The 72,089-nt window shown below is 38.5% G+C and overlaps 2 protein-coding genes and 1 pseudogene across 7 annotated transcripts; 1 reads left to right on the top strand and 2 right to left on the bottom strand.

The window, feature by feature from the left end:
• Nucleotides 1-11,513: 11,513 nt before the first annotated feature.
• Nucleotides 11,514-11,903, bottom strand: LOC148211755 (uncharacterized). Its single transcript, XM_088122909.1, has one exon. The coding sequence runs from the start codon at nt 11,901-11,903 to the stop codon at nt 11,514-11,516; it is 390 nt and encodes a 129-aa protein (XP_087979035.1).
• A 6,107-nt stretch (nt 11,904-18,010) lies between these two features.
• Nucleotides 18,011-48,593, bottom strand: LOC111023786 (chromosome-partitioning protein, putative (DUF639)). 6 transcript variants are annotated; one of them, XM_022301265.2, is made up of 11 exons: nt 48,253-48,593; nt 44,275-44,503; nt 42,393-42,540; nt 29,849-29,938; nt 28,318-28,475; nt 26,611-26,776; nt 22,827-22,969; nt 21,334-22,021; nt 20,413-20,525; nt 19,398-19,653; nt 18,011-18,717 (listed from the first exon to the last, which is right to left on the bottom strand). In XM_022301265.2, exons 1-11 carry the CDS (start codon nt 48,437-48,439, stop codon nt 18,445-18,447), a joined length of 2,451 nt encoding a protein of 816 aa, XP_022156957.1. In that variant the 5' UTR covers nt 48,440-48,593; the 3' UTR covers nt 18,011-18,444. The 6 variants fall into 6 exon arrangements, with proteins under 6 accessions (XP_022156957.1, XP_087978639.1, XP_087978640.1 ...); XM_088122513.1 differs by having other exon boundaries at nt 42,393-42,552; nt 44,420-44,503; nt 48,253-48,395; XM_088122514.1 differs by having other exon boundaries at nt 44,420-44,503; nt 48,253-48,395.
• Nucleotides 48,594-60,653: 12,060 nt separating this feature from the next.
• LOC148211754 (uncharacterized) lies at nt 60,654-61,363 on the top strand (annotated as a pseudogene).
• Nucleotides 61,364-72,089: the final 10,726 nt, after the last annotated feature.

The following is a 72,089-nucleotide window of genomic DNA, read 5'->3' as shown; positions in this document are numbered from 1 at the left end:
GTGGCAGAAGACCTTGAACTTTGAGTTGTCGAACTGCTTGTCATTGTCCGTCACGATGGCATTAGGTATGTCAAAGCAGTAGACAATGTTCGTCCAAACGAAGGTCGTGACCCTGGCTTCTGTGATTGTAGAAAACGCTTCGGCCTCAGCCCATTTGGTAAAATAATCTACAGATACCACGACGTACTTGGTCTGTACCTTGCCCAATGGGAAAGGTCCAATTAGGTTCACTCCCCATTATGCAAAAGGTCACGGAGCTGAGATCGGAGTAAGCAGCTCGGGAGGTTGATGGATGAAGTTCGCAAAGCGTTGGCAGTTGTCACACGCTTTCACGAACTCTTTTGCCTCTTGATCAGACTAATAGTAACCCTGGGAAACGACCTTGGCCGATAAGGACCTGGCCCCTGAGTGGTTGCCTCAGACCCTTCATGTACTTCCAGGAGAACGTAAATCCCATCTTCTTTGGAAATGCATTTAAGGAGGAGTAAAGATAACCCGCATCGGTACATTATTCCATCTCAGAGTAGGTTCCGAGCTGCCTCCTTCTCATCTTTTTTGCCTCCTTCAGGTGTGTTGGGATATTGCCTTCTAGGAAGTCCCCGATCGGATCCATCCATGAGGAGGCTGGGAGTCAACTTCCATTATATCCGGCTCCAAAATAGAAGGGTTATCCAAAATTTCCACTAGGACCGATCTCACCAGGTCGGTCTCGTAGACAAATGCTAATTTGGCTAAGGCATCAGCATTGGAGTTCTCTGACCTCGGGATCAGGCTGATCCATAAGCCTGGAAATGGGCGAGGTGCGACCTGACCTTTCCCAGATACTTCTCCATCCGAGGGTCTTTCGTTTGGTATTCTTCTTTGACTTGATTCACTATTAGCTGAGAATTGCTGAAAATCTGAAGGTGGCTGGCTCCGAGTCCCCTGACAATGCGCAGCCCGACCAATAAGGCTTCATACTCGGCCTCATTATTTGAGGTACAAAAATTGAAGCGAAGGGCATACTCGAAACGCATGCCATCCCGAACGAGGAGGAGCACTCCTACACCGCAACCTCTTTCACTCGACGATCCATCCACGTACACCATCCACGGCTGGTCGGACTCAGAGGTTGGACCTGGTGAAGGAGTGAGTTCGACTATGAAGTCTGCGATAACTTGCCCCTTCACAACTGTTCGAGGTTCGAATTGGATATCATATTCGTTCAGTTCCACAACACACTTCATTAAGCGGCAATACATCTCTGGCTTATGGAAAACTTGCTTCAAGGGCAAGTTTGTGAGCACGGTCACGGCATGGGCTTGGAAGTAAAGCTTCAGCCTGCGTACCGAGGTGACTAAGGCAATGACCAACTTCTCCATTTGGGGATACCTGGGCTCGACCTCAGGCATGGCTTTACTTGTGTAATACACAGGATTTTGCCGTACTCCGTCTTACTTTATTAGGGCCGAGCTGATTACATTGTCGAACATGGCCAAGTACAAATGTCACTTGTCTGCTGGCATAGGCTTTGCGAGCAACGGTGCCAAGCAGAGATAGATTTTGAGTTTTTCAAAGGCTGTCTCGCACTCAACTGTCCACACAAAAGGTCCCTTCTTCCTTAGGATTTTGAAGAAAGTGATGCATTTATCTGTGGACCTGGAGACAAACCTATTGAGGGCAACGATTCTCTCGTTAAGGCAATGCAGCTGCTTGAGGGTCTTTGGGGCCTGCATCTCGAGCACGACCCTTATCATCTCCAGGTTGGCCTCTATTCCTCGATTATTCACCATAAACCCAAGTAACTTGCCAGATGAAACTCCAAAAGTGCACTTAACAGGAATCAACTTCATCTCGTACTTGCGTACGACCCCGAAAGTTTAGATCAGGTCGACCAGGTGCGACCGTCCACGTAAACTTCCATATTACGTCTGATCTAGTTGGCAAACATTTTGTTCACCATCCTCTGATAAGTTGCCCCCGCATTCTTTAGACCGAAAGGCATGACCTTATAACAATACAGACCTTGATCGGTTATGAAGGAAGTGTGGACTTGGTTTGGTTCGTGCATTTTATTTGGTTGTATCCGGAGTAGGCATCCATGAAGGTGAACAGCTCGTGCCCGATCATAGCATTTACTAGCTAGTCGATCCTCAACAGTGGCAAACAATCTTTTGGGCAAGTCTTGTTAAGATTGGTGAAATCTACGCACATTCTCCACTTTCCGTTGGATTTTTTAACTAAGACAACGTTAGGGAGCCACTCAGGATACAAAATCTCTTTTATATATTCAGCTTTTAGCAATTTATTCACTTCCTCAACAATTACATCATTCCTTTTCTTATTTACAGGTTTTCTCTTTTGCTTGACAGGTTGGAATGATGGGTCGATGTTGAGGCGATGAACCATTATCTTCGGATCAATGCCCAGCATGTCCTCATGAGACCATGCAAACATGTCCGAGTTTGCTCTAAGGAAAGAGATGAGTGCTTCCCTGTCCGCGGCCTCCCAACTTGGTGCCTATGCTCACTTGCTTCTTTGGGCTGAGCACGGGGACAAGCTCCAACTCCTCTGTGGGCGCAGCTACTTCTCGCTGGTTAGTTTGGGGGAGCTCGTCCTCGGAAAGGTGAGTAGTTGGACTTGGAGGAATTGACTGTTCTTCCAAGGTGCAAACTGTCAATCCCTTGAGTGCAGACGTATAGCACTCTCTGGATGTTTTCTGCTCTCCTCGTATCATGTCACCTCCGTTGATTGTTGAGTTTTTCATAACATGGTGCAGAGTTGACAGAATGGCTCGAAGTGAGCGGATAATAGGTTGTCTGAAGATGGCATTGTAGGCCGACCTACCATCTATCACTACGAACTCGGCCATTTGAGTTACTTGGGTGTCACCTTCGCCGATGGTAATGGGAAGATAAACGCAACCCTTGAGAGTAACAGATTCTCCCCAACTAAGGGCGTTGGATTTCTCTTCAGTTGTGCCCTGGTCAATCCCAGTGCTAAGTAAGTGGTGAGAGACAGGATGTTCGCCGAAGCACCCTCATCCACTAGCACCCTTCTGACCTATACATGGTCAATCAGCGGCTAGATCACCAAGGCATCATTGTGGAGCAAGCGTACCCCCTTTAGGTTAGAGTTAGAGAAGGAGATAGGGCGGGTCGGCCTCTGCTCTTAAATGACGTAAACTTCACGTCGAGCTTCCCTGGCTAGCTCATTCCTTTTATTTCCAGACTGGCCACCGCTCGAGCCTCCGAAGATGGTGTTAATGACCTCAGGTCAGTCATCTCTTCGAGGTGGCGTCCTTGAACGCTTCCTCTCTTTTTTCTTTCTGTCGAGCTCGAGCCCGATTTCCTCTTTTGGAAGCAGGTCACGTATTCTCTCAGAGTCTCGCCTTCTTTCTGTCAAATGGCGGCGATATGAGTGGCTATCTTCTGTCATAATGCTGATAAGAGAATTTGCTGATGAACTCTTTTCTCAGCTGACTGTAGGTCGAGATAGACCTTGTCAGCAGCCTCCTGTACTAGAGCCTAGCACTCTCCATGAGAGCGATCTGAAAAGCTCGGCACTTCATGGGGTCAGACGCCGCTTGGAAGTCCATCAGGCCTTCAAAGACCTCCACATAGTCCTTTGGATCCTTTGACCCGTCGTAGACTTCATGACAGGCGTTTTGAACTTCGGAGGGATTGGAGCCTCCAAGACGTCCGAGGTGAACGCGACTCGCCCATTTCACCATCATCGAAGGGACTTTCCTTCTTTTCGCACTCCGCCCTAAGTGCTTCAACTTGACCTATTTTTCATCAGGTCGAACTCTTACCTCGTTATGATGGCCTCCATCGTCAATAGTGTGTACTTTGATGAGCCTTCAGGTTTGAGTTAGAGTATTTTTTAGAGTAGGATGAAGAGATCCCTGGGCCCCGTAAGGCATTCTTCTTCCTATCAACAAGGTGCTTCCTAAGGTCGTGATCTCACAAACTATAGTCGACTCCTCTATTGTCCGCAACGGGCTCATAGTCATCGGGGTGGAGGGGTGGATTTTGGTCATCTCCATCTTCCGACAGGTCATCTGCCCTGCCTAGGGCCTTGGAATGGGACCCAGTTAAGTTTTCCCTCATCATTTCATTGTATGTCTCCTCCATGGTGTGCACTCGGCTGCGCGTGTCATCTAACTTCCCACTGGAGGGTTGCTAGAACCTCAAGGTCCGCAGCTGGCGTGGCCCTTCGAGAGGTCTTTCTCGAGGTCCCACCTCGACCTCGGTTGGTCTTGCTGGGCTTCGGATGTACTGGTGGCACGATAGTATTAGTGTTGTGGGTAGACCTCCGAGGTGGTTCCACCTCTTGCCCTACCCTAGCATGATCTTCAGCCAACTTAACGTCAATCTCGCGTTGAGCGCCATTATTCGCATTCAAAGCCCTCCGTTCAGCGGGGTTTGCAGAATCAGCTAGATGAACCATCTCGGATCATATTATAATCGTCTTTCCCCACAGACGGCACCAAATGTTTATGCAAGAAATTGCACAACGTCAAATTAGGTCGAACCCGGTCGTAGGTCCGACCTGAAACCCAAAAGGAAGACCTGCACAAGAGGGCAAAATCTCCGACGCTCAAGTTAGTAAGTAGCTCGACTCAATATTAAGTTCGAGGTCAAATTTCATACCTGATGGTGAAATGAGGCCCTCTATTTATAGGTTTAGGTTCCGACAAAGATCGCGACAGGCGGTTACCTTGGTTGGATTTGAGGTCGGTCGTGTCGGGCTCCAGCAGATCGAACTCGGACACTTTCCCAAAGACAACAAGTTGATCTTTGACAGGAAATCACAAAGTCCTTCACCTTTGAAGGTTCCGAGATGGAGATCAGTAAGTTGCTCTTTCGGATTTTCCTTTAATGGCGAATCCCCGTCCTCCACGTGGCAACAGGATTTTTCCTCCCCAAACAATCACAAAAAATAATAGCATGCAGTTGAAAAGAAATTTGTAAGTCCTTCAAAAGATGAGTAAGGAAGACGTAAAGCTTACTTATATCAATCAAATAGCTGCAGCAATTTGTAGACATGTAGGAGGCATTACTGCAGGTCTTCTTCAACCCACCAGTTGCTTCTAACCAAAATATATTGTATTATATTATATCAGCCTTAACCAATCCATTAAGTTTGCGAGTGTAGTTTTAACTATACAACCGTGTCAAAATATTTATTTTGAATAAGATAAATATAGGAAATTCTTTATTCTTTTCTAAACTGGTTCTACAATAATATTATATAGTTTGAAATTGATATTAAAAAAATACTCTTTAATACAATTTGACTTTACAAAATTATTCGATTTTAAAATGTATGTAAGACAAAAGTTACAATATAACTTAATAAACTCAATCGATCTACAAGGCTTCATTTCCGACTCTATAAAATCTCTTTAATCTTCCAATATGTGAAGTCTTCGAGAATAACGTCAAAAATACATGAAAAAACTAGACAAATATTAGAGTTTCTAGCTTTGAAAAAGGAAATCTCACATGGAGGAACTGGGGGTGTTCAAAAAACGCAACAACCCGACGAACCCGACGAACCCAACCCAACCGAATAGAGTTGGGTTGGCTTGGATTAAATATTGGGTTGGGTTGGGTTGGAAAATGCCGAACCCAATCGGGTCGGGTCGGGTCCCGGGTTGACCCGACCCGACCCGAAATACTGATTTTTTTAAATATAAATAAATAAATATATATATATATAATAAACATATAATAATTATTAAGGGATACTTTACTAATTTTGGAAGAACCGTATTGATTTTTGGTTGGAAGAACATGTACATGATTTTGGGTTGAAATAATAAATTTAATAAATTGAATTAAAAAAAAAAAGAAAGACAACCCGACAACCCAACCCGAAATTTTCTAGGTTGGGTTGGGTTAGGTTGGCCATCCATTTTCAACCCGTCGGTTCCCACATATGTCCAACCCGAAAATTCGGGTTGGTCCAAAAAACACCCCTAACCCGACTCAACCCAACCCGTGAACACCCCTAGGAGGAACACTTTGTCAATAGAAAGAATAAAAACAATAATGTTTGCAAGATAACTGGAGTTGGTATTGACTCTCTTAAAATGAAGGATGGTTCTTTGAAATTGCTCCAAAACGTGAGACATGTATGAAACCTCAAAAGAAATTTAATTTCACTAAGTATTTTAGAGTCAATCGGCTATGAATACAATGGACATGTAGGCATTTTTTAGATAAGAAAAGACTGCAAAATTATACTAATTGGAGAGAAAATCAATCGCATATATGTAATCAAAGTTATAGTGTCATCGAGGCAACAGTACTGGTTAGTGATGGTGATTAAGAGAAGCAGACGTGTGGCACAAACATCTCTTTGATATAAGTTGAAAAGGTATGCAAGAATTAGCCATAAATCGTTTTCTACACGAGACACACCATTGTTGTTGTAAGCTGTGTGCCAATCAGATTGTGGATATACGCAATAATCTTTAATCCATAACCATTTTATTACGTCAATATTAATTTATATTATATATATATATATATATATAAACTATATGAAGCTGTTGATGCTAGGATTCTGGTAGACCGGTTCTCTCCCTTCCACGCACCAACTCGAATACTTCGAGACCAAATACGTGCAAAATCGAAAAACAAAAACCTAGCCCGGTGTGACTTCAGTCACACTGGCTCCGATGCCTAACTTAGCAAAAGGAGAGATCACTAAACATGTAAGACACCTGAAAGTGTAGTTCTGGCTTACCTTCAAGGGGTGACCCCCTCCCTATTTATAGTCGATTTGCCCTCCTAGAGTTTTTCAGGATGCCAACCCTAGCTTTGATATTCGTGGGCTTTGGGCCAGGATGCCTCCAGCATCGGTAGAGGAACGGGGATAGAGCTCAGCTTTGGGGCTCGAACGCCATACATTTGAAACAGGTACAAAGAAGAAAAAATGAGAGCGCCGAGGGCCTTCTTGACCTAAGGCCAAGAAGGGGTTGGCGCCTCGGCACTAAGGTGGGATCGGCCCTTTGGTGGGCCAGCCTTCGTGCTTTAGGCTGGCTCTACCTGTCAATGGTCCCGGTTGTCCTTCCTGATATAGTCGAATGTTCTACATACATAACAGTAGCCCCCACTCTCAAAACTGAATATGAAATTTGTGATCACGGTAAGATTCATGTTTTGAGAGTATTCATTATCCATGGTTGCTATGAAGCTTGTTTTGCAAAGTAGTTCATATGTGTCATTAGTACCAAATTCTCAGCTGTGCCAAGGTTCCTAATTTACTGAGCTTCTACCAAAAACTCTTGTATATCAATCTTTTTGTTTTAAAAGCCCGATGTTTGTTACTAGTTGTGTATCAACACCGAGTTGTCTCATAAATTGGAAGTCTCTCCGATTTTCATGTTTTGTTGAATTGCCTGGTTTCTAACCCATCTGGCTTTCATCATTCCTTTTTGGCCTTGGGATCTAACTTTAGCAGAGTTAGTGTCGAAGTCTTTGGATTTCCAACCTGTTTGGCATTCGCCAAATGGTTTTATATCCTGACCCTATTCGCCTGCCTTTCTTTTGACCATGTTGAGCCTTTTCTGGCTTGCTTCTTGGTCTGTCGCTTCTTGAGTTTCTTGACCGGTGTAGACATTTACGCACAATGCCCCCTACTTGACAAAGTTTTTTTCACATAAACATAAGAGCTCAAGTATCATGTTAAATGGTGTAAACTTTCATTAAAACGAAAATTGTTCCAATATAATAAAATAACCACTCGTTTGACATAAACAAGTGCAACAGTTTATGAGTGGAATTGTAATAACCAAAATATATATATATATATATATATATATATATATTTTTATTTAAATTATTATTATTTTTAGTTGTTTTCTTTTATTTTCTCAAACATAAACCTTTTTTGTTTTAGAAATTATTTTTAAAAGATAATTTGTTCTTAGAATTTAAAAAAATAAAAAGAAAGAGTTTTATTAAATCTTTATCTTTTTATTATCCTTTTTAAATAAGGATTCATTAGGGTTTGTTATAAAAGCCCTTAAACCCTAGGTTTTATTTTCTTAAAGTGTTAGACCTAGTTTTCTCTCAAAGAGAAAAAGAAAGAAAGAAGAGTTTGGTATTTTCTCTCAAAGATCGGTAAGATTTTCTTCTCATTGTTTTAGTTTTATTTTTCTTGATTTGTAGTTCTTTAATTCAGTTTATTGGGAAAAGTTTTGAGGTCTTTGTTTTTTTAGAATAAAAGATTTTAAGGACTTTTGCCCTAAAAATTTTCCAGAATTTTTAGTTTGAATGTTTTTGTTTATGAGATTGTTTTTGGGCTATTTTGAAACTCTTTTTGCATAAAAAGTTTACATATTTGTATTCTGTAAATTATAGTTTGTTGTTATGATTTTTACATGAAAAATTATATGTTTTTACCAAGTTTTAAAGTTTTTATATACGGTTTTGCAGATCTGATTTTTCTATAAAAATTAGTAAATTGTTAATTGTTTTATGGAAAATTCTTGGAAGTTTTATTTTATAAAACAGAAAATTTTTCAGATTTAAAATCCCCAAATTTTCAATAATTTAGAAGGTTTTTAAGCTGGTTTTATTGAGAAACTTTTTGTAAATTTAGTTCGTTTTGATTTATATCGATTCTTCTAATTTTAAAATTTGTTATTGTTGAATTTCGAGGCTTTTTAACCTAGTTTTCAGATCTGGTTTTGCAGCCCCAAATTCATACTTTCCTAATTATTTTGCATAAAAAAAGTGTTTTGAATGGGAAAATTGGGTAGATAAGATTTGGGTTAGTAATTGGTTGAATTTTAAATCCTTGGATAGGATTTAAGAATTGATTTTGGAAATTGGTTGTTTCTAGGCCTCTAAGTTCACAACTACCAAGGAAGAAGTAAATTAGATTCGTAGGATTTCTGAAAGAGGTAACTAATTTGTCATATCCCTTCGAAAAAGTATTGTAAGTAATTTACCGTATCCCTTCGAAAAGTGTGGTAAGTGATTTGTCATTTTTCAAAAAACTAAAATGTATTTTGGATTTGATAGAAAGATTTGAAATTGATATCTTGCATATGAAATTCAAGTCTTATTATGGATTTGAAAACTAATTTGGAAATTGAAATTATGTTTATTTGCAAAGTATTTGAAGTATTGTTAAATGATTTGATAAAGTTTTGTTTAGATTTATTTAAAGGTTTGAAATTGATATTTTGTTTATTTGTGAAATATTCGAAATCACGTTTTGGAGGATTGATAAAGTTTGTTTTAAATTATTTCAATATTTTGAATTAATTTAATATTGAAAGTAAGTGTTTGTTTTGCATTTTATTTGAAAGATATTTTTGATTGATTTGATAGGGCTATTCGGATATGCCATGATTTTGTTTTGAGGAATGTTTTGCTCATTTGAGGTAATAGCCTAATTTGGAATTGATGGATTTCTGTTCTGGCTTATTTGTGGGAAGACACTTCTGTGGTTTGGCATTCCTTGGGAATGAAGATTCATGTGTGTTATTCACTCAGATGGCCTCACACTTAAGTAACTTTGTTCTGGTCGATATTATTTCGACAACTCTGTTCTGGTCGATATTATTTCGACAACTCTGTTCTGGTCGATATTAATTCGACAACTCTGATAGAAGCTTCTGATTGTTTTGGTGTTACCGACGGGTAACCACATATGTTCTGTAGGCTACCCAAATAATGCAACCTTCCACTTTGATTTTGAAAGTATGAATGAATGTAAGATTGTTTTGAATGATTTAGTTATTCAAAAGTTTGAAAGTTGTACCAAGTGTTTTAGAATGAACTTCGAAAGTTTTGATTGAAATAAAGTTTGTTTTGAAGGATTTGAAGTTTGATCGAATGAAAGTTTGTTTTGAATGAATGGAAGTTGTTTTTGAAAGAATGAAAGTTTGTTTTGATTGACTGTAAATTTTATCTTATTTGAAGACTTTTATTTCTGAAAATCTAGTTTATTTTGAAGGTTCTGAAAGTTGTATTAAACATTTTAAAGGACTTTAAAAGTTTTGATTTGTTCGTATTTTTGTTTACGAATGTTTTGAAAGGAAAATGAATTTCGAAATTCGATATGGAAATTGCTTATTGAGTATTTTTGTACCCATTTTTTTCTGTTTTCTAAATGTTTTCAGATGAAGGTTCAAGTGACTGCTCAGATAGTGATTAAGGAATAGCGTTCTGGCATGAGGAGTTGAAATCTTTAGTATTTTCCATTGTTATTAGCTTATGATAACTTAGTTAGTTCTGGTTGTTATTCTTTGGCTTTATTATAGTGTAGGTTTTTTTTGTTTCAAAGTTAGACTTGTCCTTATCTTTTGTCATAGTATCGTATTAAATAAAGAAGTCTTTCCGTTAATTTAGTGTTTAGTTGTTTACGCTTCCGCATTTTGTCAGAATAACCGTATTGGAAAATACGGGTTGTTACAGGAATGCATCGTCAAGCTAGTGGTAGTATTTCTTGAGATGTTGTGCATGCCATGGATGAGGTAGGATTTTTCCATGTGAATCTTCCAGGGAGTAGGTGCCTGTCCGAACCACTTTGGTGACCTTGTATGGGCCCTCCCATGTCGGCCCGAGAACCCCGCTGGTCGGGTCATTGGTATTAGGCATGACTTTCCTTAAAACTAAGTTGCCTTCTTTGAAGCTACGCTTCTTGACTTTTGAGTCATAATATCGAGCGATCCAATTTTTGTACTCAGTCGTTCGTAGTCGTGATACCTCTTGATGTTCCTCTAGTAGATCGAGGTTAAGTTATATAGACTCGTCATTTTTAGGTAGATTGAATCGTTCTACCCTTGTGGAAGGCAGTCCGATTACCACTGGCACTACTGCCTAAGAACCAAACGATAATGAAAATGGTGTTTCACCAGTTGATGTGTAGGGTGTTGTTTTGTAGGCCTATAGTTCACTGGGAAGTTCTTCTTCCCATTGCCCCTTAAGTTTCTCTAATATGGTTTTTAGAGTTCTTTTGATGATTTTGTTAACTGCTTCGACCTGGCCGTTAGCTTGCGGGTGTGCTGGCGAATAGCAGATGTGCTTGATACCCAACTCTCAGCAAAAGTCCCAAAAAGCTGCATTGTCGAATTGTTTTCCATTATCACTAATAATGGTGTAGAATATCCCAAAGCGACAAATTATGCTTCTCCAAATAAAGTAGGTGATCTTCTTCTCAGTGATTGTCGCTCGGGCTTTAGCCTCGACCCATTTGGTGAAATAATCAACTGCTACCACCGCAAACTTGGTCTGACCTTTTCCTTGTGGGAGGGGCCCTATGAGGTCTATTCCCCATTGGGCAAATGGTCAGGGACTTATTATATTGGTTAATGGCTCTGGCGGCTGCCTAGGCACTGTTGCGAACCGCTGACATTTGTCGCATTTCCTCGTAAACTGTGTTGCATCGCTTAGCATGGTCGGCCAGTAACACCCTTGTCAGATGATTTTGTGGCTCAGGGATCGTGCCCCAGAATGGTTACCACAAACGCCTTCGTGTATCCCCCTCATAACATAGTCAGCTTCTTATGGCGCTAAACATTTTAAAAGTGGCAAAGAGTAGCTTCTTGTATACAGGCTTCCATCTCTAAGCACATACCTAGCTGCTCGTCGTTGGAGTTGTTGGGCCTCTATCCTTTCATCAGGCAGAGTCCCATCCCTTAAATACTCGATCAAAGGGTTCATCCAGTTATTCTCGGGTTGACCTGGTTCGTCTATATCCATTGCCTTCTGGACCTCTATGCTCGGCTTGGGTAAAATTTCTACTGGTACAGTTCTTCCCAGGTCGGTTTCATAGGCTACCGCCAGCGGTGCTAATGCATCTGCGTTGACATTCTGAGTACATGGAATTTGCTGGATCTCGTATTTCGAGAATTGGCCGAGCTGGTCTCTTACTCGGGAAAGGTGCCTCGCCATTCATGGTTCTCTAGTTTGGAATTCCTCTTTCACCTGAATTATAATCAACTGTGAATCACTAAGTATTAATATGTTTGTGACTCCGATATACCTGGCTACTCTTAATCCCGCTAGTAGAGCTTCATACTCAGCCTCGTTGTTGGAGGCGTGGAAACTAAATCGCAGCGCATATTCGAACCTCTCCCTATCTGGGGAAACTAACAGAAGTCCTGCCCCGCAGTCTCTGAAGTTTAAGGACCCATCTACGTACAAGGTCCAGGGCCGCTATGCTTCATCAGCTTGTGGAACGATACTACATACTTGATGTTCTACCGGTGTTAATTCTGGTATGAAGTCTGCTACGGCTTACCCCTTCATTGCAGTTCTTGGTTTGTAGTGGATGTCGTATTCGCTGAGCTCTACAACCCATTTTACCATTAGGCTAGAAGTCTCGAGCCTTTGCAGAATCTACCGTAGAGGAAAATTGGTGAGGACAGTTATCTTGTGGGCTTGGAAATATGGGCGTAATCTCCTAGCCGAGGTAACTAATGCCAATGCCAGCTTTTCCACTTGAGGGTATCTAACTTCTGCATCCACCATTGCTTTGCTCGTGTAGTAAATTGGAGATTGTCGCCCGTTTTCCTCCTTTATCAATGCCAAACTCATAGTGTTGTCGGATACGGCTAGGTACAAGTAGAGTTCATCTCCCGTGACTGGTTTTGAGAGGAGCGAGGTTGCCCCAGGTATTGTTTTAACTCTTGAACGCAATCTCACACTCTTCAGTCCATTCAAATTGTCCTTTTTTCCTTAGGACTTTAAAGAATGGCAGGTACTTCTCGGTTGAGCGACTGACAAACCTGTTGAGTGCCGCTATCCTCCCATTGAGCCCTTGTAGTTGCTTTAAATTTCTAGGGGAACTCATCTCCAACAAAGCTTTGATTTTATCTGGGTTGGCTTCACTTCCCTGTTGGTGTACCAAGAATCCAGGGAATTTTCCTAAAGTCACCCTAAACGTGCACTTACTGGGATTCAGCTTCATCTTGTATTTCCTCAAAACCCCAAATGCTTCTGCCAGATCTGCTTCATGTTGATTGCTTTTCCGACTTTTTACTAACATATCATCTACGTAGACCTCCATGTTCCTGCCAATTAACATCGCAAACATTTGGTTTACCATTCGTTGGTAAGTCTCGCATGCATTCTTTAACCAAAAGAGCATTACTGTGTAGCAATATAGACCATGATTTGTGACGAATGAGGTCTTCTCCCGATTCGATAGATGCATCTTAATCTGATTATATCTGGAGTAGGCATCCATGAAACTCAATCTTTCATGTCTAGCGGTGGCGTCGACTAGTTGATCTATACGAGGTAAAGGAAAAGAATCCTTTGGGCAAGCTTTGTTTAGGTCCGTAAAGTCGATGCACATTCGCCATTTGCCATTTGGCTTCCTTAATGGGACCACATTAGATATCCATTCGAAGTAATGGAGCTCTCGGATGAAACCCGCTTTTAGTAGTTCCTCCACCTGTTCAGCCACGATCTCGTTTCTTTCCTCATTGAAAGCGTGCGCTTCTGTTTTATTGGTTTATAGCTCTCGTCGACATTGAGTCGGTGGATCATGACTCCTCGATCGATTCCTGGCATATCCTCATGTGACCATGCGAATACATCAGCATTGCTTCTAAGGAAACTTATGAGGCTCGTTTTCTCCTTATTCCCCAACCTGGTTCCAATGTTGACCCGTCGATCGTCGGATGTCAAGGGGATAGATTCCACCTCTTCAGTCCGGTCTCCCCTGTCGAAGGTGGTCGAATTTGGTAGTTGATCAGGGCTCGGACATATCTCTCCTGAGCCGTCGACTGCCCTATCCCCGGGTGTCAGGGGTATGGATTCTACCCCTTCAGTCGGTTCTCCCTTGTCAAAGGTTGTCTGGTTTGGTTGATGACCAGGGCTCGAACATATTTCTCCCGAGCCCATTGGCTGCCACCTCAAGGCTTTCTTCTTCGAAACACTGTTGACCTCCAAAGTTCGTATCAACTTGCTTCATTCCGACCTTCGATTTGGGCTTCGTCTAGGTTCTTGGCTTAATCTTGTATCGTCCCCACAAACGACGTCAAATGTTGATGCTGGGATTCTGGTAGACCAGTTCTCTCCGCTCCGCGTACCAACTCAAATACTTCGAGACCAAATACCTGCAAAATCGAACAAAACCCTAACCTGGTGTGACTTCAGTCACACTGGCTCCGATGCCTAAGTTAGCAAAAGGAGAGATCACTAAACATGTAAGACACTTGAAAGTGTAGTTCTGGCTTATCTTCAAAAGGTCACCCCCTCACTATTTATAGTCGATTTGCCCCCCTAGGGTTTCTCAGGATGCCAACCCTAGCTTTGATATTTGCAGGCTTTAGGCCAGGATGCCTCCAGCATCGGCAGAGGAACAAGGACAGGGCTCGGCTTTGGGGCCCGAATGCCATACACTTGAAACAGGGACCGAGAGGAAAAAAGGAAAGCGCCGAGGGCCTTCTCAACCTAAGGCCGAGAAGGGGTTGGCCCTTTGGTGGGCCGACCTTTGTGCTTTCATCCGGCTATACCTATCCATGGTCCCGGTTGTCTTTCCTGATGTATTCGAATCTTCTACCGTATTGTTCCATACATAACAAAAGTCATGATTTTGTGAGATGCTAGGATATTATTGTAAAATATTTCCCTGGTCCATATATGTGCCAAGAGCAAGATTTTATAGGAACTGTCTTGGTTATTTTGAAAACTATTTTTGATAAATGGGTTGTGTTATCATGTTTTACATATTTAGATTCCGAGATTTAGAATACCAAGATTGCCCTCATTATTACTTTTATATTTAATAAGATTTTTGTTTTTTTAAAATGTTTAGATTTTATTTTTAATTAAATGTTTCTCAATTTTTAATTTCCAATATTAAATATGATATACCTAGATTTTCAAACATTAAATTCTTGTTTGCCAAAATCATTTATTTCCCTAATTTTCTCTCTTCAGTGTTATACTCTAAATCATTCCATTTCTATAACAAAAACAAATTTCTCAATCTTTTTCTCTAATCAAAATAAACATTCAAATCCTTTAATTTTCTGTGGTTTGAATTTTCCTGTGGTTCTTATTTGAATTTTTCGACGTTTTTTCGACGTTTTTTTTTACGTTTTTTTTTCAAAAGTATGATAAATATATACTCCTCTAAAAACTTATATAATATATACTTTTCATTAGTTTATATAGATTATATAATATATTCTAGAAATCCTTATATAATAGATTTTTCCTTTTAACCTTCATTATGATAAACATGTACTCCTCGTTATATAAGAAATTAGAAAGTTATATAATATATTTTTTTTATCTAACTTACAGTATGATAATAACATATCCCAGGTTATATAGCTCATTTGTGACATCTCTATTTTATTCTTTGGAAAAGAGAGAAAAAAAAACTAGACACCTTATCATTCTCTTCCTTTGACCAAGCCACCGCCCCCTATTCCAGCGCCTCCCTTGCCAGTGATGACTCTCCAACGACTGCATCGTCCCGACGCTCGTTCATGGTAGATTATGCATCGCTCGTTCATGGGTTTTAAATTCGTCGTCGAAAGTCTTATCTTTCAACGACCAATTCAGTTTTGGTCGCCAAAAGTAGTACTTTCGACAACGAATTCAATTGTCGTTGTCGAAGGTTGCCTTTGACGACGAAGTTTCTTGTCGTCGCCAAAGATTGAAATTCTTGTAGTCGATTGTGCCCCATGGTGCTGCACCGCAAATCTGGACGTAGAGGTCGCTTAAGATCTGGTCAGGTTCATTGGTGTTGCGTCGCCTTGGGTGTTGTGTCACATGGATTTGGTCAGATTCGTGGGTGTTGCATGAATGTTTGCTCTCACTAGAGGAAGGAGAATGGGGGCGGCAAATTTTGGTGGGGGAGAAAGAGAGAGATTAGGGTTTCATGGAATGAAGGAGAAAAAGATGAAGAGAGATATGATTTTTTTTAGAGAGAACGAGATTTGAAATTGAAAATCTTTTCATATTTGAATTTTTCTTTAATTGTTTATTAAATATAATTTAAGAGGGCAAAATTGTAAAATTATATAGGAGTTCCATCCTATACGAACTCATTTTAAGACAAAAATATAAAATCTTAAACAAAGGCCCTGCAAGAATACAGAATATAAAGGGTTTCATCCTAGTCTAGTAGTGTACTTAACCCAATATTTTACCTTCGCATTGGAAGAATGGGCCCTACAAGAATAAAGCTATCTTCTACGTATCGATGGTACTCTTGCGGCTCCACATTCAAGTGATCGGCAACTCTGCGACATGATAACGGATCATGTTTATGCATGTTGAATTACTATCTCTGGTGTCATTCTTGATGGTCAACGAACTAGTTTATGGGCCTCAACCAAGACTTGTCCAAGTGGGGCTACTGCATGCAAATTACTACAGATCTGTTAGATAACCATTCATTTTGACCAAAACAGATCCGTCAGATAACCATTCATTTTGAGAAAATATCTTTAATGGATCATTTCAAAACGAATATTTCACAAATAACTTAAAGTTTTCAAATTTTTATTTATTGGGATTCTCAGATTTTAAATTTTCGTTCATCCTAAGATTGTCATCCATTATAATTTTCTGATTAAATTTTTTTATTTAAATAATTAGAATTGATTTTTATAAAAAAATTTTCCATACTTGAATTTCAAATCTTTTTCTCGTACCCAACCTAAAAAATGTCATATTTTTCTCATATCACAATTACTACCAAATTTTTACTTTTGTAATCAAAATTTAAAAAATTCACCTCTCACCGAATTTGGTTTTTTTTCCGACTTTTTTTTTTTTGTTGATAAAACATATATCATCTAAATGATTATATAATATATACTTTTTATTATTATATACTATTATGTTATAGAATATATTTCAACTACCATTATATAATATATTTTTATCCCATAATTTACAGTATGATAAACTCATATACTACTCCAAAATGTTGTATAATATATAGTTTTTAGTTGTATATACTCAAATATTTAGGTTATATAATATAACTCTTTGTGGTATATATAGTTATGTGATATATACCTTGAAGTAATCCATATATCCAAAATCTAATCAACTCCCTAACATGATTTTAGGTTTCTAAATTAGAGATTTAGGGATCTAGGGATTTTCAAAACAAAAATAAGGGATTTCATGAAACATGATTGCACGATTTTAGAGATTTCGAAACAAAAATTAATTCTAAATTTAGTTTCATATTTGATTTTATTTTTTATTTTTATTTAACAACCTATAAGTAATTTTTCTAATAGAAAAAAACAGAATATTGAAAAGTTGAAAATAAAATATAAAAATTAATAACAAAAGTTCAGAAGCAACAAAAGAGATCTAAACCATTAAAATACCTTCAATGAAGAAGTCAAATTGCACACATGTACTGGTAGTAACTTCAACAAAACTTCGCCAAGCAAATAGAGACAGATGCCATTGCCACCCTTTGAAACATACTGCATGATAGCATTAACCTGCAAAACTGTGACATGGTGAGGAATTATTTCAGCTCTGCCATTTCCACATATACTTTCAGTATAAATTCTTTTACAAAACCTTATACTCTAGACCCGAAACCAGTCTAGACACAGGAACTGCATTCGCCACCAAGAAGTAAATTAAACAGGGCTTCAGAATAGCACTTAACACTGGAAGAGCTATTTGGCCTTTCCTGCAGCTAGAAGAAGTTAAGGATAATGTGCCAATAGGCCGGACCTGAATTCAGACAAGACTCTTCTTTGTTTGAGCTGTGCTCCCACGCACGCAAGTACATAACCGACTCAACAAGTGGAAAGTTCATCTGTGATATTATTTCATGGCAAGCTTAAAAGTTTAAGCAAGTATAACAGAAAAAGTTCAACAAAATATGTCTAGAAATTTAAGATGTGTTTGAAATAACTCTCTGTATAACCATAACATGGAGAAACACGACTGCGAGGTTACGATCGAGTGGTGGAACCAAAATGATAGATCTACCTCGACAAATATGAATGTTTCGACAGGTGGATTTGATCACCTTTTGTAGGAAAATATCAGAATTTCTACAGCTTCAACCCTACTGAAGTACATGGTGTTTTCATTTTGACTAAGCACGGTGATGAAATTAATCAACAGTTTACAACAATTTTGGAGATTCGTATGTAATGTTTTTACAAGAGTGGGAATTAACCAACCAATCAGAATTTAGAACCTATGGTAAAAAGGTGAAAAGACTTCAGAACTAAATTATCAAACAGGCACCATTTTCCTGTAATTAACTTGCCAAACAAACACAGCATTTACAGGACCCAGGAAAGCAGTTGGGTTTTTTTTTCCTTTTTTTTTTGTTTTTGTTTTTGATTATGTTTTTTGTTTTTTGTGTTTTTTTTTTTTTTTTTTTTGCCTTCCTTCCCAAGATAGTTCTTACTAAAAACAACCCTACTAGTATACATATTAATGTGGTTCTTATGCACTACAGAATGTTAACACTACTCTAATCTTTGTATTTTTGTTGCTGCTCAACTTCCTTGTGCTGCGTTGATGACCTTAATTCATCATTATCAAACGGTAAGACAACTACAGGGGCTGCAGGCACGGAATCCCAGCGCTCTCTCAAGAATTTCATGAATCTCTTTACTGTTTCCTGTCGAAACTGAAGCTCGCGTGTGAATAAATCAAAGATTAGGACAGATATTACATACTTGAAAGGAACAATAAGGAGTATAATTGCAGAAGACAACACCACCAGAGCAACTTCAGTGGTTATCTGCAAAAGACATTTAATGAAGATATTAATAATATCTTTCGATACAAGGTTTCTAAAGCTAGGAGAAAAATAAGGTTAAATTAGAAGTTGAGTCCAGACCATTGTATCTAGTAAGTTTCTAAATTTTAAAAGATGTCCAATAGGTTTTGAACTTTTAATTTTATATCAAATTGGATCCATGAACTTTAAAAATGTCTAATAAGTCTCTATATCAATTTTGTGTCTAATAAATCCCTAAACCGTATTCCACATTTTTTTAGAATTTACCGACTGAATTTTGTGTCTAATAAGCCCTGACCTTTTCATTTGTGTCTAATATGTCCATGAATTATAGGTCTCGGACAATTTTGACAAAAAATTGAGAGTTCAAAGACACTTTTAAAATTCAAAAGACCTATTAAACACTATTTAAAGTTCAAGAACCTTTGTGTCGAATAAGCCCTGACCTTTTCATTTGTGTCTAATAGGTCCATGAATTATAGGTCTCGGACAATTTTGACATAAAATTGAGAGTTCAAAGACACTTTTAAAATTCAAAGACCTATTAAACACTATTTAAAGTTCAAGGACCTGTTAACCAAAAAATATACAGATTCGGAGACTCAATGAAACTCTTCTACCACTAATGTTCTCAAACTCCATCAATGTAAAAAAAACTTGGGTTCCACAGTGAAACATACCTGAGTCTGACCTGCAAGTATAATCGTACGCATTTTGAGGAGTGAGACATTCACATTCTGCAAAAAATTTTCCACATCCCGCATGGCATCTTTTACAGCCATAATTTTTTGAATGGTATTAGAAGGTGGCTGATCATGGATGGTTACTTTTCCGAAAGATCGGCCAAGGCGACCTTGCTGCTTGAGTCCTTTCAATGTCAGCATTCCAGCCGCCACCATCATTAATGTCGTAGGAAATACAAGTGATAGCAAGTTTCTGTCAACGAATCAAGATGTCAACTCCAACAACTAATGATGGAAATAGAGACGAACAGGAAATAAAGAAAATAAAGAAAAAAAATGGGGAAAATGATAAGGCAACCATTGTTAAGAAGATTATCAAAAATCTGAGGGATCAAATAGACACGGATAAACATTCATACTCAAGTAGTAAACTTTATATTAGTTGGACTGGAGCTGAAGTAAAACGTAAACTTTTTATCTAACAAAACAAAAACTACTCTCCCCTGACCCCTTAGTAGAAGGATGAAGTTTGGTGAAAATACCAATTAGAGGGTACTTTTCATTTTTATCTTGGCTATAGGATTAAAAGCACTTTCAAAAATTCTAAAAATATCCAAAAGCATTTAAAGTACTTTAAACGGAAGCACTTAATTAGTGTTTTTCTAAAAATGCTTATAGAAAAAGTGTTTCACTTAAAGCGTCATCATCAAAAGTCATCTCAACTAACCCACTAGTTTATTTCGGGAACCAAACCAATAAAGATAGAACTTTGAAAAGGTATTAAATATTGACATATAGTTAAGGACCACATAAATAGATTAAGAAATATAGGAGGCTGATCAGAAAACTTAAACAAGGCCAGACAATTTATTGATGGACTACGGATGCACTTCCAACAGATCACATCCTCTGCATTTCCAAAACTTTCGGGCAATTTAAAGGAGCTAGCTATCAATTAAGACAAACTGACAAATGATTAAAGTCGATACGTGATACTTCTTAGAAATTATACCTGAAGATAATTGTATATGCAACTGCTAGAAAGGAAACAGTCAAGTATGGCTCCTCCCAACGTCGAAGTTTATTGAAGCCCTTGGCTATCATGGTTACAGGAAGTATAAGTTCCTGCCAGATGCAAAATAAAAACACATTTTCACGGTTTGCGAAGAGAGACCTTAGACCATATATAAAACCCAACATAGACAAACAAGGTCGATAACTAAATATGTGAAAAATTTAATTGACCAATATCTGGGGTCTTTTCTGCTCTACCACTTCATGAATTTAATTGATCCATGTCTTGGGACATCCTGTACCGCTGTTAAGATACTCCTCTTTCTTATTTGGAGAGATAATAAAAAGAATAGGTAAAGCATAGATCTCATATTATCATGAGGAAGAATGCATACGATGCACCATAGCCACAAGAAGAAAATAAATTAGCAAGTAAAATTGCGTATGCGTAATAATATAAGATGGAATGTATATATCAAAAAATAACCAACTTGAACGAATAAAATACAATTACAAATTATCTTTTCATCACATTTGCACAAATATGATATAAAAGCTCAGACGATAAGTAAAAAGTAGTCCCAAAAATTGATAGACGACGAAAGAATGAAAAACATCGTAGAGACCTTCAATCAAAAGAAGCAAGGATGATTCATGATATAACAATTAATGAAACTTAAAAAGGCCACTGAAAATTCCAGGAGACAATTTTAACGCATTTATTGGCCTGGAGCTATCAAGTTTAAAGAACTGGAGATAAGTTATTTGTATGAAATTTTGGATGTGTAAACTTTCCGTCACCCGAGTGCAAAATAAAAGCAGAATTAAGATAAATAAAAATATATGTATTTAGTAAAGAATCAGAAGAATGAACTTTAAAGGATGAGAAGGAAAGAGAAAAGTAATATTGAAACACGACCTTGAAAAGATCAATATTACTAGGTATTCCTTTAATCATTGCAGAATCAATTGTAGCTTGAGTTTTTTCAGCCACTTGGCGTCGCTGTTTGCAAGTTTCAGCTGCCCTTTCTACTAGGGACATTCCTGCTACAACAAGATTTTTACTCAATATAACCCCTTCTCTCACTGATGCATTCTTCCAGAATGAAATGGATGTACTCGTATCCCAGGAGGGAGATTTCATCCAATTACGTAGGTAAACACTTCCATCAGTGTCAAACACGTGATGACCACCTTCATACACCTCGTCTGATGATCTTGCTGTTTGAACTACCTGATTGTCCTCCGCAAGAAAGTTTGTCACCAAGGGCCCACCCCAAATGTTCACAGCCAATGTCTGACAGACAACATCACCATAGGGTGCATTTTGTAAGAATGAAAATGGCACAAGTTTTATTGGATCATCCAATAACTTTCTCATAAACTGAAGGGCCTGAAGTCTAGCTATGCTATTAGTTGCATTAGTCATAGCCCTTTCGTTTCCTTTATGAGCACCATACACGTGAAAGCGTGATTCATCATTATCCTCAGGTCCATACTCACGTATAAACTTATGTACAGCAACAACTTCACTAAAAAATGCATACCAGACGTCTCGCCTCATTTCACCTCCCAAGTCAACAAATTCTAAAACCCATGTTTTCATCCTGTAAAATAATAACAAGAGGTAAAAGGATAAGTTAAATGAAAATTTGAGAAATACTACAATGCCATATACCATACTCAATTGCAATGACACTAAAGGCTTGGTGGAGTTCCAAATGCGAATATAGAAACTACAACTTTATGGTATTTTTATACGTAGAACATTAAACATAATTAAAACCTAAGTATAAGGAGAAAAAATCCTCGTTAAATCTACAATGTACATCATTGTAAAAAGTTCTAAGAGGAAAACAAATGAATACCTACAAGGCTAAAAACTAATTCAATTTTGAAGCCCATAAGAATTCAAATAGCTATGATGGGTGAAACGGTACAAAAGGTTCTGCTAAATTTTGAAAAATGTTTCCAGCCTGCATATTAATCAAGAAGAATATTTTCAGAATATTTCTATAAAATTACAATTAATTTACATAATACAGTCAACTCCAGTAAATATATTATATGATTTCCACCACTTCATCCCAAGTTGGTGAGACAACATTCTCCATGCCAAGCCATTCAAACCGTTCATTGACAAATCTGCTAGTTTTCCATTTGAAACAAATGAACCACAAACAAGTCCTTTATTAAGCTTATCTTTTAGGAAGTCTCAATCAAACTCTATGTGCTGGGTGCTATCATGTAGCATACAATTGTGGCCTAAGTTGATTGCTGATTGTTGCTGTCAAGTCTCACTGGTCCTTCTCAGGTAATTTGATAAAACATTATATAAGTATGTAGTAACTGCATTGCAAATAAGTCTCCCATCTTTCATTTGGAAAAAAAATGAAAAGTCAAGGGTCTTACTCTGAGCTGGATGATACTGAAACAGCAGAGTCAAAAAGTACAGAGCCAAAAGGTCCTACTTTTGCCTTGTCCACCTGCACTCCATCTTTTGTAAGGTCCAATCTTGCGACATCTTTCTGCTTCTGCCCAAATATTCCAACTGCCTGTACCGATCCAAAGAAATGAATGATCTGAAATGAAGATTGCTTTAACACTAGAAACGCTAACACTTTATTTTAGATAAAGTGTTCATGATGTATGATGTATTTCACCTCAATTTCTTTTGCTTCCAATTTAATTAGTTCTATGCACATTTTTGCAGGCTGCTTATGGTTTTTATTTAGAAAACATTCACTCTTAGATGACGTCATGAATTTAATTAATTCAAGATTTTTTAAAAAAGCACAAGTTAACTAACATTATCCAATATAAGTTGATTCATATATCGTACATTCGTACTTAGCTAAACAATAAGGTCAGTACAAACATGTGTGGGCTAAGAAAACACTATGAAAAGATATTCAAACTTTAAAATAAAAATAAATAAGTAAATAATACTTATAGATGATGTCTGGCTTGCGAATCTGTCTAGGTTTATTAAGTCTAGATTTGTTAAATCTGAAATTATTAACGGTACGTTTGGTTGGTGATCTGAAAATAAAAATTTGAAAACAAGGGATTGAAAAACAGATTTGTATTATTCTTTGTTTTCAGTGCTTTCAGATATTTGGCAGCAGATTTGGAAATTGAATCTCAATTTAAAAACTTGTTCAACTGTTTCTAACAATGTAAACTAGTTGGAGTTATCAACTAAATATTGAGTTCAATATAAGATCATGTTAATTAATTTGTTAAACATTTTTGTTATAAATTTTGTAGAATCGTTAATTTACAATATTGTATAATTTATCATATATTATATTTAACATATTGTAACTTTTTAAAAAAATTTAATGAATTAGAAAATGAAATAGTATATTTATCAAAGTTTTTATATTTTTTAATAGAACTCTGCATTTCAAAGTTTCAAACTCAAAACCCGAGAACACTAAAAACATAAAAAAGTAATTTTCAAAATTTCCACTATTTGGGTCACAAAATCTAGAAACAGTTTTCAAAAAACAAACTTGTCAAATAGATATTCATTGAATTTATTTGATTTAGTAGATCTAAAAACAAGAAACAGAATTCGGATTGCCAACCAAACAGGCCCTAAGTTGTCAATCCTATTCTTGCAAAATTGGGTTTGTGCAACTTTTATTTGGTCGAAAGATTTAGATTTGAAATAAAAATATTAGGATAATTTATATAAAATACCTTTGCGGAAAAAAAATTATATAAAAATATATATATTACAAAAAAAAATTCATTCCTGATTGAAAAGTATCAGATTTAAAGAAACTCCCTCTGGGAGTGGAAAAAGAAACGTTTTTTTCTAGCCTCTATGAATACAGGAAAATTACAAGTCCCCAATAATATAAAAACTATTTAATATATAAAAATAAAATTATACATTAATTTTATTTAAAGTATCATAATATTTTTCTCATGAAATTAGTACGTATTACGATTGAATAAAATATTTTTAATACTTCTTTTATACAAATTTATCTAACTAGAATTCATCAATAATAATTGACTAGCATGAAATTTATACTGACATAATATATTTTATTTATTACTTACAATTCTAACTAATTTTATTTACTTATTTTTAAGAAGGGTGAGTTTTGACCTTTGCCTGCGGTCATATTGTTAAAATTACCATCAAAACACAATTTTCTTTGAGAAACTAATATGCTTGATTAAAAACATAATTTTCTTTGAGGTGGTAGATTAACCCTTTTGCACCACGGTTCTAGAAAATTCATTTACTAATATGTCTTTGTTTCAAATGCCAATGGAAGACTCAAAGCAAATTGAGAGAAATATGAGAATTTTTCTAGGAGGGCAACTCTAATGGTAATATGAAGCATTTAGTTTACCTGGAATTAGAAGAGGTTGGGATTGGGTATTTGGTGGTCTTAACTTAACCAGCAAAGTCGAACGCGTCTAGCCAAATGGACCTGGAGATTTAGTCAAGAACCATTTTCTCTGTGGCATAAAGTAGTGGCAACCATATATGGTACTAATTTGTTTAATTGGCATTCTCTGGAAAGAAAAAACAGCGGCTCAAGATGTCCTTGGACTAATATCTCTAAACAATGGACGGTTCAACATTGTTCTTTATTCAAAATTAAAACATATATGCAAAACTTTGGGAAGGTAGCGATGCTGAGAAACTTAAGCATTTGGTTAGATGGAATGTGATTACTAAATTACTTGAGGAAGCAGGCTTGGGAGTTGGAGGTTTAATGTTAAAAGTCGGGCACTTCTTCCAAAATGGGGTTGGTGATTTTACATCAAACCTTCATCTCTTTGGCGATGGCTCGTGAAAAGTATTCATGGTCTTGAACCTCTCAGATGGTGTACAAAAACCAAACTGAATGGTTGTTAGTGAAATCCTTGGATTTCCAGGCAATGCAAACTTGTGAAAAATTTAGCTTCTTTCAAGCTTCGCAATGGTAAGCAAACTATTTTTTGGCATGATTATTGGCTAGGGGACTCTCCTCTTAAACTTACTGGGATCCTTCACTTTCCACCTTGGAAGATTGAGAAGAAATTTAAAGGGGGATGAGTTGGCTGACTTTAACCTTCTGTTGGCTAGGCTGGATGTCATTTCCTTAATACATGGGAATGATGCTAAAAATTGGAGTATTGATTCTTCGGGTGCTTTCCCCGTGAGTTCTTTATCCAAGACTTGTGTCATTTTCTTCCCCACTTCAAGAAGGGTTGTTCTCAGCTATTTGAAATTCAAAAAGCCCAAAGAAAGTAAATGTTCTTATACGGATTTTGTTATACTTTGTTTTAAACGCAGCAGAGATATTACAAAGGAGGCTCGAGGGTTTCTACCTCGGTTTTACAGCCATAAGTATGTGTACCATGTGAGCATGGTGAAGGTTAGCACCATGTATTCTTTAGTTGTCCTTATGCTGCATCTCGTTGGACTTCCTAGAAATCGATCTATGAATCGACTCGAGACGCGGATAAGATCAGTGGGTCTTTGACAACGTTGCTAGCAGAAGTATCATTCAATTGCTAAATTGTCTGGCTTTATTCCCCTCATGCTCATTTGTTATGGGTCAAATGCAGTCAAAGCTTTTGTCTCAAAAATTTGGTTTGAGGGTAACCAAAGGATCTTTAAAGACAAATCTAAAGTTGGGTTAGAGCGGTTTAATTTAGATTTATTCAAAGCTTCACAGTGGAGCTCCCTCTCTATTTTTTTTTTCATCCATTATTTTACCAATATTGTTGTGAACTGGGATGCCTTTATTTTCTGTCCTTAGTATTTTGCTTTCATTTTCTTTTATTTCTTTCACCTACTTGTATCTTTGAACATTTGTGCTATCTTTTTATTATATCAATGATAAGTTTGTATCTTGCTATAAAAACAAGTAAATAACTAATAATTAGAAAGAAATAAAGGAAAAAAAATGGCTGGAGATCCTAGAAAAAAAAAAACTAAAAACTGAAAACTAAATTGATACTGAAGTTACTGTTTTCTAGAATTTTAATCCAACGATGCTTTTCTTTCCGTTTCTTTACATTAGTTATGTGCGTCTGCATCTATTTACTTAACAGTACTATGCCTCAGGTATAAAGGAGCAAAGTTCCGACTCCTGGTTATCCAAAAAGAGGAAAAAAAAAAATTGTCTACTCGGGGATTGTCTCCTGGATCTTCTGATAACAAAAAAGTGATTAATACCTCAAAATAGACCGCCTTATCAGTAAGAGTGAGTTTTCCTGGCCATGCAATATTATTCTCCCATTTCAAAACTGGTCTCTTCTTGCTGGAACCAATAGATAGGATATTCTCACCAGAGAACTGTCTGTTATCTCGAACTCGATATAATTTCCGTCCTTCATGAACCCTACAACCAGACCAGCTGAAATTAATTTACGAAAACATATTAAACTTAAGATTCAGCACAATTAAATGTTTGCTTAGATAGTAACAAGTGACAAGAATTAGAACATTAGAATGTTTTTTCAACCCAAGTTCTATGTTATACGCAAAACAGCTGCTACTTTTAGACTGCAATAAATCTAGAAGCTAAGCTAAAAGCCAATGTATAGCTATTGTCCTCTAGATTGATGTTTAGAGCAACTAATTCACGAATACCTGATTAGGTTATGGTTGTGCCAATCTTATCACAGGATCAGTTCCCCATGAATCATGTAAACTGGAGGTGGTGGCGAAGCTACCATTATCTAAATTACACAATACAAAGACAGTTTGGAAATTGGTGATGGTGGCAAAGCTCAATTGACAATTATGTATTTCCTAGCTTAGGAGAATTTTTTGTCCAAAGACTTATGTAATTATCCTTCTTTATAATTTGAAATAATTGGACAGCATTCCAGTAATCTCCTTTCGTATTACGGGTGAGAATCTTACCCTCTCTTTTAAATCTATATTTATTAACTAAATTGTTGCAAAGCTCCAAACAAAGAAAAAAAGAAAAAGAAAAGAAAAGAAAATACACTTCTGGTCCCTTTAGTTTGTTTTTTTCCCTATAGTTTAAAAGCTAACAACTTCACCCTGTAGTTTAACAAATACCCACTTTTAGTCCAACAGGTACTTTAACTTTTAGTTGATCATCATAATTGTGATATAACAATTAACTAGTGACGTGCCATATAGCTTGACCTAGTGTTGTGAGAAAGGAGTTGACACCTTTTGAACAATACACTTTCAAGTGTACACTTTAGTTCAATTTTTTCTAGAGTGGGTTTTAATCTTTTTCCAGGCACGTCTGAGAGAAATAATAATAAAATATTGGAAACATTTTTTCTTTTTTGTGTCGCACACATGTCCAGATGAATCTGTGTCCGTGCTCCTTAAATTAAGTCCACTGTTATCTCCTCAATCCATTAAAGCTGATTCCCATTAAGAAAAATCTCAGGACTTCGATTTTTTTTTTTTCCCTCTTCCCACCTAACAACTGCTTGAATCCATGATTAGAAACAGCTGAATCTCTCTGAGAGACTGAAGAAACGGCTGAAAAAAATCTTGAACTTGACTAAAGATCTTTAGCCCGCTTATCCATCTTTACAAAATTTGAATTTTCGTAATTCATTTGTTAAAAGTTTGAAAAACTAAACCCTAGAGAGAAAGGAAGAGAGATGAGACAGTGATCCATTTTCTGTGTGCTGCCAAGACTAAGCATGAACTAATCATCAACTAAATAATCAAAAGAGAATTATGTCCAGACAATAATAATTATAATAACTCAATTAAAATGAGAGATATTAGATTTCTTGTCCATGAAACTATCTCATGTGCTGAGAAGGAATGATAAATAAACCAACCTATCAATATTTTATTTTCATTTGATGTCACTATTATAGATATACTTATACAACTGTACCGTGGCCAAATAAATGATTGAGAAAGAATAATGATACTCACTTGAGTAGTTCATCAACATATTTGAGCCACAAACTCAAAGAGATGCTCTGTTCATCACCGGCAAGTGCCTTAAATAGATTATGTACTGTGGATCGATCTGCAACACCAGAAATAGCTGGTGCAATACGTGTAAAAGCCTCTTCTCTAACTAACATTTTCTGCAATGCCAAAAAGGAAGCAATTTTGATATCAAGCTTGTCAATATACTCATCAATAACAAGTTATTAAATTTTCTAACAATTTTCAAACAAATCAAGTGATCCCCAAACTAAGAGAAAGGGACAGAAGGCATATATAATAATATCAGTGACTTTCCCCATCGTTGTCAGTTACCTAAATTTCCTAGCATTTACAAAATCATATTTCCACAAGTTATCAGTGGTACTAAAAAATCATTGTGAATTGTGTTGTGATATGTTAGAATCAGTTTAAAGCTATTTGTGAAATATTCGAGCATTATTTCTTTGACATATGTTTCAACAAAAATGCATGACTTCAAATGGTTTGCTGCATTTAAGTAATTTCTTCTTTCAACCGCTACTTTTTTCTTTTTAACAAGAAACAACTCTTTATTGATAAATGAAAAGGAGAAAAAGTTCAAGGATACAAACTCCCAAAGGAGTGGGAGAAAGAGAGAAAATTATGAAATAACTAGAGAAGGGCTCAATAAGGAGCATTACAAACTAAATTAGAAAAAAGAACCATGAAATCCAAAGACCATGACAGAGGGACCAGTAAACTTCATAAACGAATTTTGAGACTTCATAAACGTAATCTCCACAGATCTTCAAAACTCAATTGGTTGAAGAAGAATCCGGATCAACATAGAAGTTCTTTGGATCAGTTCTTTAATAACTATTTTGTAGGGGAGATTTGGAGAGAGATAGAATTCATGGGATATCTGAAGGTAAGGAAAGGGAGGATGGAAAAGTTTGGACTTAAGTTGTTTCAGTCGTTCCAGCTCGGCTACTGCTAGATAGGACTTAAAGGAGGGGCGCGTACATGGGATTGTTTAAGAATCATATTGTTAGCTTAAATATATTACGAAGACTTCTGCTTAAAAAAACTCCAAAGGAAAATCAGCTAGATTATAACTAGAATTTCTGCATCTAATAAATCAGTAAAAGAAAAAGGATTCTCCAAATAAATAAATGCAGTCATTTAAGTAAACAGATATATATTTACTATAAGGTACAACTGATGTAGGTCTAATATTGTAACAACTCTTATTAATTGTTTTATTTGTTTCAATTAGTTTTAGGCTTAGCTTAAAACCGTTAACCTCATGTAAATCATTCATATTCCCTAAGCCTTTATTTTGGATAAGAATCACATTCCCTAATCATTTTTTTTGGATAACGATAAGAATCATATTCCCTAATCCTAGCCTATATATAAAAGCATGGGCTCCCCCTCTGTAAACATGTATTTTGAAATTAATAAAATAAACCTAATTTTCCTTACGTCACAAACAACCAAGATCCAAGGAAATTCGAAGTACTGCAAAATAATTCAAAATTGGATGAATAACCTGAAAAGAAATTTCCTCTGAAGCAGGCTCGTGATAAGGATTTTCCCATGCAAGCATTGTTATGAATATCAGCCTCTGAAATGTGGGTTCCTGGAAAAAAAAATGTTAAAGGCAGAAAGCTTAGTAGTTTCTGAAAACAAATATTTACGCTACAAGAGTGATCTATACAACTGCATTCTCCGCAGTTTGTTAACATGAACGCAAGCCTCCACCCACAATTATCACTAATGACAGAGCATATCTAAGCTCCAAAAATCCATTTATCTAGTACACATAAGGGCATCACATACACAGCAGCAGCAGCAAAAAAAAAAAAAAAAAAAAAAAAAAAAAAAAAAAAAAACCTCCAGGATGTCACAAACTTCTAATAATTCTTTTGAAATTAAATATGATATATCCACTGGATAATTGACTCGATTACAAAATCTTACCAGGCTCAACCTGCTCACTTGCTATAATTTTTTCCAACCAACCCAGAGTGTTATGAAATTCACTACAAGGAATTAGCTGGAACCTTAGAAAATAACTCTAAGGTATAAAATAAGCAACAAATAAATATGCCAACTTAATGTTGTATACATGACCAAGGTAACATAGAAGACCAAAACCAAAGTTGCAAATTTCCTTTAGTGGATATCTTTAAAAATATTATAGATCAAAACTCAAAAAATAAAAATAATATATATGTAAAATCACTATTGAACCTAAAAACTTACTCTGATGGATTACATATCAATATTTACCCTTTCCTTCACTTGTGGGCTTGGAAATTTTCAAAACGCCCAATAAGTGGTTATCATTATCAATAGGAAAAGAAATAACACTCAAGCGTACAAACACAAAATCTTTTTCTCTGATATTATGTTAAATTACAACTAAACGCAAAAGCCTAAGACTTAAGTTAATGAGTTACAGTAAATATATAAAGTACTTCAACAATAAAATAAAAGAAAAAATCAATTTTTACCCATAAACTTAGTTCAACATCATCATTGGGCCCCAAGCCCAAAGGTCAACCCAAGCCTACCAGCTCAAGGTCAATGTTTGACTGGCCCGACCCAACCTAGCCCTTCCATCCATTAGATTAGACATGGATCTTCATTTTTTAAATTGAGTCAGCTCATGGACCAGCCCATTTGAGCCATATTTGGATCGACCCCGACCCTAAAGCTCGATCCAATAAGTAATAATATTATTATATAATGTATTAATATATTATTTATTCATTATTAAAAAAAAAAACAACAACACATCAGCCCATTCAATAAACTGACATGCAGACAACTTTGGCATTATCAGTCAATTTAATCGATTGATATCTCAAGGACATGGGGAGGGTCCCCATAATCTTTGTTGTAATGTTTTTCTTTTTTTTTCCTTTTTTAAATGTACAATTTTTTTACAAGAACAAAATTTTTTAAATTTTAACAGTTCCTTTTGTTGATATTTTAAATTTTGAAATTATTATTTCATATTACTTTAAACACATCTATTATTATTTATTAGGTAGTAAATTTTTTTTTTTTAAATATAAAATTCTTATAAATATCAATTTTAATTTCCTTTTCTCCACTCTAATTCTATTTCTCAATCTCAATTTCTCTTTCATAATTAATCTCAATTTCTCTCAAGTTTCAACTCAAAGGATTTAAGTTATCAATTTTTCTTAAGCTTCGTATTTAACCATCGTCCTTTATCTCAAAATTTTCTAAATTTTCAAGTATTCTTAATTTTAATTGTTTCAGGTTTTCAACTATTTCCAAAATTTCATCATATTCCACTTAACTTTTTTTAAAACGTCTCGTAGTCATGAAAATAATTAAAACATAATTGAAAATAAATTATTATATAGGTTAATTCTAGGCTAATCCAAGCCCAATCCACTTTGGTCCATCGAATTAGGCTCGTCAATTGGGTATGACTTATGTGCTTAAGTTTGAGTGGTTGGGCCGGCCCAAGCTTAGCCCAAACAGTACTCGAGGCCCACAAGGCTTGGGCCGTTGCTTCTTTGAGTCGGTCGGGTCGGCTCAATAATGAGGTTGAAACTTAGTAAGGTGTATCGATCTTTTACCCTAAATTTTCAATTTCGAGTTGGAATTTAGACTTGATATTAGATATCCATAAATGAATTAAATTTACTCTATCCATCAGCTTAAATTTTTGGGTTGAGCGGTGGTTTATTCATCCTTAACATGGTATCAGAGCTTTAGGAAATAAAGCCCTAATTCTAAAAACCCTAGCCATCATCAGAAACCATAGCCGTTATCAGAAACACTAGTCATCACAAACAACTCACGACATCTCCCCTCGTCGGCATATCTCCGCCGGTCATCAATCGCACTGTCAACCGACGACCGTCACTGCCGTCCATCATCGTCGGCTGTCTCTGCTCATCTCTGCATTTCTTTTGTGTTCACGCCACATCGTCGCATATCCACAGTTCACCTACTCAGATTCGTTCGTAACCCGTTCGCAACAACCAGTCGCCGCCGATCTCGCTGCGGTCTAAAATCGTCGCCGATCTCTCCACTGTACTTCGTTGCCGCCCCATTCAGATTCAAGTTTTTTGGGCTTTTCAAACCCTAGGCCAGTCCTGCTTACAAATCAGTCCAGGAAAGTACTTCGGTTCAAACCGGTTCGAGTTGGTTCATCCAGCTTAACTTATTCTGCCTTGGTTTAACTCTCTTGGCTATGGTTATCTCCTTTCTAATATCAATTTGTGGCCTGATTTAATTTGGTTAATTATTTTCTGGTGTGGTTCTGTTGTCAGCTTTTGTTTAGGACAAGTTGTTTATTAAAAATGGTCCAAATCTCAACTGACAATGGTAGAGAAATGTTTGGTTATAGTCGTGGTGACTCAAGTATAGAGCAAATTCATCAAATCCTAAAATTGTTATCCTCCAATTTACCTTCTAATAACTCATGTGTATCCTTGACACAAACAGGCATTTATTCAAAGGCTTTCTCGTGTAGTAACTCATCTCCATAGATTATAGATTCTGGAGCTTCTGATCATATGACAAGTTCTTCTAATCTCTTTGAATCATACCTTCCTTCATATTCCAATGAAAAAGTTAGAATGGCAGACGATAGTTTTTCTTCTGTTGCAGGAAAAGGAACTAGTAAATTGACTGAGACCATTTCGTTACAGTCTGTCCTCCATGTTCCACAATTAGCCTGTAATCTTTTATCTGTCAACCAACTTTCTAAATATTCTGACTGTCGTGTTACTTTCTTTGAATCCCATTTATTTTTCAGAATCAGAACTCAGAGAGGATAATTGGTTGCAGTAGGATGCTTGATGGTCTCTACTACATTGATGAAGGTACCTTTAGTAATAAAATAACTTAGGGTCTTAGTAGTATTAGTTCTCCTTCTGTTAGGGAACAAATTATGCTTTGGCATCGTAGACTAGGACATCCCAGATTTTTCTATTTAAAATATCTGTTTCCAAAGTTATTTAAGGGAATTGATTGTTCATCTTTTAATTGTGAAAGTTGTGTTTTAGCAAAAAAATCATCGTTCCACATATTTTCCAAAACCTTATAAAGCTTCCAAACCATTTTACTTAATTTATAGTGATGTTTGGGGTCCTTCTAAAATCAATACTACTCATAGTGGAAGAAGATGGTTTATTACTTTCATTGACGATCATACTCACATGTCTTGGGTTTATTTGATGTCAAAAAAATCTAAGGTGAAAGACATTTTCAAAAACTTTTATGAGATGATTGAAACTCAAGTTCAAACAAAAATTTGTATTTTACATTCTGATAATGGAACTAAGTATTTTAATGAGTTTTTGGGAATTTTTTTGAAAGAAAAAGGTATGGTTCATCAGTCTACTTGTTGGGATACTCCTCAACAAAATGGGATTGCTGAAAGAAAAAATAGGCATTTACTTGAAGTAGCACGTGCTATAATGTTTTCTATGGATGTTCCAAAATATTTATGGGGGAAGCAGTTCTCACAGCGACCTACCAAATAAATAGAATGCATACTAAAGTTTTAAATTTCAAAACTCTCATTGACTCCTTTAAAAATATTTTTCCAACATCCCGCATATATCCTAGTCTACCTCTCAAAGTTTTTGGGTGTACTACTTACGTTCACACACCTAGTCATTTCAGGTCGAAACTTGACCCTTGCACTATTAAATGTATTTTCTTAGGCTATGCTTCAGGTCAAAAGGGTTATAAATGTTTTGATCCTCAGACAAAAAAACTTCTTGTGAATATGGACGTGCCTTTTTTAGAAAATCAACCATATTTTACCTAAAATTCTCTTCAGGGGGAGAAAATGAATTTGGAAGATAATTTTTGGGATATTTCTATTCCTCTTCCTAGTCCTATCTATTCGGATTTTACTAGTCCTTCGATGCCAAGTATAGAAACTGTCCAATCAGGGGGAGAAATACTACAAAACGATTCTGCGAATCCTAGTTCTGGGTAAAGTTTTATACTAGAAGGAAATTCAATCAGAGGAACCAAGATCAAATAGTTACTCCTTCACAAAGCTAATCTGAGACTCCGAGAAATGAAACTGAACTGTCTGATAATCCTCCCTCTACAACTTTGTCTAGTAATCCCTCTTCTTCAAATTTTCAAAATAATTCAGTTGTTGTCTCTGGCCTTGATGTTCCCATAGCCATTAGAAAAGGCGTTCAAAGTTGTACCAAATATCCTATTTCGAACTAGTCATAAGGCCTTCACATCTAGGATAACTAATTTGTTTGTTCCAAGGAATATACATGAAGCTTTAGAAGATCCAAATTAGAAACTAGCTGTCTTGGAGGAGATGAATGCTCTAAAGCAAAACAGTACTTGGGAGATAGTAGAGTTGCCAAAGGATAAGAAACTAGAGGGATGTAAATGGGTGTTTACCGTAAAATGTAATGCAGATGGTAGCTTCGAGAGATACAAGGCTAGATTGGTAGCTAAAGGCTCCACTCAAACCTACGGGATAGATTATCAAGAAACTTTTGCTCCTGTTGCAAAAATCAACTCTATTAGAGTTCTTTTGTCTCTTGCACTTAATTCAAATTGGCCTCTCCACCAGCTTGATGTGAAAAATGTTTTTCTTAATGGCAACCTTGAGGAAGAAGTTTTTATGGGTTTGCTACCAGGTTTTGAAAAGGAACTCAGATGGAATAAAATCTACAGATTAAAGAAATCTCTCTATGGCCTCAAACAGTCTCCTAGAGCTTGTTTCAAACGATTTGGAAAAGTCATATCGAGTTATGGATTTCTTTAGAGTCAAGTTGATCATACTATATTTTATAAACACTCTGAGAATAATAAGATCTCGATTCTGATTGTCTGTGTAGATGATATTATTCTCACTGGTGATGATGAAGCAGTACTAGTTGGTCTTAAGAAAAATCTAGCAAATAAGTTTCAAATCAAGGAATTGGGAACATTAAAATATTTTCTAGGAATGGAATTCGCAAGATCGAAGAAAGGTATATTCGTTAATCAAATAAAATATGTTCTTGACTTACTTGGAGAAACAGGATTGCTTGGTTGCAGGATTGCAGAAACTCCTATTGAACCTAACTTGAAATTACAAGCAGCAAACGCAGAAGAAGCAAACGCAGAAGAAATAAAGGATAGGGAACAATACCAGAGACTCGTGGGAAGATTAATTTATCTGTCACATACGCAACTAGATATTGCATTTGTTATAAGTAAGGTAAGTCAATTCATGCATGCACCTGGACCAACTCATTTTGAAGTTGTCTACGAAATCTTGAGATATTTGAAGGGAACTCCTGGAAAAAGGTATTTTATTCGAAAAGAATAACCACTTCCAAATAGAAGTTTATACTGATGTAGATTGAGCTGGAAGTACTACCGATAGGAGATCTACTTCTGGTTACTGTTCCTTCGTTGGAGGAAATCTAGTTACATGGAGGAGCAAAAAACAAAATATAGTGGCCAGGAGTAGTGCTGAAGCAGAGTTTAGAGTATTGGCTCATAGAATTTGTGAAGGTATATGGAGTAGAAGGATGCTTGAAGAATTGAAGATTCGTCAGACGACACCTATACGAATTTATTGTGACAATAAGTCTACCATATCTAAAGCTCATAAACCTATGCTACATGACCGAACCAAACATATCGAGGTTGACAAACATTTTATTAAAGAGAAGATTGATGTAGGAACAATATGTATCTCTTATCTTCCGACAACAGAGCAAATTGCCGATGTTTTAACTAAGGGACTTCCAAAGAAACAATTCGGCAATTTAATCAGCAAGCTGGCTATGGACGACATCTTCAAACCAGCTTGAGGGAGAGTGTTGGATTTATCAATATTTGTGTAAATATTAGTTGTCAATGTTAGTTGTTAATATTTAGTCTTTATTGTTATATTTAGTCTTTATGCTATTTATTGCTTTCCTTGTTTGTAGTAGGTCATTCTCCTATATAAGAAGACCTAAGTTACATGTTTGAATATAGCAGAATATTTTTTACTCTCTCAAATTCACACTTGAATAGATGTTGCAATTTTTACCTTTTAGGTTTTCTTAAGGAGAATTGTTAAAACTAATATTCTTGCAAGTATGATACAAATTAATGAGGCTTCAAAGCACTAGGGTTGGATTTTTGTTATAATTAGTGAATTTTTGGAGATTAATTTTTAAAAGGCTAAAGGCGACCTCGAGGCTTTTCCTCTCAAAGAGGCGGGGCATAAGCCCCGAGGCAGTATGAGACGTAAGCCTCAATTTTTAATTAAAAAATTATACAAATCTAAAATTCGTATGATCAAGCTAAACACAATAGTTATATAAAAGTATAAAAAAAAATTCATCTATTAATTGCCACTTAAATAAAAATCCTAGAAGAACGTCCTCAATATCACTACAATTATCACTAATATGATTGACTTATTCTATAAAATTTGTCTCGGATGTTTTTAAAGTCCACGTAGTAAAAGTATTGATTTATTATTTGTAAATATTAGCTGTAAATTAGTTGTCAATATTAATTATTATTTTATCTTTATTTCCAATTATGTTTGAGTCTATCTTCTATATAAGAAGGTCATGTATTGCTTATGATTAATATATTGGAATACAAATAATTTGATTCCATCAAAACTAAGTTGGTATCAGAGCTTAGGAAGTAAACCCTAACTCTCAAAACCCTAGCCATCATCAAAAATACCAAACCCTAATTTTAAAACCCTAGCCGTCATCTACCTCCGACGAACTCCCCACGGCAACGCAACTGTTGCCGTCGATCCGTCGTCCTCACCGTCGATCTGCACCGGTGTCATCCGCACAGATCAAATAAATTCAAATATCCTAAAGACATTTAGAAACCCTAGCCTCTGAACAGCTGCTGCCGCCCTCTTTTCATTGCCGGAACCCTAGCCGCCGTCGTCAAAAGGCGCACCTTACTTCCGGACGACTCTTTCGGGCTCGGGTTGTTCGCTTGCTGGGTTTATTTCGTCGTGGATTCTGTATCACTGATTGCAGATTCGGAGCTCAGAGGACATTGAGACTCGTCGCACCTCCGCCCGTCGCCCGTCGCCGTCTGTGCCTATTCTGATGCCGTCTGACGTTGATTCGAGCATTGCGCCTTCTTTCCGTCGTCGTTCGCTGCTGGTCGTGGGTAGTTGCGCCACCAAAAGGGAACGACAGACCCACCTCTGCAGGTCACCAGCGTTCGTAAGGAGGAAGACCATCGGAAATTTTTCTGGTGACCGTCTGCTATTTTTAGTTCGTGGGTTGTGGCTATCTTACAAACCCTAGACCGGTTTGGTCAGTTCGCTCGGTTCGGCTCAATTCGGTTTGCATTTAGGATCTGTTTGGTCCGGTTCGGACCGGTTCACTCAGATCGGTCTGGTTCATCCGGTTTGGTCTGGTTTGGTTCATCGGTTCTGTCTGTTTCTTGCCATTTTTTTTTGGCTTTCTGGTTCAGTCTTTCTACTCTAATATCAGTTTTGTGGTCTGATTGATATAGTTAATCTGTTTTTGCCACCATGGTTGAAGAAATCGTTGAAGTAACTCAAAGTTCCAACCAAAGTCTAGCAGAATATGAGAGTGACCGGGAGCAAGTTCACACTGATAGTGTTGACTCAAATCCATCTATTAAAGAGCATCTATCACAACAGCTAGAGACCAATTCGTCATTTGGTAATCTTTGTATTTCCTTGGCACAACAGGTAATTACGCTAGAGCATTTTCTTGTTTTGACTCATCTCCGTGGATCATTGATTCCGGAGCTTCTGACCACATGACTAGTTCTTCCAAAATATCATATTGCAATGAAAAAATTAAGGTTGCCGATGGCAGTTTCTCTTCTATTGCAGGAAAGGGAACCATTAAATTAACCGAAAATATCACTCTTCAATCGGTTCTTCATGTTCCTAAATTAGTCTGCAATCTTCTATCAGTTAGTAAACTCTCTAAAGATTCTAACTGTCTTGTTACTTTCTATGCATCTCACTGTGTTTTTCAGGATCGGTCCTCGGGAAGACGTTTGGATGTGCTAGGATGCTGGATGGCCTCTACTACTTTGATGAACCTTCTGGTAGTAATAAAATAACTCAGTGCTTTAGTAGTAACAGGTTTCTCTCTGTTAAAGAAAAAATTATGCTATGGCATTTTAGGCTAGGACATCCTAGTTTCTTCTATCTCAAATATATATTCCCAGATTTGTTTAAAGGAGTTAATTGTTCTCAATTTCATTGTGAAAACTGCATCTTTGCAAAACATCATCGATCCACATATTTGCCAAAACCTTACAAGTCCTCCAAACCATTTTACTTAATTCATAGCGATGTTTGGGGTCCTTCTAAAGTTCTAACTCATAGTAGTAGACAGTGGTTTGTAACTTTTATTAATGATCATACTCGCTTGTCTTGGGTCTATTTATTGACAAACAAATCTGATGTGAAAGATATTTTCAAATATTTTTACAATATGATTGAAACCCAATTTCAGACTAAAATTAGTATCTTGCATTCCGACAATGGAACTGAATATTTCAATGAACATTTGAGTGAGTTTTTGAAAAATAAAGGTATTTCTCATCACTCCACTTGTCGAGATACTCCTCAACAAAATGGTATCGTTGAACGAAAAAATAGGCATTTACTGGAGGTTTCTCGGGCCATAATGTTTTCTACGAATGTCCCTAAGTACTTATGGGGGGAAGCTGTTCTTATGGCTACCTACCTAATAAATCGAATGCCTACTAAAGTTTTGAAGTTTAAAACTCCTCTTGATGCTTTGAAAGAATATTTTCCAACAACTCGTTTGAACTCTGATTTACCTCTCAAAGTTTTTGGGTGAACCACTTATGTGCATATTCCTGGTCCTTTTCGGTCAAAATTAGATCATAGAGCTATTAAATGCATTTTCTTGGGCTATGATTCTACGAAAAAATGGTATAAATGTTTTGATCCTCAAACAAAAAAACTACATGTGAGTATGGATGTATCATTTTTGGAAAATCAACCGTTTTTTACCCAAAATTATCTTCAGGGGGAGAAACTAAATTTAGAGGAGGATAATTTTTGGGATATACCTGTTCCTCTTCCTAATGTTTTAAGTCTCAACTTTACTAGTCCTAGTCCGGTCTTTACGAGTCCTTCAATGCCAAGTGTAGAAAATTCTGATTCAGGGGGAGAATTACTATGAAACGATCAAATTGGTCCAAATCCTGAGTTTAAGTTTTATACTAGAAGAAGAAGACTCAATCAAACGAATGAGGACCAGATAGCTGACTCATCACAGACCCAATCTGAAACTCCGAGGGATAATTCTGAAACTCCAGGTAATCAATCTTCCATTCTTGTCACTCCAAATATTGAAAATGTCACACCTGTTGTTTATGATCTTGATGTTCCTATAGCCTTAAGAAAAGGAACTCGAACTTGCACCAAATATCCCATTGCAAACTATATCTCCTATGAAAAACTATCAAGTAGTCATAAAGTCTTTACGTCTAGGATAACTAACTTGTTTATTCCAAGAAACATACAAGAAGCTCTAAATGATCCAGATTGGAAGCTAGCTGTTATGGAGGAGATGAATGCTCTAAGACATAATTGTACATGGGAGATTGTAGATTTACCAAGAAATAAGAAAACTGTGGGGTGTAAATGGTTTTTTACAATCAAGTGTAATGCTGATGGTAGTGTTGAAAGGCATGAAGCTAGACTAGTTGCTAAGGGATTTACTTAAACCTATGAGATTGATTATCAGGAAACTTTTGCTCCTGTTGCTAAAATCAACTCCATTAGGATACTTTTATCTCTAGCTGCAAATTTAGATTGGTCTCTTCATCAACTCAATGTAAAAAATGCTTTTCTGAATGGAGATCTTGAAGAAGAAGTATTTATAAGTTTACCACCAGGTTTTGAAGCTAATCTTGGAAAGGATAAAGTATGTCGGTTAAAGAAATCTCTGTATGGACTCAAACAATCTCCGAGAGCATGGTTTGAACGATTTGGTAAAGTAGTCATGAGCTATTGATTCCTTCAGAGTCAAGCTGATCATACCATCTTTTACAAACGTTCTGAAAGCAATAAAACTGCAATTTTGATTGTCTATGTAGATGACATTGTACTTACAGGTGATGATGAAGTAGAACTGGCTACTTTAAAGAAAAGACTCGCAAGCGAATTTCAAATCAAGGACCTAGGAACGTTGAAGTACTTCCTAGGAATGGAGTTTGCAAGATCTAAGAAATGTATCTTTGTTAAGCAAAGAAAATATATTCTTGATTTACTTAAAGAAACAGGTTTGCTTGGATGCAAGGTAGCTGAGACCCCTATTGAACCTAATTTGAAACTGGAAGCTGCAAGAGAAGAAGTAAAGGATAAGGAACGACATCAAAGTCTTGTGGGAAGACTCATCTACTTGTCTCACACACGTCCAGATATTACCTTTGCAGTAAGCATGGTAAGTCAATTTATGCACTCACCAGGATCAGTTCACTTTGAAGCTACCTATAGAATTCCAAGATATCTGAAAGGAACTCCAGGAAAAGGTATATTGTTCAAAAAATACAACCATTTGCAGGTTGAAGTTTATACTGATGCTGATTGGGCAGGAAGTATGACAGATAGAAGATCTACTTCTGGTTATTGTTCATTTGTTGGAGGTAACTTAGTAACTTGGCAAAGTAAGAAACAAAATGTAGTGGCTAGAAGCAGTGCTGAAGCAGAATTTAGGGCCCTGGCTCATGGTATTTGTGAAGGGATGTGGATAAAAAGGTTACTTGAAGAATTGAGAGTATTTCAGAAAGCACTCATAAAAGTTTATTGCGACAACAAGGCTGCCATCTCCATAGCCCACAATCCAGTTCAACATGATAGGACTAAGCATATTGAAATTGACAAACATTTCATAAAAAAAAAAAGTTGATACCGGCGTGATATGTATCCCTTACCTCCCAACAATGGAGCAGACTGTCGATGTGTTGACAAAAGGACTACCGAAAGTACAATTTGACAAGATGGTTGACAAGCTGGCAATGGAAGATATCTTTCAACCAGCTTGAGGGGGAGTGTTGGTTTATTATTTGTAAATATTAGCTGTAAATTAGTTGTCAATATTAATTATTATTTTATCTTTATTTCCAATTATGTTTGAGCCTATCTTCTATATAAGAAGGCCATGTATTTCTTATGATTAAAATATTGGAATACAAATAATTTGATTCCATCAAAACTAAGTAAAAGTAATAATAGATTGAATTGTTATGACTCCTACGGTCCATTCCATACGCAAAGAAACCTTTATATATTTTAAGAATGGGGCAAATTAATAATATTATTCTAATCATTACACGAGGTATAAGGACTTTAAGCCTCAGTACGTCTTCAAAGAGGCGTAAGCCTCTTTTATGAGAAGCATAAGCCTCTTATGGTTCGAAGAGGCATAAGCCTCTTATGGTTCAGAGCTTTTCTTTGGAGAGTTTGGTTGGAAAGGAACTCACGCTCCTTTGAAGATAAAGCTAAGTCTTGGGATTCTTTTTGTAATAGTGTGTAGGTTTTAGCTTCTTGATGGTGCATTAGAAATACGAAATTCTAACCATAGCCTCTCTTTGATTTTACAAAATTGGAGAGCTTTTTTGTGATTAGTTTACTTTTTGGAAGGTGTCTACCTTGGCCCCTGTCCGTAGGCTGTATTGTTCTTTTCTTCCTTCTGATGAAGTGTTTCTTATCCAAAAAAAAAGAAGGCGTAAGCCTCAAAAGCCTTCTAAAACATTTTTATTGGATGATCAATCTTGTTTGTTTATATGTTTTCAAACTTAAATTTGTGCATTGCTTTCTTAGGCTTGATTTTCGTAGGTATGAGTGAGTTTTGGGAGATTTTCTGTCCTTTTTTTTTCTAAATTAGCAGGTGGAATGTAACACCAGAAGTTGAATAGAAGGTAAACATTGTAACACATATCCTGTAAAAATTGATTAACCTTGCCAAGTTCAGATATTAAAAAAATGTTGAAATTATCACTAAAACCCCTTGTCTTTTATGTCACTGATTAAAAAATATCCGAAACTTCAAGGTGCATGAGGTACTCACACTGAGTGAAGGATGAATATTTGAACTGTCCCTTGACAAGAATCTAAAACAGCAATATTCTACCAGACTGCGAGCATCATTGTAAACAGATTCAGGCGCAAGGGCTTTAAATATCCTCTGCATTTTCTGCCCGGTCAAGCCATTCATCCTGCATGTATTGCTATTGATGAGTCAAATAAATTATTTTTATACCTCTTCGCAAATAAATGAAAGCAAATCAAGACAAGACATGAAATGAAAAATAAACAAATATGGAACAAGAAATCAAAATCTCTGAAGGCAATAAAAACCACTCAAACTCCACCTTTTTATTGCTAATTAGAACAAGTAGATAAGTTAAAATGACGGCAAATGGAATGGTCTTCCTTTCTTCACAGTGGAAATATTATATGATGATGCAACCTACCATCTAATCAAATAATCTCCAAAAATACTCAACATGAATTTTTCATTGTTATTCAATAATCTTGCACAAAAGAGACCAACCCTTTGTAGAGGATGCTAGCCCAAAACTAAACCAACCAACAAGCCAACTTCTAAAACCAGTTAACAACAAAAAATTAACAAACTCAAATCAAAATTACAAGATTATAGCATTTCATCCCCTCTTAAAAATAAGGGTAAAATACACTCTTAGTCCCTAATTTTGAGGATAAGTTTCTATTTAGTTCTTAAGTTTCAAAAATTAACCATTTAGTCCCCACCTTTAGAAAATGGTTCTAAAAGATCCCTGGAATCAAACTATTGATAGTGTCACTCATACTATTGATAGTGTCACTCATGGAATGTTAACATAGGAGATTGAGGGACTGAGTGGCATGTGTTGATGTATCAATTTTAAATGATGCAAGAGGGTGGAATGACAGCTCATGTTACAGCAAAATCAACGGCCTGTATTCTTCGAGGTAGTTGATTTGTGAATCAGTGATTACTGTACAGCAAGAGTGCAAGACTAAATTGTTTCCTTCTAGAAGCTTATTATTCCTTTTTTCTGATTTCTATAAATTATGCCCACGGATCTCTAGTTCTGATTTCTTTCTTTTTCTGTAAACTCTATGGGCAATAACTAGCCATATATGTCGAAGAAAATGTATGAATGAACAATGGGGTCCTTTTATTTGCAGTCTTCAAAACTTGAATGAGAGTTTAGTTTCCTGATTTTCTAGAAATTTTAGAGACATGTTTTCTCTTTGATCCGGTAGGAAATACTTGGGTCTGTGTATGTACTTCAGAGAAACCCATGCCATGCCATAACAAGGTTTCCATCTCGTACAAGTATGCAATGCATGAAACAAAATTTATTTGTATTACAGAGTCTTTACATGTTACTGGCCATTATTGTAATTAAATGTACACATTGTTGCATAATGATTTCCAGAGGTCCAATTTGTAGTTGGATTCTTACACAATCTTCCTAGTAACTCCAACACTTAAAATAAATTACTTCATTCACTTTTGAAAATAAGTGATTACCAACATCAACAGAACTTGATGATTCAACAATATTAAGAGATGCCCGTGCCATGCCATAACAAGGTTCCATCTCGGACAAGTATGTGTGAAACAAAATTTATTTGTATTACTAAGTCTTTACATGTTACTGGCCTCATTATTCCAATTCAATGTACACATTGTTGCATAATAATTTCCAAAGGTCAAATTTCATCCTTTCCATTTTATACAATGTTAAAGATAACGTGACAACTATATACTATAATCGTATCTTAAGTTTTCCTCCTTAACCTCTCATGCAAATCTGCTGAACAACCATACGCTATAATGTAAAGATATTCTTAAATAAGAGGGCAAATCAAAATGAAAAATAAGTCATTTAAGTAACAATATCTTTAGGTCCAATGATCAAATTTTGTAAAAATTTGACCTGCTAAATTGCTCAATGGATACAACAGCAGTAGAAGAGAGAAGGCCATTTGGTGTGCTGATATTAACAGTATGTTCCGCCATTACTATATTCTCTATTTCGATAGAATCAAAGGCACCTGCAGGAATGTGATCTTTGTTCTTACTGGTTTTTCCCAGGGGAGACGTGACTTCGTTTAAGAAGTTCTGCGTCTTTAGCAGCCATTTGTTTAGGTTTTGTTGCACTGCATCTGTAAGGACATGAGAATAGAGCATAGAGAGAAGAGGAGTTAGGAGCGAGGAGGAAGGATGGGGAAAAGAAAGCAATACTAGGACAAAAGCCAATATCTAGTGTTAGAAAGGATTAACAACTAACCGGGAAAAGAAAGCAATACTAGGACAAAAGCCAATATCTAGTGTTAGAAAGGATTAACAACTAACCAAGATAAGAACAAGAAACCTCAATTATCAAAAACCGAGATTGAGATGAAATCACCCTATACACCAGTGGTAATATGGATTTAAGAGGAGAAACACCCGACCAACAGTCATGCCAAACGAGAATGCACCAGCCATCTCCAAGCTTGAAATTAGAATCAATTGCCTTCCATAGCTCGAAACTGACCTTATCCCATTCTAAAAGATTAATGTATATGAAGAGAATACTCATACTATCGGTCCTCTTTGTCTCATTTCCTCAAAACTGTTCAACCCATTAAATAGACCATAGAGGATCTTGAAATGATTTCTAAAAATTGAACTATGGAGTATGGACATCATCTTTAAATGTCATAACCTATTGCTGGAGAGAGATAAATAACTAGCTTTTTTTATAAGAGATAAAGACCTATCGTGTAGTTATTGGTTGTTGGAAGTTAGTTACCGGTTGGGTTATTTTCGTCAAGTCTTCACCTTTACTCAATGAAGATGGTTTCCTTTTATCAAAGGAAACCCTTTCAACAATCAGGAACTCTTATTGTCCAAAGAAGGTCAGCATGGTTATTTGGATTATTTTTCAGGGGAACTTGAATACCTCTGATATTCTTCAAAGGAATTCAGCTCTTCAGTCCTCTTTTTGCATTTTGTGCTCTTCTTCCAGCGAAACCCAAGCTCAATTATTTTTTCAATGTCCTTCTGCATTGAGCTGCTGGTAGCGTTGTTCTCCTTCTTCAATGTCCATTGGGTTTTAACAGGACACCACAGAAACAACTTGCTGCATTTATTATATGATCCTGTTCTGTCCCAGAAGGCTCATCGGCTCATCTCATCTGGGTTAATGCGATCAAGCCTATTTTATCATGATTATGTTATGAGAGGAATCAAAAAGACCTTCCACGATAAAAGCAAGGATTTGGTGAAATGCTTTGATCTAGAAAAATTCAAAGCTTCTCAGTGGTGTTCCATTTCATCTCCATTTAAGGATTATTCGTCCGGCTCTATTTGTGATTCTTGGAATGCCTTTATTTTCTCCTCTTAATATTGTTCCTTGTATTTTTTTTATTTTCTTTTGTTTCCTTTTCACTTCCAAGGGACTAAGAGAGTTTTTACCTCTGAGCTCAGTTACTTATTTTCATTCCTCAATGAAATTTTTTTTTATAAGAAACACCGATGGTATATATAAACCAAAGCCCAAAAAGAGCGAAAACAGCCTAAAGGCGGAGGGTAGAGAAAACCCTCCCCAAAGAACTATACAATCATTGCTTTCCAATCTTGCATGATCAAAAAAAGGCTATGGTTACAAAAAAATTCTTCTTCTGTATGGAGGCCCACCAAGAAGCCATGTTTTAATATTCACAAAAAAAAGAATCTAACAGAGCAACTTTTTCCTCAAAAATTTTGTTGTTTCTTTCCCTCCAAATAAGCCAGAGCCGCCGTTGCTGCATAATTCCATAGAACATAAGCTTTACCTTTAAGAGCATTACCCCCAAACCCTTCAATTATAAACTCATCAATAAACCGAGGAAGACATAAAGAAAAATCCAGAAGGGAGGCCACATAGTGCCAAGCTTGGGTAGCATAAGGACAATGCATGAAAAGGTGATCTGCATCTTCTGTATTCTGCCAACATAAACCACAAGCTGTAGGGGACAAGGTCCAGTGGGGAGCTTCTTCTGAATTTTCTCCACCGTGTTTGTCCCCCGGTAGAAGAGAGTCCATAGGAAAACTTCATCAATGAAAATTTTGTATCTTGTCCAAAAGAAAAATTAGTTACCGGTTGGGCAAGTAATTGTTAGTTCACAATGGGGGACGGTTTTATTATCTAACTTGTGTATTTGAGTTATTTAGGACTTTACCCTTCGAACTAGTTGTATTAGTTGTATAAGTACTTTTTTATCCGTTGTAATTTGAGGCATTACCATTGGAAATAAGGATTCACATTTTGTTAAAACGAAATTAGATTTAAAAAATGGAAAAGAAACTATCATTAGTTGGACTAGGAGCAAGGTATAACCTAGATGTCTTGGAAGTCTTAGTTCAAAATACGATGATGACCTACTGACATTCATTTTTTTATAACCGAAGTATTTAAGAGTCCACCCCTTGCATTATGTGCATTGCCCAGCCTCACTAATCCCCAGGAGGCTTCGACGGACCAGATTTAGAACTATTAAGCTTTCCACCTAGGGAGGACTTTCTAACTTCCTTCCATCTGCTGAAGTAACTAATCAAGCATTAAACGTATGATTTTCCCATATACATTGGGTAATAAAAGACAAACTTCTTTTTTTTTCTTTTCTTTTTCATAAGGAAACATTATTTTTCATTGATAAAATGAAGAGGTAAAAAACTCCTATTGGGAAACATGAAAACAGCCAAAAAAGAAAACCAAAAAAAGAAGATACATAATTTTTCCACATCCCAAAAATAACAAATAAACAACTCAGACTCTCAGTCCAAAAGAAAGCGAGCTCAACATAAAAACCCAACCTTATCCAAACTAAAATAACCAACAGAAGAGCAGAGAATAAAGCCCTTAGGAAAACCTAGCTATCATAACCAACACCAACGAACTTCTAGAATGAAGCTGATCTTTCCAAGTTCAGGATTAACCATGAAAGCACAAACATCTACAGAACTCATCCAGCTTAAACATAATCATAAACCACCCCTGAAAAATGGATCATTAACAATAATAGAAAAACCACAAAGAGATCACCCCAACAACAAGTACAGAACCCACAAACCCATTAAGACTGTCATTGGACTACACAAAAGGCGGTCAGCCCCTTCTTTTTTTTTTTTTGATAATCGAGAGTCAGAGCATTGCTCCCCTATACCGAGGGGACCCGCGCCCGCCCAAGGCTCAGATCCGGGAGACATGAAAGGTTCTTGGTATTAAGCTCACCAGAAGGTTCAAACTTAAGACCTCTAATCCAGTATGACCAAGAGATCCAAGCTCTTGCCAACTAGGTTGTCCCTTGGGAGCCGCAGTCGGCCTCTTCTAAAATGCCATCTACCTCACCTTCAACTGTCCTTCACAAAGCTTCAGCTACTATTACCTCAACCAATTCTGACATTCCTGATATTACTTCTTCGTCCATTTTGGGAGGCAAGGCCTCTCTTTTTTACTTCAATGCAAGCTTCAAAGCAACAAATCAAATTTATAGCCCTTGAAATACATTGGATAACACCCCCACAGTTTTCTCCTAAGGCTTCAAATCTCCTTCTTATATAATATCAAAGGCATTCTTCTCGTAATAACGTCAAGTATTTCCATGTCTTTTAGCATTCCATCTAAAACATTCTTGTTTTAATGCATGAAATATCTTTTTCTAGCTTCATATATGGAAAATATCATGAAATGTTCTTGTGTTCAATCACAGCGACGAGTACCTGGCGTCTGGATAAACAACAGTTTTCCTATATATGAAGCTAAATAAATAACTAATTTAACTGCAAATTTCAAACAGCTGTTAACAGTAAATATAGAAACAGAGGAGCATAATAAACTGAAACCCATAGAATTATGATTCCTTAGAGTGAAAGATGAGAAACTCACTCGCATCTATGTCCTTAAGATGCCATTTATCTCCCATGGAGAGTCCCACGAGCTTAAACCGAAACTTCGGCTCAGGAATGTTTCTAGTGGAACACCCAAATTTGCGTTTATCTCCATGGTGAGAAATTGGAGGCTCCAATCCTGCAGGAGATGCTTTCAAGAAGGTGGATGGGAGTTTACAGAGCATTTCTGTTCTAATTGAAGAACTCTTCCAATTCGACGTCCATGTGTGATGGTCGAAGTAGAAGAAATTTTGAAAAGCAAGCTACAGAAGGGTGACTCTTTTCGCTGTCGTGTGTCGAGAGAGAGAGGAAAATTGGGAAAATGACTCGGATAACCCCTTTAACTTTCGATTTTGCTCGTTTTAAATAACCTGATTATTTTAATTAATGTAAAAATAATGGAATTTACATTTATGCTCCTCAAAATCAAAAAAGAACCGTTGCACTCATTTCCATCTCCCCTCTTCCTCTTCCTCTTCCGTTTTTCTTCTTCCAATTTCGTCTTCACCTGAATTTCGTCTTCCTCATCTCTCAAACGAAGCTTTGAGGTAAAAAGCTCCTTAATTTTATACTGTAAGTTAGGCCTTCGAAATTTCTGTGGATTATTTACTCTGAATGTTGGCTAGTTTTTGTTTATTTCTTCATTTTTTGGCGATGTCATATGGTTTTGCTAGTTTATTTGGTTTGATTGATGTAAAATCGATTTTTCAAAGTTAGGTATTTGAAATTCCAAAGTGGGTTTTCAGAATGGCAGGTATTCTCCAGGCGATTTCGTGCGAGGTGGGTTAGCGCTTCAATTTTTGGAGTCTGAACCAGTTCTCGGTGGATTTCAGGCGAAGTGGGTTTGGGATTTCAACGTTTTGGAGTGGTTTTTGAGAATCTGAACAATTCTCGGTGGGTTTCGGACGAAGTAGGTTAGGGTTTTCAACGTTTTGGAGTGGTTTTTTAGAATGTGAACAGTTCTCAATGGATTTTGGGCGAAGTAGGTTAGGGATTTGAAAAAGAGATTAGTACATGGTCTATTTAGAAATCATAATTATGTAAAATGATGGAAAAGTATAGAATTTACACTTTTGTGATAAAACTCTAATTAGATGGTACCCATAACACAAATTACTAGTATATCCTTAGGATCCATCTCAATAATAAATAATTACTAAAATTTAGAATTGGTAAATTGAGAGGTCAAATCTATTAAAATGTGCTAATGATACTTTCCAAAATTAAAAAATCTCAAAACCCCAAAAACTCATCCATTTTCGAGACACACCCCTTTCTTCTTCCTCGATTTTCTTTTCTTCCTCCGGCCCTCCGTTCCTTTTCTCTGACCATCTGTTCTTCTTCTTCGACCGTCCGTTCCTCTTCTCTGACCGTCTGCCTTCCTCTCCGGTCGGCTCTGCTTTTCTTTGTCGCAAGAGCATTTCATCTCTAGCCGCCTTCGAAAAGAGATTTCCGTTGGTTCTTATTCTTCGGGCGTTTCTGCTTGTCTTCGTCTCCGGCCGACGTTTGTCTGCCTTCATTTTCGGCTGCCTCCATTTTTCTCAATCGCCAGAGCAGTTCATCTCCAAATTGAAAGGTTTGCATTCCAACGTATGTTTTAAAATTCTGATTTTGTGTGAAATATTGTATATGTGAGGATATATAGTATAGTGTTTTGATTAGGATATATCTTATAAATCAACTTGTATATATGCAGATATGCGGGTATACAGATATATACTATAGTGATTTTGAATGTATATATGCGGATATATAAGTGAATATATCTTATAACTCAACTTGTATATACGTGGATATGTGGACATATACTATAGTGATTTTGAATGTATATATGCAGATATATAAGTGGATATATACTGTGATTTTGAATATATTTTTTTGAATATGCGGATATATGTTTATTAAGACTCCAAAAGATGTTTTTGTGATTTTGAATTGTCTTTGAAGATTGAGCACCAATGTGGGATTAAGGGAAAATCAATCTTTTTGAAATAGAAATTAAGGTTTTGAAGTAGTGAATTAAGAGATTTGTGTTGAAAATTAGTATGGGGCCCACGATAATCAAAGGATTATGATAATAATTTATGGAATTAAATCTTTTATATTTAAAAAAACAAATAATTATAATAAATGTAAATGCAATAAATAAGGGTAAAATCGGAATTAAAATAAAATCTGCAGAAATCTAGAAGTGTAAAATTAGAAAATTTAGACATTTGTGGAAATAAGTTTATAAAACAGCCCTCCGAAGACATTATCTCTCTGAAAAATTTTCAACGTCTATCGGGCAAGGTGGGTTTGGGTTGAAGTGTTTTTATCATCTGTAAAAATTATCGAGGTATTTCAGGCATGGTGGGTTTGGAATCCTATTTTTTAGAGTGTTACTAGCGTCTGTGAGAATTCTCGAGGCATTTCGGGTGAGATGTGTTAGATATTAGCATGGGTAAATATTATCGGGGCATTTCAGGCAAAGCGGGTTAGATATTAGATGTCAAAAAATTCTCGTAGGCATTTGAGCGAAGTGAATCGAAATTTTTGGAGTGATTTTAGGTTCTGGAATAATTCTCGGTGCCCGATCTCGTCCGAAATGCCCCGAGAATTCTACTTAATATCATATTAGTAGAATATTAAAACGTTATACTTTCTTTTTATTTATCATACACGTCAAAACAATACATTTTAATTTTAATGATTTAGAGTCAATTGGGTTCCAGAATTTGAAATCATTTCTAGAATTTAAAATTCTAAATTTGAAATCATTTTCTACCGATTACACAGACATCAACTCATATTTAGAACCTTCGATTTGGACGTTCCAATGGATTAAAAAAAAATGAAATCCCAAATGATTTCAAATTCAGTTTTTTATTTGATGACTCTCTGTTCAAATTGGTTAGATTTATGAGAATTTTAGTTTTAAATGTAATAAATCCCTATTTTACCTTATTTTTAGGAGAAAAATTTATATTTAATTTTGCTTATTAGTTTACCTCTCTCTTCTACGTAGAACATTAGTTTTAAATTTTGCTTTTATCTTGTGTATTTTTATTTATTTTAATAACTATAATCTAAATCTCTTCGGGCATACTTTTTTTGCATCATCATCCAAGTAAAGTAAATTTCAGATTGGTTTTCTCTTTTGTTTTGGTGTATTTAATTGCCTTTTTATGTAATTATCGTTTGTATATTGTTTATGGTTTTTGGGTAGATTTTTCTTTTCTTTTTTAGTACGTTTTTTCTTCTTTCCTCCTTTTGCTTTTGTTTTTTAGTACTGCATATCGTAAAATAACTATGATAAAAAAAAACACTTTGCTGCTAAATTGAGGTAAAAAAGATTTTCATATGTGTTTTTGATAAGTTTATTTCCTTTTTGTTTTTAGTTTTAGTGTTCATTAAATTTTTTCAGGAGATAAACAACAATTTAGGTTTCTTTCTATGCATTTCTTGAGGAAGTATAATTTTTCTTATTAGAAGAATGGAAAGATTTTCATTCATCACTATTCACTTCCCAGTGAATGGCCTAACAAGAAATCAGTGTTTTTTGGCTGAGTACCCTTTCCACATGCCCACTTTGAAATATGTTGTCTTCCCTAAAACTTGTGTTTTCTAACTATTTGCTGACATCACCTCCAATGCCAAATTACTCCACTGCCCCTCCACTAAGAACCCATTCTACAAAATGTTCAAATATTTTTTCCCTCGCGTTTTTCATTTGAAAATTTGTTATTCATATTCTCTCTCTTCCATCGTCTTCTCTCTCTATTTCTCATATCCCCTCATTTTGTCTGTGTACCATCGTCTTCTCCTTACTGGGTTTCTAGACGTATGTTTAATTCGCCGTCCCTTTTTGCTTTTCACGGTAATACTCTTGTTTAGTTTATTTTTAATAATCTTTTTTGGATTTCTCATGTGTTATATATCAATAAATTTTGTTATGGGTCTGGTTTCAGATTAAGTTCTTCATTTCTGTTTAATACTTCCACTCACTTGTATCTTGAGCAGTTTATCGCGAAGGACGACGACAAGGTCTTAGGGTTCGACGCGAGCAGACACTTACTCAGAGAGGAAGCTTTACGGAGAGTAGACAGTAAGCGAGTGCAAGACCGGGAGCAAGAATGAGAGCGATGGCAACAAAAGCGAGTGAGAGAGGTAGAGCGAGAGCGTGAGCGTGAGCATGAACATGAGTGAGAGCGTGAGCGAGATCTAGAGTTAGTGGTAAAATACAGTACATATACACTAATCCTCATTTCTTTGTTTCGTTCTTTATTGTTTTTAGCCTTATTATAAGTTAGAAAAGAGAAGTAATTAAAGCAGATTCAACTGGAGTCACACACAGGACTCCGATTGAGTTAATGAAAGAGTTAGAGCGTGAGCGAGATCTAGAGCGAGAAAGAGAGCAAAAGTGTGGCCATGAGCATGAGGTGTACTTTTTTACATTTATCCTATATTTTAGTGGGAAAATGCAGTACATATACACTAATTCCCATTTCTTTGTTTTGTTCTTTATTGTTTTTAGCCTTATTATAAAAGTTAGAAAAGAGAAGTAATGAAAGCAGATTCAACTGGAGTCAACACAGAACTCTGATTGAGTTAATGAAAGAGTTAGGACGGAACATGTAACGTGATGGCTATGCAAACAATATGAAATATACTGCGGAAATAGTAGACAAAATACATAAAGAAATAGATATAACAATATTGTCGTTGGAAGAAAAAGAAAGAAACATATATAGCTATGGCGACAGTTCCTCTAAAGCGCGCAAACGAGCCTCCAATACTGCTACTATATCTTGGAGTTGTTTGTTCTCTTTCTCCAACCTGTCTGCCCGTGCACATACTTTGCTCGCCATTCTTTCGAGTGTCTGAAATGTATGTTCTAGGTCGATGTACATATTCATTGTATTTCAATGGCTTCTCTTCTCTTCCTACAATTCAACCCACGTTTGATTTCGGTGTGGGCTTCTCCCTTCCAGAGACGCTATGGGTACTCTCACTCCATTGTGGGTATCCTCAAACATTTTCTATATGTATTTCCGGAAAATAGTAGAAAATGAAGAAAGATATATATTACAAATGAAAACATTGGAATGCACACGTATGTGATATATATAAGACGAAGCGTCACGTAATATATGTTGAAGTTGTTTGGTGAGGATTAATTTGGTGTAATTGCGTGGGACGTCTTCAAAGTGCTTTTATTTGATTCTAAGCTGGATTAATTGTGGGGGACATGCATGGGGAAGAGGGCGAAGGCGAGAGCGAGAGTGATAGCGACAATGAGGGAGAGCGAGAGCCAAGGCATGACTGTCATTGTTGTTATTTCTTTCGATTGTTTAAAGAACTATTTGATTCATTATATTTCTACAACCATGTTTGAATGTTCAGTAGATGCAATAATGATTTTTAGGTTTGAAATCCATTAGTCAACATATGTGAAAGACTCAAATTAAATTGTACTTTACTGCATTAGAAAAATACATATAAAGTTAATGAAACCTACGGTGATAGTGGCTCAAATGCCCTCAAATGCCCTCAAACATGACTCCAATACTGCAACTCTATCCTGTAGTTCTCGCTTCTCCTCCTCGTACTAGTCTGCTCATTTCCTCATTTCCTCTATAAAATGTTCCAAATACTTAATCAATCATCTCTCATTCTTAAGTGAGACTACGGTGAGTATAACAGCTGCCTGTTCTTGCGATATCATTTCCTCTCATCTTCCAACTCAGCCCTCGTTGTATCTTCATATGAGCTTTCGCCTTGTGATTCTGAGATTCTATTTGCATTAGTAACCTCGTAAAACATTGATTGTGTAACACGTAGAAGAATCCAATGAGTGGAAAATAGAAGAGAGTTGATAGGCGTGTACATAATATAGGGGTGGAAAAGACATGAAAATTAGATTCATTGGTTGTTGTAAGGTGAACATTAACTGTTACATTTATGGGATGCATGAGGAAGGCAAACATAGAGCCTAGAAGCATTCATGGGGAAGGTAAACAGACATATAGAACGAGTGAATCGAGAGAAGAGAGATGAGCAAGAGCGAGAACAAGAACGTGAACGTGAGCAAGGGAAAGCGAGCAAGAGCCAGAGCGTGATTGAGGGAGAGCGAGAACATGAAGTGCTATTTTTTTTTCAAACATCACATTAACATTATTAGTAAGTTGAAATATTACATAAGGAAAAGAAGAAACTAACGGGGCAGCAAACTCTCTATCCACCCAATAATTTCAAACGCAACTCCAAATCCGCGACTTTCGCAGCAAGTTGTCTGTTTTCAATATCGCGTTGTTGTACAAGGGCGCGCTCATCGTAAACCCATTATTCCATCAAGGAAACGGTTTCCTGTCCCCCATTAGTAAAAATCTTGTGTCTCAAAGTTCTTATCTGATGGCATGAAGTTCTCTATGCGATCTTCCAATTTCCTCCTTCGCCGCTCCTAATTTATGCACTGTGGGGTCGTCGTGACCATTTTCTCCCATGGAGAAGACAGTATCGCTAGTGGGCTTGTTACCTCTCGAGGAGACACTGTCTCTTGGGAGGACATTTTGTTTGATTTGAGTACTTTGTTCAAACGTAGTATTATATATAGATAGGTAGGTGGCCTCAAATGACCATTAAATGCAATTGTAAATATATTAAATTGATAGGTAGAACGATGTTTCGTGTCCCGTTTGCACCGTTCCATGCGTTAAGAAGCTAAATATACAAGACTTTATTTAAGATATGTTATTGCGAGGGACAAATCGAGACCGACACCGAGATCGAGACTTAGAACGAGAACGAGAACGAGAAGGTGAATGAGAAGAAGAACGAGTTATTCAAAATAACTTTATTACAACAAAGTCTGTGTACTATTTCCTAAAAAAAAAGACAAAACCTATGTAGTATATTAATTCATTTAGAGCGATCCAACACGAACACACGTGACTGCAACTCTGCTACTTTCTCTTTGAGACGTAGTTTAACGTGGAGCTCTTCGTTGAGTAGTCTTTCCAGTAAATCTCTCGTCCTCTCCATCTCCTTTAATCTGTACTTTGTGTTGTTGATATCGTACTGCGTTACACGAAGCTCTCCCTTCATCAGCCTTTCGTCACACGTCCTGGTTGTTATTGGGTTGGAACAGGTTTTTCTGTTGTGACCCATCTTCCCACACCGGCTGCACTTGTTTACACAAAGTCGCTCGCAAGCATATGAGATTCTTTTGGTATGTCGACGACCTACACGTGGAACGTAACCCAGTGGATGGATGGTCCTAGGCTCGAAATCATCTGGTTTCTTCCATTTAGACATGTGGTCGACGGGCATTCTTGGCTCAGCATACGAGATAATAAGGGAATCCACGCTGTAGTGAGCTTCAATTAAGGTGTGGGTATTAATATTCTTCGTCCTTGCTGCAGCCATAGCGTGTGAGCATGGGATATGTAGGGAGTCGAATCCTTTGCATGTGCATGTGCGCACATTCAGATCTACAACACCCTTCAACTGACCATCTTCAAAGTTGAACCTGAACCAGTCGATTGAAGCCTGCAGCCGACGGACGTTGTTCCTGTGTAGGAGGAATAACAACGTTCGATGTTGAAGACCTTCCCGGTTCTTGTTTGACCTTTGCAGACTTGAATATCTTCTTTTGCTGCTCCACGACATCCGCCTTACCCGATAGGGTCCATGGCTTTGTTTCCTTCCGCTTTTGACCCCCCTGCGTGCTGCATCGACTCATGGAGGATTTTGGAAAATGAATAATCATATATCAGAAAACGTTAAGACTATTAAGTGCTACACTTCCTAGCCTAACAGACTTAGACATCTCGTATCTCGACATTGGTGTCTCCCCCGATGCCTGTACTACCTTTCTCTATCTTTTGTACGACCATATTCGCCTGTCGTGCCGTCGTGCGGGTTTCTTGCATAACAAACGCAACGTACTACAAATTTGCTACAAAATTTACTACACACTGAGATGACTAAAAAGAGATGATCGTATGACATACATTAACACGTGTGCTATCAGTTGTTAGAGTTGACTTTTTACTACAGAAACATGTGTCGGTAGTCCTGTTTGACCACGTTTTTGCCCCTTTCCCATTATTATTTGTCAAAAAGGACCACTTATTCTTAAAGTAGAACATGCATAGATTATTTCTGCATAAAGGTCAAACATGATACTTTAGGAAAAATTTGAGATAAATGTAGTCAAAGTTGGAAGAAAATAACAGCATTCTGTTTTTGCAGAATTGCGTCCGGCGCATTTTTGGAGGACAAAATGTCAAAACGCACGTTTTGATTAATGAAGGACAAGGAGGACATTTCTCATATTTTCAAAACCGTGAGTCCAAGTCCAAGTGAGGTGGTTAGGTGAATCTCAACCCATTTCCACCTAAAATGGAGAGGAGTTTCAACCAACCTATAGTGCTATAAAAGGAGCCCTCCATCAGCAAATCATCCCTTCCAATCTTCATTTCATCTTCTTTTACATGCTCTCTAGTTGTAAAACACATTTTAAGAGTTTATGTTTATGTTCTAGTTGTTAATTTTTTTTGTTTTTCACGCTTTTACCTTTTATATTGCTTTTAATTCAAGTTCTTACTTCTGTTCTTTGTTCATTCTGTTCTTTTACAGTTCTTTAGCGAGTTTCAACTCCCCTCATGCTCGAGAGAGAAAAGGGTAAAGCAATAAGTCATTGTACGACTTATTTATTCATTTAAATTCAATGAAAAATACTTTCTTTATGTTTTCGTGCATTTACTTTTCTTTAATTATGTTCTAAATTAGTTATCACCCTCTTTGTGTAATGTCTTAGTCAAAATGATTTGATTTTCATCATGCTCGGGAATTGTCAAGAATTGCACCTGACACTTTTTTGGGTTGGTTTCTAAAAACTTCTCTTTACGTCTTTTTTCCATTTGGCCAGTGGGAACTTGATTTATACACCAAAGCCCAACCTTGGGAAAGGTGAGTTAGGTAAAATAATAAGAAACCAATATGGGATGTGACTTAGGAATAAGCGCATAAAACATGGTCATAGGAATAGGCCCCTGACTCATAATGTAAATGAGTTGGTAGATATTCTCTAGGATTGCAATCACACATAAACATATGATTGTAGGTTACCCTAGCCTCTGCAGCAACCAAAAGCGGTAGTGAAAGAGTAGAACTCAAATCCCAAGAAAAGTCAGGAATTGCGCCTAGTGCATTTTCCCAACATAGTGTGTTTTCCATGTTTTGCATCAAGAATAAGGTAGAAAGCAAAGAGGTTGAGTTTTATTAAATTGCTTGCTATTTAAAACCCCAAACAACAACATTTTCACCATTATTTCCTTCATAAACCACAATCGCATATTTGAACCATTTCACTGCATCACTTGATTTTGAAAGCAACAAGTCCCTGATGATTCGACCTTGGATTACTTCCGAGTATTACTTGTGACCGTGTGCGCTTGCACGAGTCTCTAATCTTTTTAAAGGTAGAGAAAGTCCCAACATCAGTCTTCGACGAAGTAGGTGGTTTCTATATCATGATACGTATGGTTGATCGACTGTTGGTAGGTCGGTCGTGCATGACCTATGTGCAATATGTGCTTGATGCGGTCTGAGGGACACTAGACACTTCCTTCAGCTTGGTGGTCTCCGTGGGAATGAGTGGACATGGCTGGTCAGTTACTATGGCCTCCGATGCAATGATGTTTGGCAGTTGATCTAATGTGGTGGGAACGAGGGAAGTAATGCAGGACACTTTGTCCGGTGATGCCCAATCGACGGTAATTGGAGAACAATGTTGCTCACCCGTCGACTGGATAGTGACAGTCGTGGAGGGGTCCTCTGTTAAGGTGGGTGAAGGGTCAGAAGAAGGGGAAAGGGCCTTACCTAGGCCGGTCAACACCGCCCTAAAATGATGTATAGCATGATGGCCAGTATGGTCGACGGACGGGGCGACATATTGATGCACCCTGCTGCGGCATTATCGGGAAGAACGACATCTACTATGTCCTTGTCGACCACGCATCCTGGATTGTCAACGTCCCGAATAGGTTCGTCGACCTTTGGCATGTCGACATCGCCTTGAACGATGTCCTCATGACATGATTGAGATCTTGTTTCAGCATCATAAGGCGGATGCACGGATGCACCTCCATCCAGGTATGCACCCTACGACATAAAATGAATGATTACATACAATTGGAGGTAGGAATATGCATTACAGTTTCGAGAGGGAAACCCACTAGACTATACTTCATTTGGAACTTGCTATTGTTTGTCGCCTCAACTTGTAGTGTGTAACCTTGTCTTTCATCGCACTCTAAAGAGCCATTTAGTGTCCTATTCCATATTGTTGTCCCCCAATCCATGTGGTTGAAGTGGTCAAGGTCCTCAACATCCCCAAATTCGGTGTAGTACACCAACGTGACCTTCACAGCGTCCTTGTCGTTGTCGAAGACAATCCTCTTGTATATTTTTTCAAACTCATCAAGAGTTAGGTCAACCTTGTCATTGAAGTATTGACGTCGGAGCCTTTTCTTCAAGACCTTCTTCTGGACGACTTTACCAAATGGCTGCCACAATCCAATCATTAGCAAAAATTCAGCCTTCGAGAATGTAACAACAATACCCCCAATGTTGAAGCTCATTGAATCTATCAGGCCGTCAGCAACTTCTCTAACCAGAAAGTACTCGACCAAGGCACTACAGAGCATCATGTCCAAGTCCACAAATCACCCAAATATCGTTCCTTTCCTAATCATATCCAACTGTTCAGGAGTAAGCTTTTGCTTGATATACTTGTTTACATTGCTGAGGTAAGACAAGCTAGTAACCTGGGCTGGAAATCTATCATCCTCAATAATCTTAAATACGCGATCCATCTTAGTCCTGAAACCAAAACAAATATGGAACCAGCCTTTTCGGTGTCAAAAACGAACAACAGATGATAGTAGAGTAAGTTGAAGGAAGAAGGAAAAAAAAGGGCAGACGGAAGACATTAATTCTGGACTATCGCATTCTGTAAATTCTCTCGCTCTCGCTCATGGTCACGTTCATGCTCTTGCTCACGCTCACTTTCACTTTCACTTTCGCATTTGCTTCTGTCGAACACGAACGAGCACCCAGACCATCGTGCAGCAGTGAAGTCTATATAATCTGAACTAACACACGTATATGCATCCAAAAATCATGATGACGGTACGGTCTGAAGTAGAAGTAATCAATTTTCGCAAGCCCTAACTACATTACATTAAGGAAACCTGAAAACCGAAAACAAACACACATAAACATCGAATATACATGTTTGGGAAGAATCCATTACAAACATCCAACAAATCACCAAACACAGACAAAAAACAAGTTCAGAACATAATAAATAATCATAAAATTGAAAATCAATCGATAAAACACACCTAACGTTAACAGTGTCGCTGGAGACTGTGTTGATGGAATGGTAGCAGTAGAAGAACGTCTGGAGAAGCAAGAAAACACGAAATGAAATCGGATTCCTGGCTGGAGATATACGAGAGTGACAGATTAATGTCCAACAAAAACTTCGATTGAATATGTTAATCGAAGGACAAGCACGAGAGACATTTGAGAGTTCGAGCGTGAGGGAGAGACAGAGGAAAAAACGAGGGAAACAATTTGCAACTATTCATATTAAGCAAGTTAGTGGAGGGGCATGGGAGTAATTTAGCAATGGGGCGATATCGGCCAATGGTTAGAAAACATAAGTTTTAGGAGTGGGGAATATTTCAAAGTGGTCATGTGAAAAAGACTACTCAGCCCAAAAACCCAAGAAATCATTAGAATCTTAATTAAAAAAAAGTCATTCTCCAATACAAGACATTCACCAGGTAAAAATATAAAGCAATTCCATCATTTTACTTCTCATGATTCATTGTCTGTTTTGGTTTCTTTTTTAGTGCTTTAGTGGGATGTTTGAGCTTTAAATGAGGGTTGATATGTTTTTTAACATATATAATAAATATATATGAAAATAAAAAGGAAGTTTGTTAGGTTTTTTTTAATATAATAAACATGTTTATCTCTATTTTAGTTTAATTTAAAATGTTACCATCATAATTGTATTTATTATTTAATATTTCAGTTGATAAAACATGAGTACAAATAATATCATGAAAAATTGGGTGCAAAATAGACGAATTGTAGTTGGTGCAATTGTATTGGTTATATTGTTGCATGGTTAGAAATTTAACAAAACATAAATTACATTACAAGATCTCCATCTTAGTTTGGACTAGAAAGAGAAAAAGTAAGGTATTTATTGATGAGATTTATTTCCAATGAGTAACGAAGTAGAGATATCTTACGAATGAGCCCATTAGCATTTAGAAGATTAGTTGACATACTTAAAAGGGTACACGATACATTAAAGATAACCAATATAGTTCTATGGAAGAACAAGTAGCCAAGTTTTTGGATATTTTAGCCCATAATGTGAGAAACGTAACAATTGGCTTTTTCTTTCGTCGATCAAGTGCAGTCAGACATTTTCATGAATTCTTAAAGACAATTATACCCTTAGAAGAAGAATATCTATTTCAACCAAACGAGACTTCAATTCCTTTCGAAATTCAAAATAGCATAAGATTTTTTCCATATTTTAAGGTATATACTCTGTACTAAATGACAAATTTTCTTTTAAAACATAACTCATATTAACCATTAAATATTTATTATATAGGATTGTGTTGGAGTCATTGATGGAACACATTTGTGTGTAAAGTTATCAAAAGAAAATGTATGAAGATTCAGGAGAAGAAAAGATTTTCCCACACAAAACATTTTAGCAACATGCACATTTAATTTAAGGTTCACTTATGTGTTACCTGGATGGGAAGGATCTGCTTCAGATTCTCGAATCCAAGAATATGCATCATCAAGAGAAGATCGTATAAGAATTCCTTTAGGTATATATAAATATATATCTATATAATGTTTCTAGAGGCATTTAACATAATAAACCATAAATCATTATTCTAAAAATTATCTTATGATTGTTGTTTATAGGAAAATGTTATCTTGTTGATGCGGGATTTATGTTGCGATTTGGGTTTATTATACATTATCATGAGACAAGATACCATGTAAAAGATTATTGAACATGCATTCCCCAACCTCAAAAATAGTTATTTAATCACATACATGCATTTTTAAGAAATTCAATTGAAAGTGCATTTAGAATATTAAAGAAAGGTTTCCAATCATAGTTAGCGGGAGCCACGTTATAGTTTTGAGACACAAACCGATATATTTTTATAGCGCGTTGCATTATACATAACTTTCTTATGAATCTTAATCGAGATGAGAAATTATGATATGAACTAGCAAGCGTACCATCAAACTTCATTGAAGATACAAACTTGATGATTGTGTTAATTTCGTTTATTTTAATTTTAGTCCGGGGCTTAGCCAATTAGGCCTTAGTTTATTTATTTTGGGTCAAGTATTGGCCTTAATACTTATTTAATTATTTTTAGTTAGTTATTTTATTTATTTATTTATTTTTAACAAAATAAATTAGGATTTTAGTATTTGATGCCACCTAGGTTATTTTATCGGTAAGTCATATATAAGCTTATCATTTAGGTTGTAAGGGACAGTTCAGTTTTAATGGAAATTTGAGTCTTTAGCCTTTTCTTTAAGCCAGCCAAGAGCGCTTGAATTTTGCAATCCTTGATCTAGGTTGCAAACTTAGAACATTCAAGATGGATTTGGTGTATCTGTGTCTTTGATTTTTATATTATTGTTTCCTTTTTCTGGTTGAGTCTAGCACAAATAGGATTTAATTATTTATTGGTTTTGTAATTTTTTTGGGAGGAAAAAAAAGGAAGATATTGTGATCTGCAGCGTGGAAATCAAAGAAGGAAAATAAAAAACCAATGCGATGACAGTGGTTTGAGTTGAAAAGAAAAAAAAAACAGAACAGAGGGAGAAGTTGGAAGGGTTTTTATCTGCAATTTTCTAGGGTTCCATATCATTTGGTATCATAGCTTAGGCTCTAGATTGCTATATCTGTGTCTTTGATTTTTATGCTATTGTTATTTTTTTTATTGAGTCTAGTAGTATCTTAGGGATTTTTGAATTGGTTCTTGTTCTGTAATTTCTTGATCTCACCTGATTATTTGATTTGGAGTAAAAAAAAAGAAGGAAAAAAATCGAGTATGATGACATTGGTTTGAGTCGAAAAGGAAAACAAAAAAACTCAAGTTTGCAGGTCGATTTTAAACCGAAAAAAAAGAGAGGAAAAATTGAGGACGTGTGGCGGTAGAAATTGAAACAAAAATGGTGGGAATTGTATGCTGACAGAAACTGAAGACATTAAATATTTGCGTGAATTGAAGACTTTAATTTGAAGGTAGGTGATTTTTCTTGGAAGTATTGAGGTGGTGAATTCCATCATTTGGAGGCACATGTTTCCAGCCTAAACAATTTTCAAGATCACCAAAACCATCAAGAATTTTGGGTTCTAGGCTTGTAAAGATTATCTCGTCAAAAAGTAGAAAGTTCGTAAAATTTGAGAGAGTTTTGTTTAATTGCATCTTTATTTTCATTGTCTCCTTATTTAATGAATTTTTGTTCGTTGTTTCCTTTCTTTGTTCATCTGGCATAATTCTCTGAATTTTGAATCTTCGATTCTTAATTCTATAGAATCTTTTTTTTTATTGTTTCTTATTCTAGTTTGTTGGATCTTGAATATTAGGTTCTTGATTCTTAGCTTTCTGTTCTGTGGGTTCTATTTGTTTCTTACTTGAGTTTGACACTTTACAATCTGTTTGGGGAAGAGAATACCCTGGACACGTGGAGGACCCCTATTGGTGCTCCAAGATGACTCATGAGTCCTGCCCAGCTCGGACCGCCGAGATCACCACCACTAGCGTTGACAGATGCTAAGTATGAGGGCCGAGGTGAACCTGGCCGAGGTCCGACCTACCGAGAAGCTCGGTGGGGGCTGCTGTGAGCTACTGTCAGCGGCGTGATTATCGGGTATAACCGTCGGTCCCGAGATTACCGGGTGTAACCGTCGCGAGATTAGCGGGACTACCACCCATAAGTAGAGGACTTCACTCCACGATCAGGTACGATGATTTCTGACCTCAAACTAAACTGGGAATCCGACTTATACTGACTTGATCGTCGGAGTGCTCACCTTTTTGTGCAGGTCTGCCCAAGTATTCAGATCAGTCCGGAGGCCGAGTTCGAGCTGCAATCTGAAATACACTGTTGTGCATATCCTTGCATAAACATTTGGCGCCGTCTGTGGGAACGACAATCTAAGTCATCCCAATCCTTTTAAACCAATACGCGAGCGAAAATGGTTCAACCAGCAAACTCGACCAATACGGCAGATCGAAGGACTCAAGCTGCCAGCGATGCCCACCAGAGGTAGGTCGGAGCAGCAGTGGTAGGGGGGCAAGGTCACGACGGCCTAGCAACAGAACCCCTCCGCAGGTCGGCACGAATCAACGCGCCTGTCCTACCACCTGCGCACCCAAGGACATCCAAGGCCACCCGTGGCCGAGGAGGGACCTCTAAGAAGGGCGCCCGGGGTCCAGCCCCGGCTCCACCAAGCGAGAACTTTGACACACTCCAGAGAGAAATGGAGGCAATGTGCACACAAATGCGGTCCATGGAGGAAATGTATAACGAGATGATACTAGCTGCAGCCGCAGGGTCCCGATCTGAAAATCGAATGACGCGCATTGACATACGCGAGCAAAGGGGTTTCCACCTCGACCCACTCGAGGAGGAACATCCCGAAGACAACGAGAGCGAGGGACACACTCGCCAGAGAGGAGACCTCCGTGAACACCTTAACAGAAAGAGAGGCTCATCTCTCCGAAAAGGACAGTCACCATCCCGCTCACACAGGAGCTCCAACCAGCATGCTGAATCCTCTCGCAACCCAGTAACTCCTGCAGGAGTGATTACAAGGGAGGAGTTCGACCAGCTGAGGGGCCAGCTCGACGCTCAGGTAGAGGCCTTAAAGGCCAAATGTGAGCAGAAAGAAGGTCCACTGAACGATGGCGACTTGGGAGAATCGCCCTTCACCTCAGACGTTTTGGAAGCACCGATCCCTCCGAAGTTCAAAGCTCCTACCGTGAAACCTTATGATGGGTCGAAAGACCCCAAGGATTACGTTGAGGTCTTTGAAGGCCTCATGGATTTCCAAGCGGCATCAGACGCAATCAAATGCCGCGCCTTTCAGATCGCGCTTACTGGCAGCGCCCGATTGTGGTATCGGAGACTGCCAGCCAGGTCGATCTCGACCTACTCTCAGCTGAGAAGGGAGTTCCTCGCCCAGTTCTCTTCTCTGCATTATGAAAAAAAGACAGCGACCCATCTCGCCACCATCAGACAGAAAGAGGGTGAGACGCTGCGAGAATATGTCACCAGATTCCAGGAGGAGCAGTTGAAGGTCGCACACTGCTCCGATGACTCGGCCATGTGCTATTTTCTCACCGGTCTAGCCGACGAGGCCCTCACGGTGAAACTTAGAGAGGAAGCCCCGACCACCTTCGCCGAGGTGCTTCAGAAGGCGAAGAAAGTCATCGATGGACAGGAGCTCCTTCGAACCAAAACCGGCCGACCAGAACGAAAGATCGGCCGGGGCAGAAGTGGAAAAGATATAGAAAAGGCAGATCCCAAGCCCAAGGACAAGGGATCCTTTTCCAGCGGTCGAGCTGAGTGTCGGAGGGCGGAGAACGGACCTACCAGGAGCCGACCTTACGAACGCTTCACCCCGACCACCATTCCAATTTCCGAGATCCTAACGAACATCGAGGAGTCTGGAATGGAAAAACTACTCAAACGTCCTGAGAAGCTTCAGGGAGCCCCGGAAAGGCGCAGCAAGGACAAGTATTGCCGCTTCCATCGGGAGCACGGCCATAACACGTCGGACTGCTGGGAGTTGAAGCGCCAAATTGAGAATCTAATTCAAGATGGCTACTTCAAGAAATTTGTGGGAAAGCCCAGGACCAGCTCGACAGAGAAAAAGGAAGAGCGGAAGCGTTCGAGGACGCCGCCCCGACGCACTGACCGACCTGCGATCATCAATACCATTTTCGGAAGGCCAAGCGGGGGTCAGTCCGGACATAAAAGAAAGGAGTTAGCCCGTGCAGCCAGGTGCGAGGTGTGCATCATTAGGGAGCAGAGGCCGACCTGCTCAATCACCTTCGACGGCGCAGACTTGAAGGAGGTCCACCTGCCCCACAATGATGCACTTGTGATCGCTCCCTTGATTGCTCATGTGGTGGTCAGGAGGGTGCTGGTAGACGGAGGCGCATCTGCTAACATCCTGTCCTTACCGACCTACCTCGCCCTGGGTGGACGAGATCGCAATTGAAGAAAAGCCCGACACCGCTGGTTGGGTTCTCTGGAGAATCGGTCATCCCAGAGGGTTGCATCGACTTGCCGGTCACGCTTGGGCAGGACCAAACTCGGGTCACCCAAATGGCCGAGTTCGTGGTGATTGATGGTAGATCGGCCTATAACGCCATCTTTGGGAGACCCATCATTCACTCATTTCGGGCCATTCCCTCGACACTTCATCAAGTTTTGAAGTATTCCACCCCCAATGGCGTGGGCACGGTCCGAGGAGAACAGACCACTTCAAGGGAGTGTTATGCCTCCGCACTCAAAGGCTCATCGGTCTGCGCCCTTGAAACTCTCGCCAGTAGGGATGGGACGCTCGAGTTCAAGGCCGACCTACCGAGGAGGGAGTTTGCCGCGCCCACTGAGGAGCTCGAGCTTGTTCCTCTGCTTAGTCCCGAGAAGCAAGTAAGCATAGGAACCAAGCTGGGGGCCACCTACAGAGAGGAGCTAATCCACTTCCTCAGATCCAACTCGGATGTCTTTGCGTGGTCCCATGAGGACATGCCTGGCATTGACCCGAAAATTATGACGCATCGCCTCAGCATAGATCCGTCATTCCGACCTGTAAAGCAAAAAAGAAGACCTATAAACAAGGAGCGGAGTGATGTAATTGTTGAGGAAGTTAGCAAACTTTTGAAAGCTGAATACATAAGAGAAATTTCGTATCCCGAGTGGCTCTCCAATGTTGTATTAGTTAAAAAATCTAACGGAAAGTGGAGAACGTGTGTAGATTTTACGAACTTAAATAAGGCATGCCCGAAAGATTGCTTCCCACTGTCGAGGATTGATCAACTCGTGGACGCCACAGCCGGGCACGAACTGCTCACCTTCATGGACGCCTACTCTGGGTACAACCAAATCAAGATACATGTCCCAGATCAAGGTCATACCGCATTCATAACAGACCAAGGTCTGTACTGTTACAAGGTCATGCCCTTCGGGTTAAAGAACGCAGGAGCGACCTACCAGAGAATGGTGAACAAAATGTTCGCCAAGCAGATCGGCCGGAATATGGAAGTGTATGTGGACGACATGCTTGTCAAGAGCAAGCAGTCTAAGTCGCATCTCTCCGATCTGACCGAAGTCTTCGAAGTTCTGAGGACATATCAAATGAAGCTCAACCCAGCTAAATGCTCCTTTGGAGTCTCTTCGGGAAAATTCCTTGGCTTCATGGTGAACAACCGGGCAATCGAGGCCAACCCCGAAAAGATTAAAGCCGTGCTCGAGATGGAGGCACCTAAGACGCTGAAGCAGCTTCAGTGCCTCAATGGCAGGATTGCGGCCCTGAACCGGTTTGTTTCAAGATCGTCAGAAAAGTGCCTTCCTTTCTTCAAAGTCCTACGGAGGAAAGGGTCGTTTGAATGGACAGCGGAGTGCGAGCAAGCATTTCAGCAGTTGAAAAGCTACCTCTGTTCTGCACCTTTGATCGCCAAACCCATACCGGGGGACAAGCTCCAATTGTACTTAGCAGTGTCTGACAGCGCCGTCAGCTCGACCCTAATCAGGCAAGAGGAAGCGCGGCAAAACGCGGTCTACTACACAAGCAAGGCTATGACCGAAGTCGAGACCAGATACCCTCAAATGGAAAAGTTGGCTCTTGCTTTAGTCACCTCGGCCCGACGGCTTAGACCATACTTCCAAGTCCATACTGTGGTGGTGCTCACTAACTTGCCCCTAAAAAACATCTTCCATAAGCTAGAAGCTTCTGGATGCCTGATGAAGTGGGCAATGAAGCTAAGTGAGTACGACATCCAGTTCGAACCCAGAACTGCGTTGAAAGGATAAGCAGCGGTAGATTTCATAGCCGAGCTCACACCACCTTCCGAGCTGAGCGAGTCCGACCTACCGTGGACAATCTATGTCGACGGATCCTCCAATGAGAAGGGGTGCGGGGCCGGGGTCCTCTTGCTCGGACCAGGAGGCGAGCGATTTGAGTATGCCTTGCGGTTCGGCTTCCAGACTTCTAACAACGAGACTGAGTATGAAGATTGCCGGCCTGCGAATCGCTAGAGCATTGGGGGCCTCTTGTGTTAGGGTCTTCAGCGACTCCCAGCTGGTTGTGAGCCAGATCAAGGAAGAGTACCAAGCCAAAGACTCCCGAATGGAGAAGTATTTGGGCAAGGTCAGATCGTACCTCGCCCAGTTTCGAACTTACGAAGTAAGCCGGCTTCCCCGAGCAGAAAATTCTAATGCTGACGCCTTGGCCAAGTTAGCATCGGCGTACGAGACCGACCTGGCCAGGTCGGTCCCCATCGAGATCTTAGATAATCCCTCGATCTCAGAGCCAGATCTGATGGAGATCGACGCTCCAGAGTTCTCATGGATGGACCCGATTGCGGACTTCATTAGGGGCAACTCACCACAAGACCCCAAGGAGCGCAGAAAGTTGGCAAGGCGAGCAGCTCGGTTCGTGGTCCGAGGTGGAGCATTGTACCGACGCGGCTTTTCCCTGCCTCTATTGAGATGCCTAACCCCTTAAGAGGACCTGTACGTCCTCAGAGAAATCCACGAAGGAGTGTGCGGCAATCACTCAGGCGTCCGGTCGCTATCAGCCAGGACGCCAAGAAGTTCGTTAGAACTTGCGACAATTGCCAACGCTACGGAACCATAATCCACCAACCTCCCGAGCTGCTCACCCCCATCTCGGCCTCGTGGCCATTCGCGCAGTGGGGGGTAGATATCATTGGTCCTTTCCTTTTGGGCAAGGGCCAGACCAAGTTCGCTGTGGTTGCTGTGGATTACTTCACAAAGTGGGCCGAGGCCGAGGCGCTCTCCCACATAACGGAATCCAGAGTCACGTCCTTCGTATGGACAAATATCATATGTCGCTTTGGTATACCGCAGGCCATTGTGACAGACAATGGGAGGCAGTTTGACAACGCCAAGTTCAAAGACTTTTGCAGCAAGCTTGGCATAAGTCACCTTAGCTCGTCCCTCACACATCCGCAAGCAAATGGGCAGGTGGAGGCAGTCAACAAGATCATCAAGCGAGGCATCAAACTTAGACTGGACTCCAAGAAAGGCAGGTGAGCCGAGGAGCTATCAGAGGTTCTATGGTCGTACCGGACCACCCAAAGAGAATCGACAGGTGAGACCCCGTTCTCCCTGGCCTTCGGCTCCGAAGCTGTAGTCCCGGTTGAGATCGGCATGCCATCTGACAGAGTAGAGCATTACGAGCCTACGACAAATGAGGAAGAGCTGCTCCTCAACCTCGACTTGTTGGAAGAAAGAAGAGCAATGACTCAGCTACGCCTGGCGGAATATCAGGGCAGAATGACCAGACATTACAACGCCCGCATTCGACCTCGGACCTTTCAGGTCGGACATCTGGTCTTAAGGAGGGTCCAAACCCATGTGGGTGCCCTTGATCCGACCTGGGAGGGCCCGTTTGAGGTCAAGGGGATAGTCCGACCTGGGACGTACGTATTGGCCGATCTGAAAGGAGACGTCCTCGCGCACCCGTGGAACGCGGAGCACCTGAAGCGTTATTATCCTTGAAATGCCAAAAGGGTTTTCAATGGATCTGTAAAAACTGTTTCAAAAGAATTATGATCGGAATAAATGTGATGATTTAATTTCATGATTCCGAGTTCGACCAGAAATTAAATGAGGGCCACGGACTCCCACGCGATCACATTCCAGCAGTCGGTTAAAATTCAATCCTCCAAAACCTAAGGGTACGAGGTGCGATGCCAAAACCACTGATGAACTTAAAATTCAAACCTTCAAGGTAATGGGACGATGTGAAAAGTTCAAAATGATCAAGCCTCTGAACCTGAGGGTACGATGTGCGATATGAAGAACAGCTGCGGACTTAGGATTTTAGCCTTTTAACGTTTTTAAGTTAAGGGTGCGATGTTAAAAAATCCAGAGTTGGTGCAATGCATTGAATGCTAGACAGAGATTCAAATTCAAACTTTCAAATTATTTTAATTGAAGGCGCGACCTCAAAAGTAAGAGGTGCGGGTGACATTGGCTGTAGTTAAAAGAAAAAGCAAAGAAAGGAAAGATGTTGCCAACAACAAAGTAAAAACAAATGGGAGCTTCTTTATTGAATGGAGAGCAGAGCCAAGGCTTATAGACCTTGCAGCTCTGCCCTGACACTTACAAACAAAAAACAAAAGAGAAGAGAAGAAAGACAGCGAAAAGCCTCTTGAAGGGTGGTCGCCTAAGAGCCTGCTTGAGGAGCGCCCTCTTGAGTGGTGCCGACCTGATCCTCTTCGAGGTCGGAGTAGTCAGAGTCCAGATCTCTGACGTACTTATCCACCAACGCTTGGGGGCCAGGGGTGCCGCTAGGCCCAGACGCCCACTGCTTAGCATACCTCTTCTTCAGACCACCGAGATCGATCTGAAGATCAGGCATGTCGGAATCAATGCCCTTCATGAGAAACATGAAGCCCGCGTCAGAGAAGTCTTTGGCAAATCCATCGAAGTCAGGATGTTGCCTAAACGATTCCTCCAATAGGGCTTCATTGCTGAGACGCTCCTTCACCGTCTCCAGCTCGGCAGTCGCATGCTTCAACTCCTCCTCCTTCGCTTCAAGCGCCTGGAGCATGTCGTCCTTCTCCTTGAGGAGTTGGAACTTCTCCTTCTCCAAGCTCTTGGTGATAGCATGGGCAGCTCGGAGCTGGACCTTGCGTCTGTCTTCTTCCTTCTTCAGCAGCTCGGCCTTGGTCTCCACCTCGGCCTTCAAAATTTTCACCTCAGAGTGAGCCTTCAGCAGCTCATCCTTCATGGTGGAGGAAGCAGCCTCCAAGGCAGCAGAGAACTCCTCTTTCTCCCTTGCTGCCAGAACTTCCCTCCCATCCAGCTCGGCCTTCACGGCCAGAGCCGATTGAATGGAAGCAACGAACGCCTGAGAAAAGGTAGAAATAAGAAGTTAGACCGAGCTACCTGTTAGGTAAATTGAGCAAAAACACCAATCTTACCTCAGCGGCGTAGTCGATGGTCCTCTGTAGAACGGACCCTGGGTCACTTACAAATTTGGACGCCCTCCTTAGGCAGCGGTCCAAACTTGCGGCCGAGATGCGGGACACCTGGTCCCTCACCCCAGAACTTGACGGCTCAACTCTGAACCGTGCCGTCACATCGGACGTCCCGCCCATCCTGGCCTCAGGATCGTCCACCCGATCTGCGAAGCTCGTAGGCAAGACCCCACGAGCTCCGACCTCCAAGGGGGAGGTGGTCTTCTTCTTCTTCTTCCTTCGCTTCAGAGGGACTTCCTCCCTCACCTCCTCGCCCAAGGGCGAGACGTCCACCGCCTCGGTCTGATCCCTGGGACGCTTCTCCCTCGAAGGACCCCCAGAAGACTCCAGCTCGATCACTGGGGCTGGATCTTCCGAGGCTGGCCCTACCACAGCAAGGATGGCAGGTTTCGAACTCTGGGCGGCCTCAAGAGCATGGGCTCGGCCCTTGGACTTGCGCTTCACGTTGCTTGCAAATCCGCAAACCATGGCTGCAAAATAAAAACAGGGGTCAACACAAGGTTAGAGGAAAAAGAGGGGAAACAAGCTCGGCATACCAAGTTCGGAGTTCGGCCTTGAGGATTCAATGGGACGAACTGCGGGGTTGTAATCTAGCAGCCCGGACTCAAGCAGCAGCTTGTGGGTCACCAAGGTTCCGACCTTCCTACCCCTCGGAAAACGCTCCTTGTAATATTTCAGCGTGTCGAAGGAGGCTTGCGTGAGCTCGGGGACTGGTCGGATTGAAACTGCACAAAGACAAAATTTGAGTCAGACCTGAATAACAAGAAAGAAAGTTATCACAAGAAGTAAGAACTACTCCGTACCTAGGTTCCCAAACCTAGTGGGAACGTCAAAGAAGGAACGACCTGACTCGTCATTTGCAAGTCATTCCCCAGAAGCGTAGAACCACTTCCTCACCCATCCCTTGATGGAGGTCGGCCCCTTAACTATACCGTCTGCGCCTTTCCTTGCGCATATATAGAACCGACCAGGCTTCTTAGCTATCCTTTTCACTTCGAAGCACGCGAGGAGCTGGTCTACGTCTAACAGCTCGGCCTCTTCACTATCCCGAGCTCGTAGCCAAAAAAGGATGGCCAAAGCGAAAATGACACCCCACCCATTGGGGGCCACTTGAGCCGGAGCCAGCCCAGTTCGGAAAAGAAACTCTTGGACGAAAGGGTGAAGGGGAATTCTGAGGCCGTACTCAAACATTTTGAAGTAGAGAGTGACCCATCCCTCTGAAGGATTGTCAGCTCTCTCCCCCTCCTCCGAAATCCTAAGGAGGATGTTCTCAGGGATAGCGAACCCCCTACGAAGGGATCCGAGGTAGTGCTCACGTATCCTAGAAGGGTATTCCAAACCCTGACCCGAGGTGGAGGCATCACTATCCTCCCCGTCATCGGAGAACCTAAAGTTTTCTATCTCCTCGAGCTCGGATTCTAACCTACGAGCTAAATCCTCATCGGATCCTAAGTTGCTGCTAAAAGAG

Source organism: Momordica charantia (genome assembly GCF_013281855.1).
Source record: "Momordica charantia cultivar OHB3-1 chromosome 4 unlocalized genomic scaffold, Mcharantia_2.0 BLBB01000004.1, whole genome shotgun sequence".
Classification (NCBI taxonomy): Eukaryota; Viridiplantae; Streptophyta; class Magnoliopsida; order Cucurbitales; family Cucurbitaceae; genus Momordica; species Momordica charantia.
This window is presented reverse-complemented; position numbering and strand designations above follow the sequence as displayed.

What these genes read in the sequence shown, in the direction of transcription:
- LOC111023786 (XM_022301265.2), bottom strand. Translation starts at nt 48,439, where the DNA reads ATGCTCTGTAAACTCCCATCCACCTTCTTGAAAGCATCTCCTGCAGGA. An exon ending in TCAGTATCATCCAGCTCAGA is followed by an intron (nt 22,022 to 22,826) that starts GTAAGACCCTTG and finishes ATTATTTTACAG; the next exon opens with GATGAAAACATGGGTTTTAG. An exon ending in GTAATATTGATCTTTTCAAG is followed by an intron (nt 20,526 to 21,333) that starts GTCGTGTTTCAA and finishes TGCATCTGGCAG; the next exon opens with GAACTTATACTTCCTGTAAC.
- LOC148211755 (XM_088122909.1), bottom strand. Translation starts at nt 11,903, where the DNA reads ATGGCGAGGCACCTTTCCCGAGTAAGAGACCAGCTCGGCCAATTCTCG.